Source organism: Canis lupus, chromosome 5, assembly GCF_003254725.2.
Source record: "Canis lupus dingo isolate Sandy chromosome 5, ASM325472v2, whole genome shotgun sequence".
NCBI classification, from domain to species: Eukaryota; Metazoa; Chordata; class Mammalia; order Carnivora; family Canidae; genus Canis; species Canis lupus.
Window position 1 is genome coordinate 46,928,203 of NC_064247.1, and position 72,089 is coordinate 47,000,291.

Sequence of the window (72,089 nt, forward strand, 5' to 3'; positions counted from 1 at the left end):
ATAATTTTTATACAAATATGTACAAAGAATTTCCCTCCCAGCCCCACGGTACTGAGGGCAGGAGCCGTCGGGGTACATTTTTTGGAAAATTCAGTTTTCGGTTTTACCTGTACGGAAAGCTATTCCCGGCGGGCGGGCGGGCGGGCGGCGAGTTTGCTCCGCCAGCCTAGGTGTGCGCGAAGGGGTGGAGGCCGCCGAAGGTCGGTGTTGAGGGGTCGGGGAGGGGGGGGAGGAAATGGAGGAGAGGCAGAGTCCGGGATTGGGCAGGGGGGCCGGGCCCGGGGCGGGGCGCGCAGACCAGGAGTGCAGCGGCCGCCGCGGGCCGCCGCCCGGCCCGCGGTCCCGGCCATCGGCGCGTCCCTATTGAGCCGGCCACTTTGCTTGCGCGGCGGCGGCGGCGGCGGCGGCGGCCGAGGCTGCGGGCTGCAGGAACTGTCCAGAGAGCGGCACGCTCAGGATGGGCGCGATGGTGGCCGTCGTCCGGCTCAGCGACAGCGGCTGGTGCGTGGCCATGAGCGCCGCGGACTGCACGGTCCCGGGCGGCCGGAGGAAGGACTGCGCCGCGCTGCCGCCCCCAGCGCCCCCAGCGCCCCCAGTTACCCCGGCGCCCCCAGCGCCCGCTGCCGAGCCCCCGGGCGCCGCGGGGCCCCCGCCGATGATGTTTTCGATGCTGAACGACGGCCGGGCGCTCGGCTCGGACTTGATCAGCGACGCCGTGGTGCCCGCAGCGCCCGCCGTGCCCGCGGCGGCCGCGGCGGCGCCCAGGCTATTCAGCTGCAGCTGCAGGCCCGGGCCGAGCTGCGAGCCGAAGGCGGCCGCTTTGCGGCCCAGCTCGCCCGAGGGCAGCAGCGGCACCGCGGGCGGCAGCACGGGGGCCACCGGCGGCAACGCGTACGGGTACTGGAGCGCCGCCGCCGCCGCCGCGGCCGCCGCGGCCGCCGGGTGGGAGTAGGCGCCGGCCGCGGCCGCGGGGTGCAGGCCGTAGGGGCGGCCGTAGGGCCCCGCGGCGCCCGCAGCCGCCGCCAGGCTGTAAGCGCCGAAGCTCTGCATCATGAGCGCCGTCTGCTCGCGCAGGTGCTCCTGCTGGTGGCGCTTGAAGCGTTTCCGGCGCCGCAGGAAGCTGCCGTTGTCGAACATGTCCTCGGACTGCGGGTCCAGGGTCCAGTAGTTGCCCTTGCCCGGGTTGCCCGGCTCGCGGGGGATCTTGACGAAGCAGTCGTTGAGCGAGAGGTTGTGGCGGATGCTGTTCTGCCAGGCGGGGAACTTCTCCCGGTAGTAGGGGAAGCGGTTGCTAATGAACTCGCAGATGCCGCTCAGGGTCAGCTTCTTCTGCGGGCTCTGCAGGATGGCCATAGTGATGAGCGCGATGTAGGAGTAGGGCGGCTTCACCAGGCTGTTCTTGGGCTTGCTGGGGGCCAGGCCGCCCGCCGCGCCGCCGCCCGCGCCCGGCCCGCCGCCGCCGCTCCCGCCGCCCTCCTCGCCGCCCACGCCGCCCTTGCAGCCGTCAGCTTCGGGAGCGCCCGCCTCGCCCCCTGGCCCAGCCCCGGCTCCGGTCGCCTCTTTGGGCAGCGCCAGGGGCTGCTGGTGCGGCGGCTGGGGCTGCCCGTGGAGGGGTGCCGCCGGCGTCACCTCGTCCGCCTCGTCCAGGCGCAGCTCCGGCGGCCCCACGGGGCTGTCGCAGCCCGCGTCGCTGTCTTTCTCCTCCAGCCCGTCGTCGCCCTCGCCCACCACATCGATGTCCACGTCCTCGGCCGTCAGCACCGTCTGGCCGGACATGTCGCTGGCGCTGCCGCCGCCGGAGAGGGTCATCCCTCCTCGGGGTTGGTGGCGGCGGCGGGCGACGGGAGTCGTCAGGGGCTGCCGCCGAGCTCCGGGGAAGGGGGTCTGGGGTGCTCCCGAAAGATGGGAGGCTGGGAGAGGGGAGGGGGACGTAGGTGGTTCGGGGCCCTCCCGGCTGAGCTCACACTCGGCAGCCCGGCATCGCGCGCCGCGGGCGCTGGCGTCCGCCCCCCGCGGCCGCGCTCCTCAAACTCCGGCCGTCCCTGGCGCTCGGTACTAGGCGCTCGATGCCGCTCCCGGCCGCGGCGGCTGGTCCACGCCGCGCCCCCCGCCCCCTCACTTCGCCCGCCTTCCTCGGCCTCTGGCCGGGGCGCGGAGAGCAACAGCGGTGCGGACGGGCGCGGGACGCCGGGCGCCGAGCAGCTCGGGAGGGCGCGGGCAGGGGCGGGGGGGGGAGGGGGTGTCAGGGACGCCGAGCCCCCGTAGTCGAAAGTCCCGTTTTAAGGACTGGCCTGATAGATTACTTTCTACTTAAAGATCCAGCGGGAGGCGGGGCCACGTGACCGCGCGTGACGTCAGGGCCGCGGCGGAGCCGGCCAAACTCAAGTTGGTTCGGGGAATTGTCAACAAAGGGACGAGGGACGCGCAACTCGGCGCCGCGCGGTGCGCCAGCATCCCGCGGGCCCGCCCTGGGACCCCAGCCTAGGCTGGAGCCCCGCGCGGGTCTCCGGGGAGCCCATGGGTGTGAGTGCCGGAGGGTGGGTGTGAGCGAGTGAGGGCGTGGGCTCGGGAGATCCGCGGGACCCGGCAGCTCTCGCCGCTCGGCCCTCCCTGCCCCCTCTCCCTTCCCCCCTCCCCCTTTGCCAGCACTCCTTAGGCTGGGACTGGGCAACAGAGAAGGAGATTCCCATCCCCCCCCACCCCCTTTTTAAAGAAAACTTAGTAGTCTCTTGTTTTGTTTTGGGGGTTTGATTCTTTTTAGCTCTCCAATAAGGGCGGCGCACCCGGCTCCGTTTTGCTGATTAGGCTTCAGAACCTCCCCCCACTCCCGCCTCAGTGCTTTTTCTGCGGAGACACCTACTGAGGGGACAAGTTCCCTGTCCCCCAAAGCCAAAGCACCCGGGTCCTGCCTTCGCTTTCCCCGCTCGATGTGGGCGTGTTATTTATATATATGTATATGTCCCTCCCCCGCGCGGCCACAACAGCATCAGCTGGGGTTCCCGAAGGTCAGAAAATAGTTATTGATTAATCTATTAGAATAGTTGCGGTGAGAAATAAAAACGACGTAAAATAACAGGGAACCTATAAATAAGAGGCCGTAACTAGCTGCTGGGAGTTGTTAAACGACTTAGCATGTGAAAAAGTCGGAAATGAGGCGCTGGGGAAGGAACCGGGACTCAGCGGCCTGGGTAAGTCGAGTGGAGCGGAGAAGAGGCTTCCCGGCCTCTACGATGGACGCCGCGCTCCGGCTGGGGCCGCAGGACCGCGCCGGGAGCTGGTGGTGGCCCTTCCCCGGCCGCGGGGCCCAGCCTCTGGGGAGCGGGGGGGCGGCCTCGGGTACGCGGGTGGGCTAGGCTCTCAGTCGCTGTTAACTAACGTGGATTCTCTTCTCTTGAGGCTTAGGTGAATCCTCCAAGACTTAACTTCCGCGAAACCAGTCGCAGAGCGGATGGAGGAGGCGAGGACGCGGCTAGTTCACACCGTTTCCTTGGCAAGGAAAATCACTGGCGGTAGGAAAGGCTACGGGGATTTAACTGGGATTGGGGGTGGGGGGGGGATCGCAGACAGACCGTGGGTGCGTGACATCGCCCGTGCGCTTGGACCTCGCACCTCGGAGTAGTGTTGGTGACCGGGTAAGTCCGCGATGCGCCACCTCTCTGCTCCTGAAGTTTTAGGCCGCCTCGGAGCGACCTGCAAGCGCCTGCCGGGCGTTGGCGGGCCCCTTGAACCCAAGCCCTGTCTGTCCGCCGAGTCCTGGGAGGAGAATACCGGCCTCACCAGAAGAAGGAGAACACGAGAGAGGTCCGAGGGGAAATATTGGTGAAGTATTTACAGAAGACGCTGGGAAACCGATTTAATTCTTGCTGGACAGGTGGTGTTTCTGATTCCCTCAATCTGTGTCTCTCTCACCTACGATCCCATCAGTCCTTGGCCTACACACACCCTCGCCCCAAATCCGTAAAGTAACTTGATTATAGGCAGTGAGACACACAGATTGACTTTCATCTCCATTAGATAATTTCCTGGTTATAACACTAACCCATTGGATCTCCATTTTGCAGAAAGTTCCTGGTTTGTGCTGAGGATGGGGGGGGGGGGGTAGGAGGGAGGCGGCAGGGTATCTCTATCCATCCTGAGATACCTGCGAAACTCCAAAGTTTTTTTCTTTGTATCTAAATGATCCCCGGTTGTACCTGACCCTAAAATGCATCTCTGAGTTGATCTCCGAAGCTGCACCTTTTTTGTGGCCCCGCAGGTCCGAAAACCGTTTGCAATGTCATCTAGACAGCCCTCCGAGAAACCAACCCCGAGCGGCGCTGGCAGCCCACCCCTGCACCCGGCTGCAGAGGTGGGGGCTGCAACTCTCCGAGCAACCCAATAATTACAAAAGGAAGGTCGAAGGACAAAAACAAACAAACAAACAAACAAACAAAAACAAACGAAATTTAAAATTCAGAAATTACTTTTTCCCCAGCTTCGGTTGTCCAGCTCCAGTGGGCCGCCGGGGTCCGCGAGCCCCATCGCTGCGGAAGAGGCTGGACCCGCGTGGCCGCGTGCCCTATGTGTGTGCGTGTGTGTACGTGGGCGCGCGGGAGTGTAGCGACTCCAGGGGCTGCCCTCGGCAGTCTTTTTAAAGTAGCCTCCAAATGAGCCTAATTTTGATTCTGCTGCCCGCCAGGGCTGGCTCTCAGGACTCCCTCGGCGCTGCTGGTCGCTGCCTCGCCCTCCCTCGGCCAAGACCTGGCCTGATCCGTCCCCATCCCCGTGTCTCAGTGGAACCCCCCTGGGGGAAGGGGTGCGGAGTGAACAACTCCCAGCCGCCAGTTCCATTTGTTGCGCTTTTTTCATTCGACACAATAAAAGTCAAATTAATTGATTCATACCATTAATTACGGCGCGTAGCGTGAAAAGCAACGCTTCCCCTCGGTTAGAGATCTATTGTGCTAATCTCTTGTTCAATCAGTGTTACCATCTGATGCCGGGTCTGGCCCTTACAGAAACTTTTCGACTCGATTAGCTAAATGATGAGACGTGCAGGACCTACTGGCTGCGGCCCCGACGTCCGTCGCCGGCGCCGGCCCAACCGCTTAATATCGATTTCCAGCGGAGGCAGCGATTTTTCCCGCGACCGCTCTCCACCGGGGGACCTGCCCGCGTCCTCCTCCTTCCGGGCGGCCGGTAGGACCAGCGCAGCCTCCCGGGGCCGGAAGGAGGCCAAGCGCCGGCCCAGGTGGGAGGCCGGAAGGTTCCCGCGGTTCCCGCGGCGGGATGCCGCCGGGGCGGAAGGGCCGGGACTCCTAGCGGTGCAGGGACCTGCCCGAGGCGCACTGGAGTCTGGGCCAAGTAAACCCTGTTTGCCCCGTAATTGCAGTTTGAAGCGAAGAGCCCACAAATCGTCAGATACCGCCAAACTTTAGAACAGAGCGAGACTGAAGGAAGATGCGAGACGGCTACAAAGAAAAAGTGACACATTTAGTGGGGGGGGGGGGGGTGGGGGGTGGAGGGGGGGTAGAAAAATGTGATAGAGGAACAAATATTAGGAGGGGGAGAGAAATGTGGGTAAATATATTCTAAGTCGCAGAGGGCTTACTGGGGAAGATAGAAGCAGAACGAGTACACAATATTATTATGAGTGAGAGTAACTACTTGGGGTCACAACAAGCAAACTTCCCAGGAGGGATTTAAAGAAGATGGCATCCAGCTGTCTCACCTGTTCAAATGTTTGAAACGTTTCAGCCCAAGGAGAAGGGAATGAGTCTCCCTCTTTCTCCCGAGGCCGGCACAGTCCATGGTACCTGGACAGGAGCCGCGGAGGGCGCGGTGGTGGTGGTGGTGGTGGTGGTGGAGGGGACCGAGTTTCTAGCAATAGGTAACAAGGAAAGTGGAGTCCCGGATCGATAAGAAGGAAATTGAGACGTCTTGGGGGAGGGGAGATTTAGTGTGTTGTGGGGGTGGGGTGGGGGTGAGATGGGATGGGGGAGAAGGGGATGGAACAATTTATGACGGAGAAGACGAAGTTAATTACAGCTCAATTTGGATTCCTAAGTGGTCAACATGGGAGGAGGGGCACGGTCAGAGCGTGTGGGAGGCAGGAATAGCCCACCTACCCCCTTGCCAGGCCCAAGAACACCCAAGGGCCTTCTTAATCCTCCTTTGCGTCGGAGTATGTGCCAATGGCTTGGATAAACCGTTGGTCCGAAATGAGACAGAATCATGCCCGTGCGCGGGTGCACTTTTCTTATAATCCGGGGAGACAGGGCCAGGTTCTGCGCAGTGAGGGGAGCATCCTCCACCGAGAGCAGCCTCCCTCTCTCTCTTGCAGAGGAAACCAAACGTAGGTGGAGCCCATTTGGAAAATACCCCCTCCTTTCTCTTCCCCTCTAGCCTCCCCCCCGCCCCCCCAAGAACCAAAGTCAGCTCCTTCTCGACAATCTTCGAGATTTGTTAAACTATTATCAGCCTGTACCTGGAAGGCCACCACCGAGCAAGATGGGACAGGCTGAGATGATACCCAGGTCCCCAACCCACCCAGATTATTTCTATTTCCAAGTGGGTGGGATTTTTAAGCTCACTTCCCACCAGCCACAATTGTGTATGTCTCCAGATCTCTTCGGGGTGAGAAAGAACGGGGGGTGGGGGGGGGGAGGCTAATTTAACGTTCTGGTTTGGATTTTCATCTTAAAACTTCATTTATTTTCAAGGTGTCCGCCACTCCGGGCCCATGCCAAGAAGTGCGTATAAATGGCGAAAGACCAAAGGGAGAGGAGAAGGAGAGAGAGAGAGAGAGAGAGAGAGAGGATGGTTTCGAATTTATTTATATTGGAAATGTATAAACATCCATTCTGTAAAAGGCAACACGTTTAATTAACGATGAGAGAGCAGTTAGGGGCAGAAAGCTAGTAAAATTGTGTGATAAATTTATGGCATTGTTAGCGTGCTTTTAATTATGGCTATTATGTTAATTATTTCACATTAGCATGGAGTTATCAGCAGCATGTCAGATTTAATCAAAACGAGCCTTTCTCTCGAAAATTGTTCTTTTCATCCGCGAGGAGAAAGGTCCTGGGCAGGATCGGGGCTTAGAAATGACTTGGCATTGAAAGCTCCAGTGTCTCCGACACGGTTTGGAGCGATGCGGCCGGGCCGGGCTGACGGCTGGGTCCCTCCAGGCTACGGAGGCAGCTTGCGGAGGAGCCCAGGGCTGGGTTTTTAGGAATTCACCATTTTCACCCCCTTCGGAGCCGGCACTTCATCATATGGGATCATTCTGTCAAACAATATGATGCTGCTCGTTTTTATCTGTCCCACTTTACAAAACCCCCATTCAGCCCGCCGTGGAGCAACAAAAGCCTCGGAGCGGCGCTGCGGCCGCCGGCGGTCCCCGGCGGTCCCCGGCGGCCCCCGCCTGCCCCGCGCGCCAGACCGCGAGGCAACAGGGGCCCGGGGAAAGCAGGCGGCGGGCGCGCGCCCCTCGCCGCCCGGGGCCCGCGCGCCCAGGTGACCAGCCCTCGGGTGTGGTCCGGGCGGGACCCGCCTCTCCCAGGCCCGCGCCCGCCCCGGGAGCAGGGCGGAAACACCTTGGTCTCCCCGCGAGCGACTCGCCCACCCAGGCCCTATCGATTTTTTTTTAATCACTGCCGATCGATTTATTGGGAGCGAATAAATAGCCCGTGTTGGAAACGTTTCAATCGTTGCCTGGATGGTCGGGGCGCTGACGCCGGCGGGCGCGCAGGGCCGAGGGGCGCGCGCCGCCGGGGGCTTGTGGGAAAGCGCCGCTCGCCGCGGGAGTCGCGCGTGTCTGCGCGCGCGAGGCCGCCCCCCTCAGGTGCCCCTGCGGCTGCGTCCCGGGCGAGGAGGGTCCGGCTCCCGCCTCTCGCACTCAGCTCCCTCTGGCGGCGGGGCGGGCGTGAGCTCAGCGCCAGCCTTTCCACCTTGTCACGTCCAGGCAAGTTCGCCCGGGGTTTGCGGTTCCTCAGTAAAGTTGTCGCTGAGGCCACCGAGCGGCCCCGGAGTCCAGTCCCTGGGACGCCCGCAGGTGGAGGCGTCTCGGGCCCAGAGCAGCTCGCGCCCACCTCGCTGGCCTTCCGGGCCCGGCCCTGCGGACGCCGCTGCCTTCCGGCCCCGGGTCGCTGAGGGGGTGGGGGAGGGGAGTGTGTGGAGGGGGAGCCCTTCAGGCGCAGGACCCCTCAGTCCCCCGCCCTCCTTCCCGGGACAGGGCTGTGGACGCGCCAGCTGTTGCCTTATTTTTAGCGCCATTCCATTCGCGCGGTTATATTTAACTCGATCCACTCCTGCGAGGAGGTCGCTCGGACATCGAATTCTCGACATCGCAGCCCGGGCCCGCCCGCCTTGCCTCAGGGGCAGATTGGAAAACCCCTGCCTAAGAATCTTGGACATCTCTGGAGTTTGGCTGGGAGAGGAGAGGTTGAGAGGGCTGGCTCTGGGAGCAGTCGCTGCCGCCGCGCCTGCATGCACACTGCGCAGAGGTGCAGTCCGTGGGGGGAGGGGAGTCTGGCGAATCCGTCTGTCCCAGGGGAAGGGTTCTCTGCGGGGAGTATCGGGGGTCCATTTCCTTCTTATGCATGGCCCAGAGAATCCAGGTGACCTGGAAGACCTCTTACAACCGTGCCCTTTAGAAAGTTTATGGGTTTGTTTTTTTGTTTTTTTTGGTATTCATGCAGAAATCCCCTCTCCTCCCTGCTCTCAAATACATGCTCCACAGGGTACTTAAATCGGACTTGGATGTTGGCTGCCGAGTTCCAGCCCTGTCTTTTCTTGACAAAAATCTCAAGAACACCATGCCATTGGCTGGCTCAGTTACATCCTGGAGAAAGGACCCACTTAGATAGATGTCCTGTAGAAACACCATTCTGATACATACCTCATTCACTCAGGTCAGCTGAATTTACAAACAATGCAAAAAGCCACATATTAAGAGTACACATTCAGATGTGACACGACCTGGGATATGGAAACACACTTTTAAAATTTAAATTCCCATTCTAGCACTTTTAAAGAAGCAACTTTCATAACCTTTGGTCCACAGTGGGTACTTCCGGTAGCCTCTTTTTGTAGATCTCTCTACAATGTAGAGGAGAAGGATGGAAGTCATACAGCTGAATTTAGGGAGAGAGGATATACAGTTGACCGGGAACAACAGGCTTTGAATTGCACGGGTCCACGAATAGGCACATTTTTTTTTCCATACAGTACTATAAATGTGTTTTCTCTTCCTTATGATTTTTTTTTTAAAAGATTTTATTTGAGGGATACCTGGGTGGCTCAGCAGTTGAGCATCTGCCTTCAGCCCAGGGTGTGATCCTGGAGACCAGGATCAAGTCCCACATGGAGCCTGCTTCTCCCTCTGCCTATGTCGCTGCCTGCCTCTCTCTGTGTGTCGCTCATGAATAAATAAATAAAATCTTTAGAAAAAAAAATTGCTGGGATCCCTGGGTGGCTCAGCGGTTTGGCGCCTGCCTTTGGCCCAGGGCACAATCCTGAAGTCTCGGGATCGAGTCCCGCATCCGGCTCCAGGCATGGAGCTTGCTTCTCCCTCTGCCCATGTCTCTGCCTCTCTCCCCTTCTCTCTCTCTATCATAAATAAATAAATATTTTTAAAAAATTGCTAAAGATTTTATTTGAGAGAGAGAGAGGGAGAGAAATAGAGAGACCAACAGCAGGGCAGCTGAGGCAGAGGGAGAGGGAGAAGCAGACCCCCCACTGAGCAGGGGACATGGGGGCTCCATCCCAGGATCCTGGAATCACTACTGGAGCTGGAGCCAAAGACAGACACTTAACTGACCAAACCACCCAGACATCCCTTCCTTATGATTTTCTTAATAACATTTTCTTTTTTCTAGCTTACTTTATTGTAAGAATATAATATATAATACATAATACAAAATAGATGTTTATTGACTGTTTATATTATTGGTAAGTAGGTCTCCTGTCAACAGGAGACTGTTAGTAGTTAAGTTTTGGGTATGTCAGAAGTTATACCCAAATTTTCAATGGCTTTGAGGTGGGTGCTCCTAACCCCAGTGTTGTTTGAGTATTAACTATATTTAACAGTATAAATAAATGTATGTTTATTCATTTACTCATTTTTCTTTTTTAAGATTTTACTTATTTATTTGAGAGAGAGAGAGCATGAGCAGAGGAGAGGGGCAGAGGGAGAAGCAGACTCCCCGCTAAGCAGGGAGCGGATGCAGGCCCAATCCTAGGACTCTGGGATCATGACCTGAATCTAAGGCAGATGGTTAACTAACTGAGCCATCCAGGTGCCCCTCATTTACTCATTTATTAATACTGTGTTGAACAGTTCTAGACTCTGGAAAATGCTAGCGAGGAAAATAATTAAATTCAAGATTCCAGGGTGATAGGTACTAATGGTAGAGGTAGAGCATTTAAGAGGTCTCAGTGGATGGGAAATGAGAAAATGTGAAGCTTTCCAATACAGAAGATATTACTGAGCAGCTAGTTCTGACTTCAGGGGCATTGCAGAAAATTAGGGAGGAGTAAATTAGGACCTGGGATACTTTGGGATACTACGATGCCTAACTACTTCTAGATAGTGGGTACTTGGTACTGTAGTTGGATGGAGGGTACTTGGTCTCAAGGGAAATGGGGAATAGTGTGTGACAAGAAAACAGGAAGAAAGAAAAGATATAGAATAAAAATAGAACTTTGCTTAGAAATTTAGTCCAGGTCCAGTATGGCTCGTTTTGGATTACATGGACGTGCTTTGATGAACACATGAGAGAAAATTAAAAGGGAACATAGATAAAAGGAAAAGATCCGGCGGAAGAGCCTGACAGGGAGAGACTATTGAAAAGACTGGCTGGTAGGCCCATCCACTTTTCTAACCGTATCCTATTAGTTCATCAGGGGCTGGGCACTGGAACTGCAGGGGTAAATAAGGTAGGCTCCACTTTTACAATGTTAACTCCACAAGGTCAGGGATTTTCTTCTGTTTTGCTCACTATTGTATCACTGGCGCCCAGCTAAACATTCCTTGGGTGGGGAGTGGGGTGAAGGTTGGGGGGTGATGGTGAAGGTGGGGAAGGGGAAGTCATGCTCCATATATATTGGTTAAATGAAGGAATCAGTAAGGCACAGCCCCACTCTGATGGGTGACTTATTCAAGAAAATCCATAGTTAAAATATAATGTGATAAATTATAAATACTTGTAGAATGTTGCAGGAGTGCAGAGTAGACTTACCTAACTCTGTCTGGAAAAGACAAGGAGTATAAGAAAGTTTCCCAAAGGAAATAATGCTTGAGCTGTCTTGAATAATGATAACTGCTATTAGGTGGATGAAAAGAGGAACAGAGTTCTAGGCAGAGAACACAGCATGAGCAAAGACACAGAGGACACATAAGGAGCAGCGTATAGTTTAATATGACTGAAGTAGGAGGTGGGGGAGTGGCTGGAGTTGATATTAGAGAGCTAGAAAAGGGAAAATCATGAAGATTCCTGAATATTGTGCTAAAGAGCCTGCAGATGATAAGGAGTCACTGATGGGTTTCAACTTAACGATTGGCATGATCAGAGTAAAATGTTGGAACAATCTATTTAAGGGCATGTAAAGGGTATACTAGATGGAGTAAGAGTGAAGGTAGAAGGGCTATTTCAGTTATCCTAAAAGTGATGAAGATGTGGTTCAAATAATTGGCAGTGGGATTGGAGAGAGGGGATGAATTGGAGAAGGATTCAGGAGGTAACATTGGAAGGACTAAGGGTCTGATCAATAAAAGAGAAAGAGGAGACGCCTGGGTGACTCAGCACTTGAACCTCTGCCTTTGGTTCAAGGCGTGATCCTGGGGTCTGGGATCGAGTCCTGCACCTGGCTCCTTGCAGGAGCCTACTTCTCCCTCTGCCTCTCTTTCTCTTTCTGTCTCACATAAATAAATAAAACCTTAAAAAAATAATAAGGGAGAAAGAGTTCATGGTAACTCCTAAATAAAAATTTTTAATGTCTGGAGGAAATGTTGGGAGAATACAGATGGAGGAACATTCTCTAGTCTCTTGCTTTTAGTCATCCCCATGACTACTCAAGTTATATCCTTAAATATCAGAGCATGACAATCACTCTCTGATTTTAAGAAAACCCTCATTGTTTATAGAAGAAAATGCAACTCTTCAGGAAAGTTTTAGGTGTGCCATGATCTGGCTCCAACTTACCTTCTAGTTTCATTTGTACTCCACGCTCCAGCTCCATGAGACTATATTATTATTCTCAGGACACATCATGAACTCCATTATATACCAGTTGTGTGACTTTGAGCTAATTTCTTATTTCCTCATCTGTAAAATGAGAATAATAATACCTTCCCTATGTGGTTGTTGTAAGGATTAAATATACCCAAAACACTTTAACACATATTAAAAACATTTTATTTAATGAGTTCTATCTTTGAAATGCCTTTTCCTGTTTTCTGATTGAAAGGCATAGTCCCAGCCTTCTAGGAATTTTCAATTGTAAGGGTAAGAGAGGCAGACATTGTAAGCCCTTGAAGGTAGCAATTGAGAGGTTTAGATTATTATTATCTTTATCCTGAAAGTGACTATTGTAGAATTTTGAGCAGGGAAATGATGTGACTGGATATGTATTTTAGCAATATCACTCTTGTCATCATTGTGGAAAATGGACTGAAAGGAGAAGATGAGTTTAGTTTTTCACATACTGAATTGGAGGTGCTGGTAGAACTTCTGACCAGAGATAATTAGTAGAAGATAAGAGTTTAGAGCAGTGCTGTCTAATAGTTATATAGTGTGAGCTATAAATGTGAAGTATGTATGTACTTTAAAATGTTTAATAACTACATTTTAAAAAGTAAACAGGGCAGCCTGGTTGGCTCAGCGGTTTAGTGCTGCCCTCAGCCCGGGGTGTGATCCTGGAGAACCGGGATCGAGTCCCATGTCGGGTTCCCTGCGTGGAGCCTGCTTCTCCCTCTGCCTGTGTCTCTGCCTCTCTCTCTCTCATGAATAATTAAAATCTTAAAAGAAAAAAAATAAATAAAAAGTAAACAAATAGATAAATTGATTTTAACGATACATTTTATTTAGCTCAGTATTGCTAAAAATGTTGTCATTTCAACATGTATATGAAAAAATTTGAGATATTTTCCATTCATTTTTTTCTAAGTCTTTGAAATATGGTGTGTATTTTATTCTTATAGACATCTCAGTTTGCACTAGCCACATTTCAAGTGCTCCCTAGCCACATGTGGCTAATGGATATGGTATTGGACCACTCAGGTCCAGAACCTAAGAGAGAAATCAAGACTACAAATAAAGATTTGGTAGTCATCAGCATTCAAGTGTGATAGTTCAAGCAATGAAAGTGTGTAAGCTCTGCAAAGCAAATGGGAGTGTGTGGGATGAGAAAGCCAAGGAAATTTCAGAGATGGGAAAAGGAAGAAGAGCCCATAAAAGAAAAGTGAAAAAAAATCAAGCATAAATCAGGAGGAGTACCACCACAGAAAGCAAGCAAGAGGAACTTTTGAGAAGATAAGTGTAGTCAACAAGGCCAAGAGTTTCTGAGATGTATTTTTATTATGGGTAATTTTTCTTAAAGATTTTATTTATTTATTTATCTGAGAGAGAGAGAGAGAGAGAGAGCCTGAGCGGAGGAGAGAAGGAGAGAGAATATCAAGCATATATCTGAGCATAGAGCTTGATGTGAGGCTTGATCTCAACCCTGAGACCATGACCTGAGCTGAAACCAAGTGCCAGATGCTCAATCAACTGAGCCACTCAGGCACCCCTCTGAATAATTGTTATATAGATATTATTATAAGGGTTTGGCAATGTCTGATAGGAATTATTTCAATATAAGTAGATTGGCTTTTCAAATTCTGGCAAGACAATTATCAGTAGTAGACACCAGGGATGCCTACGTGGCTAAGTGGTTGAGCCTCTGCCTTTGGCTCAGGGCATGATCCCGGGGTCCTGGGATTGAGTCTTGCATCCAGCTCCCCCAGGGAACCTGGTTCTCCCTCTGCCTATGTCTCTGCCTCTTTCTCTGTGTCTCTCATGAATAAATTAAATCTTAACAAAAAAGAAAAAAAAAGAGTAGATACCGTTTCTTCATTTTTGTGCATAGTCGCAAAATACTGTTTGATTTCATGTGTATTGCCTCTTTCTTTGCACTTGTGCTGTAGTCACAGTGACCAAATGTCCATTGCTACTTGACCTGAACGGTTCCAGTTTAAGCCTACTTTTCAAATATATCTAGGGCTTGTTTTGTTCTTAGAAGTGTCCCAGTTTGGATAACAAATTATTTGGTCACTCTGTACATAGTAGACATAGTTTTCAAAACCTGGAGCATAGTCAAGTGCCCATCAGGTTTTCTACTGATGTATATAAAAAAGTGCTGAAAACAAACAGAGGTGCCACTTACTATAGTTTTAATTGCCTCCCAGTTGGATCAGGGCTTCTCTTTCCAGTCTCCTGAAGTGTTCTGAAGGGAAATTGAAGCAGCATAATCTGCTAAGTAAGACTGTGACTGAATCTTCTTTGTGAATATGTCTATACATTTTCATCCCATCCACATTCTCAGGATAATAAAAGTGATTTATTAAGTACTTGCTAGGTGCTACATGCTCTCATATGCAATTTACATGTATTTATTCCTTACAATAATCTTATGAGGGAGGGTGGGGGAGGGGACATAATTATTCCCATTTTACAAATGAAGAAAGTTACTCAACCAGAATTTGAACCCATGCAGTGTGCCTTCAGAGCCCATGCTCTTAACTACTACACTGTACTGTTCTGTAATATCATCTTTCTTTTCACCTACCCCTTCTATTCCTTCCTCATCCCCAATAACTTTCTCACTGGCACTCACAACTGAATTAAACCTTTCAGTGGGACATACTGATTAAATATTTATATACTTTAAAAATTTTTTTTAATTTTTATTTATTTATTTATGATAGTCACACAGAGGAGAGAGAGAGAGAGAGGCAGAGACACAGGCAGAGGGAGAAGCAGGCTCCATGCACCGGGAGCCCGACGTGGGATTCGATCCCGGGACCCCAGAATCGCGCCCTGGGCCAAAGGCAGGCGCTAAACCGCTGCGCCACCCAGGGATCCCATATTTATATACTTTTTAAAAAGGATTTTATTTATTTATTTATTTATTTATGAGAGAAGGACAGCACAAGTGGGGGGGGGGTGTCGGGGAAGAACAGAAGAAGAGGAGCAAGCTGACTGCAGTGAGCCTGGAGCCTGGCGCAGGGCTCAATCCCACAACCCTGAGATCATGACCATGGCTGAAATAAAGAGTCAGAAGCTGAACCAACTGAGCCACCCCGGTCCCCCAATACTTCTATACCTTTAATATTAATTATTTGAATAATAGAAGATGAACAAAGAACAGAGATCTTTAATGTCTAGTCATTACTTTGATATTTTATTTTTTTTTCTCTTTTGTGGCAAGTGAAGATTTTTTTCCAACCATTTTGTGTTATTTTCTTTCAGAAGGGTCCATAGTACCTTTAAATTTTAATTTAACTTAATTTTTTAAAGGTACACTCTACACCTAAGGTGGGGCTCAAACTCATGACCTCAAGATCAAGAGTTACTTGCTCTACCAACTGAACCAACCAGATACCCTTCCAGTACTTTTTTGATAACTGATTTTGAGAGCTTCTCAGAACAGACAGTCTTAGGAAAAAATGGATACAGAATTTATAATAACTACCTCTAATTATTATCTTTTTCTTTTCGAAGATTTTATTTATTTATTCATGACAGGCAGAGAGGCAGAGACACAAGCAGAGGGAGAAGCAGGCTTCATGCAGGGAGCCTGACGTGGGACTGGATCCCTGGTCTCCAGGATCATACCCCAGGCTGAAGGTGGCGCCAAACCGCTGGACCACTCAGGCTGCCTAATTATTATCTATTACTGCGTTATCTTCAAATTCAGCATCTTATAATAACAAATACTTGGGGATCCCTGGGTGGCTCAGCGGTTTAGGGTCTGCCTTCGGCCCAAGGCATGGTTCTGGAGTCCCGGGATTGAGTCCTGCATCAGGCTCCCTGCGTAGAGCCTGCTTTTTACTCTGCCTGTGTGTCTCTGCCTCTCTCTCAGTGTCTCTCATGAATAAATAAATAAAATCTTAAAAAAAAAAAAGCAAATACTTATTTTCTCACTGTTTCTGTGGATCAGGGATTCATATGGGGCATGGCTTGGTGGTTCTTGCTCAGAATCCCCCATGAACCTGCAGATAAGCTGTTGACTGGGCTACATTCATCTGAAGCCTTGATTAGTGTTCACTCACATGTGCTGTTTGTAGGAGAGTTTAGTTCCTTGCCATGTAGGCCTCTCCACAGGAGTATTTATGTGTCCTTATGATGTGGCAGGTGGCTCCCCAGATCGAGAGAGAAAGCAAGGCAGAAACCACAATATCTTTTGTGACCTAGCCTCATCCTATGCTATCACTTCTGCTGAGTCTATTGGTCACACAGAACAACCCAATACAATGTAGGAGTGTACTATATAAGAATATGAATACCAGAAGGTGGGGATCGGTAGAGACCATCTTGGTGGCTGGCTACCCCAGTCCACTTTGTGGTCCCCTAGGATCCATGTTGCTCCTGCATACAAAATGTACTCACTTCCTCCTAAGGTTCCCAAAAGTCTCATTTCATTACACCATCACCTCAAAGTTCAGAATCTCATCATAGAAATCAAGTTCAGGTATAGATAAGACTTCTCAGATGTAGGTCCAAAAGTATAGCTCCTTAAGTGCAGTTCTTGATCTGAAGACCTGTGAACTAAACAGACAAATTATCTTCTTTTGCGCACACCCAACATGTAATGGAGGATAGCATAAGGTAACTGTTATACACTCTTATTCAAAAAGGTACAATAAGGGAATCACATAAGAGTTAGTGGTTGATAGCAATTCTGAAATCCAGTTATGCACAGGTTGGCATTCTGTGATTAGAGCTCAATGCCTGAGAATAAGTCTCCATGATCTTTTTTTTTTTTTTTTTGATTTATTTATTAATGAAAGACACAGAGAGAGAGAGAGAGGCAGAGACACAGGCAGAGGGAGAAGCAGGCTCCACTCAGGGAGCCCGACATGGGACTCCATCCCTGGACTCCAGGATCACACCCTGGGCCAAAGGCAGGTGCCAAACTGCTGAGCCACCCAGGGATCCCAAGTTTCCATGATCTTGTCTCCACCTTCTGGGTTATTTCTATCCTCCAAATTTTTCCTGTCTTGTGAAAGATGGCACATGTTTCCAGCTCAGTAGTTTTCTTAGTCAGCTTCTTGCTTGTGGAAGTTTGGAAGATCCAAATACCTCTTTTCATTTTGTACTGTTTATGTCCCTTTTTGTCCAATCTGGTGTTTTCTGCCAATATAATTCTCTTCTGCAAGTATGATTCCGCAGGTATCTCCTGTCATCCTTATAGCTATGTGTATTAATGAAAATCCCATTCCAGCTTCATGGGGGTGAAACTTGATTGATTTAATCCAGCTATGATTGTTTCATTCACCCTGCCAGAGACTAATAAAGACATGGTCAAGTGATACCATTTGTCCAGTGAGAAAGAAGGGGAACGTTGTTCTGCGTTTCTAGGAAGGGTTTTCTTTACTGACAAGGATCTCTGGGGAAGAAAGAGTTCCTTTTCTGCTATAGACATTGTTAGGTCTGCATATCATACTTGCAGTTGTCATCTTTTGGCCTTGAGGCTAGCAGAGGAAAAAGATGGAAAGCACTTAGGTTCTTTGTTGTAATTGAGCAACTGAATTAATCAATGCCAGAAAAGAAATTTTTCCTTTATTTTTAAACTAGTTGCCAATTGTAGTCATAAATTTATGTATTTATTTATGTATTTATTTATTTATAAATATTTTATTTATTTATTCATGAGAGATGCAGAAAGAGGCAGAGACAAAGGCAGAGGGAGAAGCAGGCTCCCTGCAGGGAGCATGGTGTGGGATTCAGTCCCAGGATCCTTTGATCACTGAGCCACCCAGATGCCCCAGGTGCCCCTGTTGTCATGAATTTAAAGTGAAACTCAGTCAGCATGATTGTATGTTTTTTTTTTGTTTATTTGTTTGTTTGTTTTTGGGGGGCTGATTGCTCAGGTGAAGGCTGGAGGAAAATGGTGGAGAATGAGACACAAACAGGGTTATGTGTTTATGTTTGCCAAGTACAGTATGGTATCATACAGTATCCAAGTACAGTATGGTATCATACAGTATCCATTGAAATTTATTACAATGGATATCTCTCTTTCTGCTTTCTTTGCCCTTCCCCCTTTCCTGTTTCCCCCTACCTCTTTCTTCTTTTCTTTCCCTTTCCCTTTTCCTTATCCTGTTTTTCCCTCCCCTTTCTTCCTCCTGTGGAGGTCATTTCTTTTCTGTCTTCTTTGAGCTACCACTTTTTTTTATACATTGTTCTATTCGATATCCATAACAACCCTGTCTAGTAGATACTGATTAATATTCCCATTTTTTAATTGATAGATTAGATTAAGCAACTTGCTCATGGTTGCTTGAACTAGAAAATAGTCAAGCATTCAGCTCAAGTCTATATGATTCCAAAGTCTATGTTTTAACCACTAAGCAGGAATGAAAGGAATTCTTATAAAAGAAAATTTACTAGCTCTTGGTATTAAACTAATGGGTTTCATATATCTACTTATATAGATATATGAACAGAAAACTGTGGTTAAGGCTTCTAATTCTTATGGGAGCCAATACTGTAAATTTAAAATAATCAATATAGAAATGTTTATTTTCATTTAATACAAAGGAGATAAAACCCCGGAAGTTTAAAACAAGATCAAAATTCTAATTTTTTTAACTAGTTCCACCCTATTAAATTAGCTGGTTCCCCGGAGACCTGATTACTTTGCCACCCTTTAGGTAGCTAAATAGGAGTAAAATTTCAGCCTGAGACCGTCTCACTCACCCTTCACCTGTGAGGCTGCTCAAAGGGTGGCGACTACTTCTGATATTTATCCTTCTTTTTTTTTTTGTAGAATATTTTATGCCAAATCATGGCCTAGAGAGTTCTGTTGAAGCCTAAGGAAATGAATCTTTGTGTATTAGCTTAGATGACTTTACATTTAGTGTCCTGATTTTGCAGCTGTTTATAGAGAGTCATATTTAGTTTTGATATGTCTTTCCTTCTTAAGAATAGGAAATTGGTCTCAAAAAAGCCATGAAATGAGAGATGCCTGGATGGCTCAGTGGTTGAGTGTCTGCCTTTGGCTCAGGGCGTGATGCTGGGGTCTGGGATGGAGTCCTGCTTTGGGCTCCTTGCAGGAGCCTGCTTCTCCCTCTGCCTATGTCTCTCAGGAATAAATAAATAAAATCTTTAAAGAAAAAAGCCATGAAATTTGTGTCTCTGATAGTCTTATCAGTTTAACTTGTGAGATTACTTAGGAATTCAAATTTTTTTGAACACTCTGCCTTGGAGAGGAAAATGTTTTCTTTGTCCTCTGATTTGGATGTTGTTTAGAGAAAGTGATACTTAATTTTGGAGACCAACAGTCCTCTTGTCCTCTTATAGATCAGTATTGACAACTGACAAAAAGCTGTCATGCCCCCAGGGCATTTACAGTTTTTGAATATTCACCTCTATTTGTTTAAAAGACTTAGAGGAAAACAGCTATACTTACTCTTTTATTATGTTAATCTAATTTACATACCGACTGGAATTGTTTATATAGGGGATTTTGACTGTGGTATTGTTTGCCTAAGGAAGAAAACTTGGTAGCAATCTTGTCATTCAATATTTACAGTCTGCAAGCTGTATATATTTGGGGAATCTTTCTAAAATATTGCATGACAGGAAATTTCAATAAGCATGTTTAAATGAATTCTAAGGAAACAGACAGAAAGGAAATATGCCTCTCTGGTTCTGAAACATTTATCTCCCTGGGTGGAAAAGGGTAGGGGTAAGCCTTTGAATGATAGATAGTCCAAGAGAAAAATGCACATTAATCTGGGGTTTAATGTGTTCCCTAAATGTCTTAATTGCTTTTAAAGTCATGTAAATAAATAACATTCAAAGGATGTGAATTGATATCCTAAGAAATGACTTTCCTGATATAAGAGCTCCTATTTCAAATAATATTTATATGGCACTACAAATAATTTTCAGCTAAGAATTAAAATCTGTGATTGGGAAACCAGAATTTACCAACAGTTAGGTATGAACATTTTTTTGTTTTGTTTTGTTTTGCTTTTTTGTTTTACCATAAAGCTCATCCTTGCCATAGGTATTCACATATTATTTTACAAAGGAAGGAGGGATCAACACTCTTAGTGAGGGGATGGAGGACCATGGATTGCTAAATGTTAATGGTGATTACAGTACTTTAAGGCTAGAAGTTGAATCTAAAGATAAATTCAGCATATCCTTAGTTTTATTTATGAATACAACATTTTATGTCTTACAGAGAGAAGTTTTTTAAAAAAAGGTTTATTTTAAATGATCAATTTTCTGAATTAAAAGTGAGTATAGGGCAGCCCCGGTGGTGCAGCGGTTTAGCACCGCCTGCAGCCGGGGGTGTGATCCTGGAGACGGGGGATCGAGTCCGCGTCGGGCTCCCTGCATGGAGCCTGCTTCTCCCTCTGCCTGTGTCTCTGCTCCTCCCCCTGCTCCCCCCGTCTCTATGAATAAATAAATAAAATCTTTTTTTTTTTAAGTGAGTATATCTGGAGACCCTTGGGTTGCTCAGTGGTTGAGCGTCTGCCTTTGGATCAGGGTGTGATCCCAGTTTGGGGATCCAATCCCATGTCAGGCTCCCTGTGACGAGCCTTACTTCTCCCTCTGCCTATGTCTCTGCCTCTCTCTGTCTCTCATGAATAAATAAATAAAGTATTAAAAAATAAAGTGAGTATATCTGGTCATAATGCTTCTCCCCACTGTCCCCTCAGAGGCTTAAAATAAAAATCTATAAGCTGATTAACATTTTGGAGAAGTTTTAATATTGAACTTTATTTGATTTGTAAAACTCAGCTTATTTTCTTTTTTGCATTTCTTATTTTCTTTTTTGCACCTATGAGTTACCCTCTCCCTCTTACTCCTCTTGGACATGTGAAGGTTCTATGGTATTTATATCTTTGACTCATGATAGGAAATATAAGATTCAGTATATAAATACATGTAACAAGACACATACACATGTGAGACACACGTTTCATAAAACAAGATTCACACTATGTGTTGTACTATGATTTTTTTTCTTATTCTGGGAAAAAAAATGCTAGTCACGACCCACAAAATTGATTTCATGGCCCGCTAATGAGTTGCAACCAACAGTTTGATAAAACACTATCCAGACTCTAGAGAAATAACAGAATTGAACAAGCACATACTTTTTGACTTGATGGAATTCTGAAGCCAAGTGAAAACCTCCCTCCTTTCTTTATATCATCTTCCGTGTTTTTCTCTAAGCATTTATTTCCTCATGTTATATTCAGACCTGGGACTTCGCAAATTTGAAAGATGGAAAGCTGATTTTTGTCACTGCTAGCTTCGGAAGTAGAGAAGTTGCAGCCAGGAATTGTCTCACGGAATAACCTGCAAAGTAATGAAACAGCTATGACTTGGATATGACTATGAGATCCTGCTGGGGACACTTTAAGCCTATTATAGAGGTGGTCTTTATTAGAGATGTACTCACTTTTTGTGATAGATGAATCTATAGCCTTGATTTTTAAGCATGGTGAATGGCTATTTAAAAATAATTTCTTTTTGAAAAAATTTACAAATTTCCTAAAATCATAAATCCTTTCGTATTATAAGAAATAATACTAGAATGTAAACTACCAGAAAGCAGAGATTTTTGTCCATTTTATTCACTGATACATTCCCGATCTCTAGAACACTGCCTGATACAAGCTGGTGCCCATGAAATATTTGTTCAATAAATTTAAACATAGTAATTCCTAAAGAATTCCCCAACTGGGGCACACCTGTATTCACATAGCATGGACAGTTATACATAATGTTGCTGATCAGCATTCCTTATCACCTGTTGTAGAAGACTCTTTAGGCCAAGATGACATTTATTTAATCAAATTAATTAATTAATTAGACACAGAGCCAGCACAAGCAGGGGGGCATGGCAGACAAGGGGAGAGGGAGGCATAGGGAGAAGCAGGCTCCCTGTGGAGCAGGGAGCCCTTCCTGGCCAGATGTGGGGCTCAATCCCAGGACCCTGGGATCATGACCTGAGCCTTAAACTGACTGAGCCACCCAGAGGTACCCCCAGATGACATTTAAAAGACAACCTCAACGTAGTTTACGCATGTCAATTATACCTTAATAAAGTTGTTATAAAACCAAACAAAACAAAGCAAAAAATAACCTCATTAACATAGAAGTGTTGCTTTAAGTGAGGCAAATGATGCCAGGAAAAGAACAAATAACCAATGGGAGACCAAAGAAATTCTTATATGCATGATAATATCAAGCATTTATTGAGTGCTTAATAGCTAAGTAGGGAGGGAGAAATATTCAGTTCTTTGTCATTCAGTTCTTATATATCTAAGAAGTTGACACTAATTTTAGTCCTTTTTCTTCTTGAAGAAATTGAGATTTAAAGGATTTAAGTAAATTGCTCAAGCCTGCACAGGTCATAAGAAGTAACTGGAATTTGAACTAACTTTACAGTATTTGAAGTTGAAGCTTATTAAGACACTGAAGTCAATGTATACACTTCAGTTTTATTTTATTTACTTGTTTATTTATTTATTAAGTAGTTTCCCTGCCCAACATGAGGTTTGACCTCATGACCCTCAGGCTGATTTGCATGCTCTACCCACGGAGCTAGCCAGGCGCCTCTGTATACTTTATTTTAAATTCATTTAATTGGCATTTTTCATTATTCAATAAAACAAATGAATTGATACCCTGCTATATACCAGGTATTAGGTCTACATTGATAACTGCATAGATGTAGTTCTTGCTCTCATGTCATAGGATCTGATGGAGCAGACAAATAATAGACAAGCTAAGAAACAAAAAATACAAAATGTGATAAAGGAAGAAATAGTGTTCAGTAGGGAATAATAGCTGGTAAGCCTAGGGTGACTTATTTTAAGGTAGAAATGCCTAATGGGTCTTTTAAGATAAGATTTGAATAATGAACCAGTCTAAGAGCATGAGGTAGTTGGTAGATAGAAAGGAGAATGGCAACACTGTGTTCCAGGTAGCAGAATGGCCCAAGGCAAAAGCCTCAAGGCAAAAAAAGAGCTTGGATGGTTGGACAGGAACTTTGCATGGCAGAGGAACAGGGAATGCGGTTGGAGAGGTAGGCCTGAGGCCAGATCATACAGATCATACATCATTGTTAGCCACGGAAAGGAGTTTGAATCCTGTTACATATGCAAAAGATAGCCATTTGCAGATCAGTCCTTCTGATAACACTGCCAATACTTGGTAAACCCAGTGCTTCAGATGAAATTTCTGTTTCTAATTCATTAGCATGTATAACATTAACTATTTTGTAGCGCTGTACTGTTATCCAGCCCTCTAATACCTTTTCAAGAGTGCATGTATTTTCTTTGGTAATTTCCCATGTGGAAATGCGCATTTTATTTTTATTCCTGTACTATCTGTCCCTTTTTTTTTTTTTTTATCTGTCCCTTTATTGAAGTCTTACTATCTACTATGGATCCTAACCTGATGAACTTGCAGACTAATAGCAGAATTTAAATACGTAAAATATTACATTATAGAATAAAATATGTTAAGTGGGATAAAAGATACCAATAAAGTACTCCTGGGAATTTAGAAGAGAGATTCCTTTTAGCCCTGAGGGATTAAGGAGAAGGGGGTGGGAGGATTAAGAGAGCCTTCCTGAAGGAGGTAGCATTTGCTCATGGTTTTGAAAGGATAAGTAGGATTTAAACATTAGGAGGTTGAGAAAAGGCAAAAATCTTATCTAAAAATTCCAAGTATAGGGATCCCTGGGTGGCGCAGCGGTTTGGCGCCTGCCTTTGGCCCAGGGCGCGATCCTGGAGACCCGGGATCGAGTCCCACATCAGGCTCCCGGTGCATGGAGCCTGCTTCTCCCTCTGCCTATGTCTCTGCCTCTCTCTCTCTCTGTGACTATCATAAATAAATAAAAATTAAAAAAAAAAAAGATTTAAAAATTCCAAGTATAAATGAGTGCATGTGTGTTTAGTGTGGTCCTTACTGCACTGTGGATCCTCAATTTGATATGATTGTCACCAGACCCTTGGGAGACATCCAGGACTAAAATAGTTTGGATGTGTTATGCCGTAGGATTGAAGTTCATAGCACTCTGCAGGAAATTATCTGTAGTTCTAGCCAGGGCTGTTTGTCTTGACTTTCTCAGCTACTTAAATTTATTAACAAATAATATGAAGACCTAAAGAATTAGAAAGGTAGTTTTAAAAGAGCATTGCATGGGACAAAGAATCCAATCTTTTTCTCTTGCTATCTTAATGAGTGATCTTCTTCTTCTTCTTCTTTTTTTTTTTTTTTGAGTGATCTTATTTCTAAAACTATTTCTGTTTCTCTGTCTATAAAAGGGAAAATGATAATTCTGTCCACTATCGTCTACCTATTAAGATACTGATAACTAGGGGATCCCCGGGTGGCTCAGTGGTTTGGCACCTGCCTTTGGCCTGGGGTGTGATCCTGGAGTCCCTGGATCTAGTCCCACGATCAAATCCCACGTCAGGCACCCTGCATGGAGACTGCTTCTCCCTCTGCCTGAGTCTCTGCCTCTCTCTCTGAGGGTCTCTCATGAATAAATAAAATCTTGAAAAAAAATTAAAAAAGAAAAAGATACTGATAACTATGAACAGTGATGAAAAAAAGCTCAGAAGAAAGATGCTGCATAAATAAAACAAAAATAGCAATTAATTAATTAGCAACTATTATGCAAAATGATGTTATTTAAACTCTTTTAGGTGGAAAGAACCATGTGGGTATTTGAAATTTCCCTCCTTTATTTTTTTAAACAAGATATCTCAGTTTGAAAGTTAAAAGATGATTGGAGGTATTTAAATTTGTTGTTAACTGTGGTCAATTCACAAGGCTGTGTAAGCAGGGAGTTTATAAGTCTGTCTGTCTTTACTGAGTGGGGAGGAAGGGGGCGGGTGGGTGGTGATGGTGTCCTTTGTTAAAATCTGGAAGTGAAAAGCTAAAGCCTACACCAATGTAAAAAGCAGCTTTCACAGTAACTTCAGGATGCACTTATATCAACTACAGTTAAAACATAAACAGTATTTGGAGTGAGGTTCAAGATGCCATGAAGACAGGTTTCTTAGAAAGGAGGAGTTTCTTAGAAAGCTAAGGTGCAATATTGGTATATTTTATTCTGAGTGACTTTACTGTATGATATAACTTGAAAAAAAAATCTTAATTTGAAGCATGGTAAAGTACATTGTGGTGAAGCATTTGCTATATCCACCAATGTCCCGGTTCTCTCAAGCTTGATATATTTAAATAATTGTGATTACTATCTGAAGATTATTCTTTCTGATCATAATTTAAAGATTCTGGTTTTAAACATTAAGAAGAAAAAAAAAAATAAACATTAAGAAGACAAAAGAAAACTAGGACTTTTAGTTATTTAATAAAGCTGTTTCCTAGAGAACTAAAAAAAAACTCAATACATTCTAACCTTATAAAATCAGAGCAATACCATCAACTATATATTAGTTTTATATATTGCTTAATCACTTAAAATATCTTCTTCAAAGAAAATATTTTGAAAGAAATCTTGGCTTTTACATGACAATTGAGAAGTAAACCTTATTCCCAAACCAGGATTTCTAGAGGTTATGTTCTAATATGTAAAATATATAGAGGTTTAAAACAATATATATTGAAAATACTTCTCTTTTGTCTTTTATACCAAAATTTTAACATTTATCAATATCAAACCAGTTTGAATATGGACTGATGTTATGGGAATGGAAAAATAAACATTCTTGGAGATAGCATACCAAAAAGAGGGTTAGGTTTGTACATAACAATTATACTTAAGTACTTACGGCCAGCTATAGGATAAAACATTAATGATATCAATTATGTTTTAAAAACTTAAAAAAAAAAACTTTAAATATATTTCTCTATAGAATAACAAACCTTCTATTACCCTATATATATGTGCATGTATGAGTATGTGTATGTACATATTTTAAATCTTGCTTATTATTTTGGGCCAAATAGATCCTTAAAATGGATACAATAATAGCTGATAATAAACAGCTGTTGGTAATGTTTTTTGGATCATTGTAAATAATGAATATTGTAATTTAAATGCTTTGTTTTTTTTCTTTTACCTCTACCTTTTAGTTATGGCATTATGCATCATCTCCAAGTTCTCTTCTTTTTTTTTAGATTTTTAAAAATTTATTTATTCATGAGAGACACAGAGAGAGAGAGAGGCAGAGACATAGAAAGAAAAGTGGGCTCCTCACAGGGAGCCCGATGTGGGAACTCAATCCCTGGATCTGGGTTCTCGCCCTGAGCCAAAGGCAGACGCTAAACCGTTGAACCACCCAGGAGTCCCCTCCAAGTTCTCTTCTATGAAATACTCCAAAGTAATAATGAAATATTGATATACAATTAATGAGATATGTTATAGATAACCATAAGAAGAACATCAGTCCCATTACTTTAGAATCACATCTAAACTTTGATTCATAATTTGTACTGGCTTGATTATCCATTTTTCTATGTCACTTTTGGAGATTGTCTAAAATAAAAGCCCGTTTAAAATATTGACATTTCTCATCCTTAGGGATGATCAAAAGAATGTGCTTTAGTCTGCAAAGGACTTTCCAAACAGGATTCTAAAAATGTTTTGACTGTTTGAAAATAAACATGTAACCTCCCATAATGATCTCTCAGAAAGACAGCATTCATCTGAAAAGAGAAGAATAACTTTAAGTAACACTGCTTTCCTAGCTTTCTAGTTCTGAAATATTTTCCGTATAAATATAATGCATGTTACCGAAATTTAAGTATGTATCCCCTGCCCAAGTTCTGTGAACAGTTGTGTTCTTTCAGCCACTGAACTCAGAATAACTGAACTCTGGCCATCTGCTCTCATCCTCAGAGCTCTTTTTTTTTTTTTAATTTTTAAAGATTTTATTTATTTATTCATGATAGAGAGAGGCAGAGACATAGGCAGAGGGAGAAACAGGCTCCTCACAGGGAGCCCAATGCAGGGCTCCATCCCAGAACCCTGGGATCAGGCCCTGAGCCAAAGACAGAGGCTCAACTGCTGAGCCACCCAGGCGTCCCATCCTCAGAGCTCTTTATCTGCTCTCCTGAATTGGGTGCATTTTGCAATGGTAGTGTTTCTCTGCCATTTATCTTGTGTTCCAGCAAATCCATAATGACTGACAAAGGATACACATGAATAGTACTTTGTAATGAAGTAACAAAAGAAGGGTGTCATCCTGGCTGTTAAAATACATTTTAAGGGGCGCCTGGGTGGCTCAGTGGTTGAGCATCTGCCTTTGGCTCAGGTTGTGATTTCTGGGTCCTGGGATCCAGTCATGTCAGACTCCTCACAGGGAGCCTGCTTCTCCCTCTGCCTGTGTCTCGGGCCTCTCTATGTCCCTTGTGAGTAATTAAATAAAATCTTTAAAAAATATACATTTTAAGGCAACTTGAGGTGTCTTCAAGTGAAGGGTGGAGGATATAGGAACAGCCAGGAAGCATTTAAGGATTGGTGGAGCCTTTGACTATCATAAAAGGCCTTATAAACATCCCTGAAACCTTTCAGGATTGACATAGTTTTAGGAAAGGTAGCAGAAGATAACTGCTGCTACTAAGGGATGTAGTGACTAGGGGATTTGAAGAGAACAATTGATGACTTACAAAGCAACTCCACAGGGGCTATGCTAAAACAACTACATATAGACTGATTTAGTTTGCACACCTATTTCAGGAATGCAACCCACCCCCCTTTCCAATACTAAACAGGATATTCATGCAATTAACCTTCACTCTGGCACAAAAACCTAATAGTCTGTGATATGGTGTGGGGAAGGTACCCAGATTTGCTGTTTTTCTCAACATCAAGGAGAAAAATACTGTTCTTTCTTTTGCTTTGGTTACTTAAAATTGTAGTCGTCTAAATAGAGGAAGGCCTCACTACGGTGGATGAAACTTTCTGAGAGAATAGGAATTGTACAATACCTCCAGGACCTTTGTTTTTTTGTTTGCTCCCAATTTCTGTGAGGTTATTGCAGTTAATACTTGCTGGGTTAAGCGAATTTGTAGGTTATATTTTATAGTAAAGTAAAATAACCTTACAAATTGTACATATAATGTAAGCTTGAAAAAATTCATGCAAAGAAACTTCAGTTTAAAGTTTTCCTAATGGGAGCACCTGGGTGGTTCAGTGGTTGAGCATCTGCCTTTGACTCAGGTTGTGATCCCAGGGTCCTGGGATCGAGTCCCACATCGGGCTCCCTATAGGGAGCCTGCTTCTCCCTCTGCCTATGTCTCTGTCTTTCTGTGTATCTCATGAATAAATAAATAAAATCTTAATAAAAATTTCCTAATGATAAAATGATAGAGCTGACATTTCTCCCCTACTTGTAGAGGTCTTCCTTAGCCACATTACAAGATAAAAATAATGATGACCTAATTAGAACTTTTCTCTAGCACTTTACAAAATAAAAACTACAGTGATGATCTAATTAGAGCTGACAAGAAATTGGGCAAAAAACTTTAAATTATCAAGAAAAAGTTTTTGAAATATGGATATATATATTCTTGTTAATGATAAACCTCATCTTAAGTGTGTATTACTCTTTCAGATAAATAATTGAAAAATCTTTATAGAGTACTTTTCATAAACCAGGCACTGTTTTAGGTGCTGGGGGTATATTAGTGAAACAGATAAAGATGATTATTTTAATGGAGATTACTTTCTATCAAGGCAATAAAAGAGGTAACAATTTTGTATATTACCTTAGAAGGCAATAAATGTTTAAGGCAAAACAAAACAAAAGGAGGAACAAGGGAAAGGGACCAGGAGTGCTAGGAGTGGGACAATTGGTACACTTTTAAATAGTTGTCAGGGTAAACCTGAAAGGTGGTGACATCTGAGCAGATTTGAAGGAGATACCCAGTTTGCATACTGTCTTCCTGAGATATCTGCATCCATTTATTCTTTAAATTGGGGTTTATTGGGATGCCTGGGTGGCTCAATGGTTGAGCATCTGCCTTTGGCTGAGGTCGTGATTCTGGGGCCCTGGGATTTAATTTAAATTTAATAATTTTAAAAAATAAGATTTTATTTATTTACTCATGAGAGACACAGAGAAAGAGAGGCAGAGACATAGGCAGAGGGAGAAGCAGGTTCCATGCAGGAATCCCAATGTGGGACTCAGTCCCGGGACCCCAGGATCACACCCTGAGCCAAAGGCAGATGCTCAACCGCTGAGCCACCCAGGTGTCCCCAAATGAATAAAATCTTAAAAAAAATAAATTGGAGTTTATTTATAGTTATTGAAGATAATATAATACTGCTAGACCCATTCTATATACTAGTTTGAATAGCTATATGGAAAAAAGGAAGATAAACATTAAATACCTACTGAGGCTAGGTACTGATTACATTATTTTGTGTGATCCTGTAAGGTTAATGTCATCAGGGCTATCTTATACCAATGCTTAGGGATACCAAGTATCTTGTTTACAATCACGTAGCTAACTAGGTAATAGAACTGGTGCTGTATATCTAAATCCAAATCTCATTCTCTTTTACATTGCCAGGGCCTGCAAAAAGTTGGGTCAGTTAATCATAGCTCCTAGGAGAGTTGTGTTGAGAAAGATTCTGAGGCCAAATAGAGCATCTGATGGAAATACTTATATCAATATAAACACGAGAGTGGGGTGTGGTATCGTGTATACTTACCTCTAAGCTGTCATGCTAGTTTTTGAGATACTCATCTCAAAATTGTTGAAAGACAATTTAGATACAATGATGTAGTTTGTAGCAGTATTTTGAAAGGATCAAAAAGGATATTTCTTTTGCCAATCATATTATTCTTTCTAAAATATGTCACCTCCCTAATAATCTTCTGTGTTCCACTTCTTTCCCTTTTTTATTTATTCATTTATTTATTTATGTTCCACTTCTTTCCTATGAATAAACTACTATTAACATGGCCTCAACCTACCTTCCCATAATCCTGCTTCTTTGACCTTTTCTTCTTTTCCCCCCTTTTTTCTTTTTAAAAAAAAGATCTGGGAAGCCCCGGTGGCTCAGTGGTTTGGTGCCTGGTGCCGCCTGCCTTCAGCCCAGGTTGTGATCCTGGAGACCCGGGATCGAGTTCCGCATCTGGCTCCCTGCATGGAGCCTGCTTCTCCCTCTGCCTGTGTCTCTGCCTCTCTCTCTCTCTCTCTCTCTCTCTCTCTCTCGTGCTCTGTGTCTCTCATGAATAAGGAAAGTCTTAAAAAAAAATCTTATTTATTTATTGAGAGAGAGAGCAGAGAGTGCAAATACATGAGCAGGGGTGGGGGATGCAGAGGGAGAGGGAGAAGCAGACTCCTCACTGAGTCTGGAAGCTGATATGGGGCTTGATCTCAGGACCCTGGGATCATGATGTGAGCCTAAGGCAGATGCTCAACTCGACTGAGCCACCCAGGTGCCCCATTTGCTCTTTTTCTCGTCCATGTGATTTTCTCTGTCTTGCATGCTTACACAGCCCAATAAAATTACCCTTATTTCAAATTACAGCTTCCTAGTGAAGTAGAATGCTCTATTCCTAGGAATGTCTACATAGAGAGGTTGAATATCAGATACAATATAGAAGGAATAACTATTACAGGGAATGAATTTTAAAAATTTAAAAATTTTTATTATTTTTTAAATATTTTGTTTATTTATTCATGAGAGACACACACAGAGAGAGGCAGAGACATAGGCAGAGGGAGAAGCAGGCTCCATGCAGGAAGCCCAATGTGGGACTCGATCCTGGGATTCTGGGATCACATCCCAGCCAAAGGCAGACGCTCAACTGCTGAACCACCCAGATGTCCCAATTTTTTAAATTTTAATTTAAACTTTTAATAGAGGTGGTATAATTATTAGATAATTGTTCATGGTTATTATTAAAGACCAGTCATGGAGTTAACAGTTAACTGTGCACTACCTACTAATTTTATGTTCTGGGGAGAATTACTTAAACTCTCTGAAATTTCAGTTTCTTCATCTCAGAAGCTTCAGATTCCTGGATATTTTTTAGAATTTGCTTTGTAATATAATACCTGGTATTGTTGTTGTTTTGGTTCAATGTTCCAGTTTAATGTGATTATTGATAATTGTTAGGTTTCAATTTGCCATTTCCCATTTGTGCAACCTTTCTTTGTTCGCCCTTTCCCTCTTTTTTGAATTCTTTTTTAAAATTAAAATTTATTTTTTTTTTAAAGTAGGATGTATATCCAAGGTTGGGCTTGAACTCATGACCCTGAAATTAAGAGTTCCATACTTGGGCATTTGGGTGGCTCAGTGGTTGAGCATCTGCCTTTGGCTCAGGTCATGATCCTGAGGTCCTGGGATCAAGTCTAACATCAGGCTCCCTGCAAGGAGCCTGCTTTTCCCCTCTGCTTATGTCTCTACCTCTCTGTGTCTCTCCTGAGTAAATAAATAAAATCTTAAAAAAAAAAAAAAAAAGAAAGAGTTGCATGCTCTACTGACTGAGCCAGCCAACCAGCCCTTTTCTTCTTTTGGGTTGAGTACTTTTTATGATTCAGTTGTATATGCTTTGTTGGCTATTAGTTATAACTCTTTTTTGTTATTTTCGTATTTGATTTAAAGTTTATACTATTCATCTTTATCACACTTTACATTCAAGTGACATTTTACTACATATACAATTTAAGCACTTTATTATAGTATATTTTGGCTTCTCTCTTCTCAGCCTTTGTGTTGTTGTTATACTGTGTTGTGTTTTAATTTTTCGAAATACATATCTCATACCACACTGTTATCTGTTATTATTTTTGTTTATATTTTAATGAGATTTAAATAAGACAAAAACTCATATATTTACTCATATAGTTACCATTTCTGCTGCTCTTTACTTTTTTGAGTAGGCCCATATTTTTTATCTGGTATCATTTTCCTTCTCCCTAAAAGACATTCCTTTTTTTTTTTTTTTTTTTTTAATAGATTTTATTTAGGGACGCCTGGGTGGCTCTCCGGTAACTGACTTCCGCTCAGGGCATAATTCTGGAGTTCCGGAATCGAGGCCTGCATCAGGCTCCATGCATGGAGTCTGCTTCTCCCTCTGCCTATGTCTCTGCCTCTGTCTTTCTGTGTCTCTCACGAATAGATAAATAAAATCTTTTTTTTTTAGATAAATAAAATCTTAAAAAAAATAAAAAAAGATTTTATTTATTTGAGAGAGTGTGCAGAAGGTGGGGGGCTGGGGGAGAAGGATAAGCAGCTCCCAGCTGAATGCAGAGGCTAACGCAGGGCTCAACCCCAGGACCTGGAGATCATGATCCTGGTTGAAGTCAGATGCTCAACCGACTAAGCCATCCAGAGGCCCCTAAAACACATTTAAAAACATTTATTTATTTATTCATGAGAGGCAGAGACAGAGGCCGAAGCAGGCTCCATGCAGGGAGTCCGATGCAGGACTCCATCGGATCTGGGGTCTCCAGGGTCACGCCCTGGGCTGAAGGCAGTGCTAAACCGCTGAGCCACCCAGGCTGCCCCTAAAATACATTTCTTAATACTTCTTGTAGTGCAAGTTTGCTGGCAATGAATTCGTTCAGCTTTTGTATGTTTAGAAAAGTCTTTATTTCATCTTGATTTTTAAAAAATAGCTTTATTGAGATATAATTCACATCAATACAATTCACTTACATAATGTGTACAATTCAGCTGTTTTTAGGATGTTCACAGTTATGTGCAACTATTACTACAGTCAGTTTTAGAATATTTTAATCACCTGAGGAAGAAACAATATTCCTTAGCTATTACTCCATCCCCTATCTCTCCCATTCCCAAGCCCTAAGTAAGCACAGATTACTTTCTGTCTCTATAAATTTCCTTGTTTTAGACTTTCATATGAGTGGAATTGTGTGTAGTATATAGTCTTTTGTACCTTTTTTCACTTAGCATAATATTTTCAAGGTTTACCTTTTTGTAGCATGTATTAGTACTTCATTCTTTTTTGTAGCAGAATAAAATTCCATTGTATAGATATACTACATTTTGTTTATCCATTCATCCACTGGTGGAAATTTGATTTTTTCCCCATCTTTTGGGTATTATGAATATCTTTCTTTCTTTAAGATATTTTTCTATTAAATTTAGAGAGTGTACAAGGAGAGGGGTGGGGCAGGGAGAGATTTTTTTTTTTTTTGTAAGATTTTATTTATTTGAGACAGAGAGAGCACCAGCCCTGAGTAGGGGTGGAGGAAGAAGCAAACTCCCTGCTGAGCAGGGAGCCCAATGCAGCACTGGATGCCAGGACCCTGGGATCATGACCTAAGTCAAAGGCAGATGCTTAACAGACTGAGCCACCCAGGCACCTTCTTCCTTTATTCTGAAAGATATTTTCCCTGGATATAGAATTATAATTGGGCAATTTTATTCTTTCAGTACTTTTTAGATATTGTTCTACTGACTTCTTGCTTGCATTTGTCCTGATTAGAAGGGTGCTGTAATTTTTATCTTCATTCTTTCTAAGTAATGTGACTTTTTTCATAGCTGCTTTTAAGATTTTCTGTTTATTAATAAGTTTAAGTAATTTATTAAACTGTGTCTTGGCGTAGTTTGTTTTTAGATACTTGGGGTTTGTGAAATTCTTGAATATGTAGGTTTGTTTGTTTATTAAGTAGGCTCCATGCCCAGCTCAGAGCTTGAACTCAAGACCCTGAGATCAAGATCTAAACTAAAAGCAAAAGTTGGATGCTTAATTGACTAAGGCACCCAAGTGCCTCTTGAATCTATAGGTTTATAGTTTTCATCAAATTTTGAAAAATTTTAGACACTATTTCTCCAAATATTTTTTCTTCTGTTTATCCCTTCCTTTTTTGGGAATCCTAGTTATAGGTATGCTAATCACTTGAAGCTGTTACATAGCATATTGATGTTATATTATATTCTTACTTTCTTTTTCCTTTTGAGTATTTTTTCTTTTATCTTTTTAAAAATATTTTATTTATTCATGAGAGACACAGAAAGGCAGAGACACAGGCAGAGGGAGAAGCAGGCCCCCTGTGGAGAGCCTGATGTGGGACTTGATCCTGTAGTCGAAGGCAGATACCCAACTGCTGAGCCACCCAGGCATCCCTTTTTAAGTATTTTTTCTATGTGTTTCTTTTCTTTTTTAAAGATTTTTATTTATTTATTTGAGAGAGAGAGAAAGAGAACACAAGCAGGGGAAGAGGGGGAGGGAGAAGCAGACTCCCTGCTGAGTGGGAAGCCCAATGCAGGACTCAATCCCAGAACCCCAGGATCATGACCTGAGCCAAAGGCAGAGCTTAACTGAGCCACCCAGGGACCCCAATTTGTGTTTATTTTCCAACGTTATGTCTTCAGATTCATTTTTTTTTTCAACAATGCCTAACTTGCTGTTAATTTCAGCTAGTATGGGCACCTGGATGGCTCAGGCCATGCTCTGGTCATGGCCTCAATATTCTTTAATGTCTTTACTCAACATATTTAACATTTCCTTTAGCCTTTTGAATATATAAAATGCAGATTATAATAACTCTTAATGTCATTATCTAATACACCTAACATCTATGTTAATTCTGGCTTGGTTTTGGTTGATTGATTTTCTCCGCATTCTGGCATATCCTTAAACATAGAATATGTAGCATTTTGTGTCTGCCTTTTTTTTTTTTTTTTTTTTGAGAGAGAATGAAAGAGAGAGTACATGTGTTGCAGGAAGGGGCAGAGGTAGAGAGAGAACCTTAAGCAGGCTCTATGCTCAGCATGGAGCCCCACAATGGTCTCGATCCCATGACCCTGGGATCATGACCTGAGCCAAAATCAAGTCAGATACTTAGCTGACTGAGCCACCCAGATGCCCTTGTGTCTGGCTTCTTTCACTGCATAATGTTTCCAAAGTTCATCCATGTTGTAACATGTATTAGAACTTCACATTTTTGTAGACAAATAATATTCCCAGAAAACGCTATATCACATTTTGTTCATTTATCAGTTGTTGGGCATTTGAGTTGTTTCTAATTTTTGGCTATGATGAATAATTCTGCTATTAATATTCATGTACAAGTTTTTGTGTGGATATATGTTTTCAATTCTCTTATAAATATACCTAGGATTTATAGCTGAGTTGTATTGTAACTATGTTCAACTTTCTGAAGGACTGCCAAACTGTTTCCAAAGTGGATGTACTGGGCAGCCCAGGTGGCTCAGCGGTTTAGCGCTACCTTTGGCCCAGGGTGTGATCCTGGAGACCCGGGATCGAGTCCCACGTCGGGCTCCCAGTGCATGGAGCCTGCTTCTCCCTGTGCCTATGTCTCTGCCTCTCTCTCTCTGTGTGTGTGACTATCATAAATTAAAAAAAAAAAAGTGGTTAGCATAGTGCCTGATATGTAACCCCAGGCTTGAACTCATGACCCAGAAATTAAGAGCCATGTGCTCCGTCTACTGAGCTAGTCAGGTGCCTGAGTTATAATTATTAGTTAATGCTGATTGGCAAACACTAGATGGGAACCCAAATCTGCATAAGGAAATTACTTAAATAAATTTAAAAATTAATATTTTGACCTCTTTTTAGGGTATAATGTTGGCCTATTTTAAAGTTAGCTCCCGGGACACCTGGGTGTTTCAGCGGTTGAGTGTCTGCCTTTGGCTCAGAATGTGATCCTGGAATCCTGGGATCGAGTCCCGCGTGGGGCTCCCTGCGTGGAGCCTGCTTCTATCTCTGCCTCTCTCTCTGTGTCTCTCATGAATAAATAAATAAAATCTTTATTTATTTATTTTTTAAAGATTTGTTTATTTATTTATGAGAGAGAGAGAGAGGCAGAGACACAGGAGGAGGGGGAAGCAGGCTCCACGGTGGGAGCCCCACGCGGGACTCCATCCTGGGATTCCAGGATTGCGCCCTGGGCCAAAGGTGGGCGCTAAACCACTGAGCCACCCAGGGATCCCCAGTAAAATCTTTTTTTTCTTTTTTCTTTTTTTTTATATTTATTTATTTATGATAGTCACAGAGAGAGAGAGAGAGAGGCAGAGACATAGGCAGAGGGAGAAGCAGGCTCCATGCACCGGGAGCCCGACGTGGGACTCGATCCCGGGTCTCCAGGATCGCGCCCCGGGCCAAAGGCAGGCACTAAACCGCTGCGCCACCCAGGGATCCCCCCAATAAAATCTTAAAAAAAAAAGTTAGCTCCCTTTTTGATAAGATGTGAACACACAAAACTTATCACTTGAGTATATTCTGTCTTGTATTTTATATCCTTAGGTGTCTCATCTCATTTTGATCCTGCCCTACTTAGAGTGGGAGAAGGATGGAACAGTAAAGATATTTGATGCCTGATTTAAGTGAAATGTCTTTTTTTTTTCATTTTACAGATAAATTTCAATTCAATTCCTTATAATGTACCTTATTTTATAAACATGTTGATAAGTTTCTCTATCAAAAATAATCACATTTTAAGTTGACATAAAATTAGATAATTTGAAATTCATTTATTTATTTTTAACACTTTTTAAAAAAGATTTTATTTATTTACTTATTCATGAGAGATGGGGTAGGGGGAAGGAGCAGAGGAAGAGAGAGAAGTAGATTCCACGCTGAGCAGGGAGCCCCATGGCTGGATCCCAGGACCCCAATATCATGACCTGAGCCAAAGGCAGACACTTGACTGTCTGAGCCACCTAGGAACCCCTGAAATTCACTTTATTAAGAAACATATAATGTCTCAGTCTTTTCGAAAATATATATTTACCAGAAGATATGATTTGGATTAACAGGCTATCTGGCTCGATTATTTCTACTTAGAAGTATAATTCATTTAAACAAAGGCTTATCTGATTAAAACACTGTGGAAGTGATCTCTTGCATGTTCTTAAAAAAGTGAATGATGAAGGAAAAAAAAATAACAGTATTTTTGACCTGAGTTTTTATGTGAAATTGAAGTGTACGCTGTTCTTTTTGCTTCTTTTCTGTAATAGACATTGTGTTTGTGATTCAGTCTCTGTGTGTGTAGTCCTACTTTTGTTAATGTGTCTTCATTTCTTGGTGAAGTGAAAGCTGACCTAGAACTGTGGTCATTCCTGTGTCAAAGTTACAACAACTGTGGTCACTGAGCAATTACTATGGCAATCCTACTGGTCCTAAAGGGATAGTTGTGTTAGACCAAGATCTAATATTATCTGTAGAAGGGGAATGAACTGGGCTGTATGAGCTGAGTGAACTGAATGCAGTTTGATCTTGTGTCACTGTTTAACCCAAACAACCAAATTTATAAAAAGTAATTTATTCTGCAGAAGGATTAAAATCCTAGGGACGCCTGGGTGGTTCAGCAGTTGAGCCTTTGGCTCAGGGTGTGATCCTGGAATTCGGGATGGAGTCACATCGGGCTCCCTGTGGGGACCCTGCTCTTTCTCTGCATGTGTCTCTGCCTCTCTCTCTCTGTGTCTCTCATGAATAAATAAATAAATCTTCTTTTTTTTTTTTTTAAGAAGGATTACAATCCTAGAAGACCTTTAAGTGCTGCTTTTTAAATTAATTGCTTTTTCCTGACAATTTTTAATTTTATTTTAGATTTTATTTATTTATTTGACTGGGAGCCAAGGGATGAGCATGCATGAGTAAGGGGGCTAGCAGAGGGAGAGGGAGAAGCAGACATCCCTGCTGAGCAGGGAGCCCGATTCTGGACTCGAACCCAGGACCCTGGGATCATGACTTGAGCTGAAGGAGATGCTTAACCAACTGAGCCACCCAGGCACCCCAACAATTTTATTTTAGTACTGAAATATTGTAGAATTCTCAGAAATGACAAAGAATGACTATGTGGTTTCTATGTCCAAATAAAGTACTATTCTTTTTTTTTTTTTAAGGAACATAAAAACATTATTGAACTGGTATGTAAATAAAACTGTTAGTGGTTTTCTTTTTTACCATGATCCGAAAATATTTATAAGGTTGTAACTGATACAGATTATTAATATATAGAAGAAAACTCGAAAGAGTGACAAGATGTGTAGCAGTAGAACATGTGTTTTCTTTTCGTTTTTCCAGAGAGGTAATAGATTTGTATGGATCCATCTACCTTCTCTCCTTCTATTGTTCGGTTGTGAGATTTTTGTCTGCAGTTAGTACTCAGCTAGAAGCAAATGAATATCCTACCTTTTTCAAATTTGTTTTTTGTTTATTTTTTAAATCTCCATTCTTTAGTTCATTCAATATATACTAAACACTTGTTCTATAACAGGCACTCAGGTAGGTGGTAGGGGTACCTTATTGAACAAGACTACCAGGACTTCCTCAATAAGTTTTTAGTCCTGGACAATTTTTTCCCTCTCTTTCATTTTTGTATTTTCCTATTGTTTTCTTCCTGTGCCCTTTCTCTTCTTTACCTTTATTTCTTTCCCTCATTTTCTTACTTTTCTTCCTTTTTTTCTTTGTCAGGAAATTGCTAAAAGGCTTCCCTTTCTTGTTCAGGCTTGTCTAGGCTCAATATATGAAACTCCTTTCTTTGCACCACAGTCTTTTCCCGTGGGAATTCAGGGACATTCATAACTTTTGGCCTGACTTAACTGTGTCTGTACCTCCTCTGAGGAAAATTGGTTGCCAGCTGATGAGAGTATCATTTCCTCTACTGCCATAGAATCATACTTCTCTGCCTTTCATCATGCTGCCAAACTTTGTGAAGAGTGAATCCTTTGGGGAAAGACATCTTCCTGTCTCTGTCTACAAGCAATCATTTTTTGTTAAAACCATTTTTTAAAAATTGGTTTTTATATCTGTGTACCTAAATTTATCTCCAATTTGGTTCCACTGGTCACAGAATAGTTTTACCTTACTGGCTGAATATTTTCATTTCTGCTGAGCTTCCCTCAGTGAATATTACAGGGTATTTTCCAGCAGTATTTTTGCAAAAAAGGGGGTGGCAGTAGACAGAAGCCTAATATAAGTTCAAATATAGCCATTGTCCTATTGCTTTCTGACAGAATATAGTGAGAAATCAATGCAATGAGGGTCACAAATGACAGTAGATAAGGATAAGAAAGTTGGGTTTATCTGAAAGCACAGATGAATTAGGATTATGGGATTAATTTTGTCCCAGAAAGTTCTTTTGATCCAATCCTGCCTCTTTAAAGTTGAAGAGCAGAGATGTGATATGCCAGGAATCATACAGCAAGTTAATGATAGCCCAGGCTAGAACTCACATCACAATTTCCAATTTCCTTTTTAAATTTTTTAAAATAATTTTTAAAATTTTGTTAAAGGACAACATTTATCTTTTTTCTTTAAATTTTATTTTTATTTATTCATGAGAGACCCAGAGAGAGAAAGACGCAGAGACACCGGCAGAGGGAGAAGCAGGCTCCATGCAGGGAGCCAAATGCAGGACTCCAGAATCACGCCCTGGGTCAAAGGCAGGGGCTAAACCACTGAGCCATCCAGGCGTCCCAAATTTCTTTATTAAAGATTTTTTAAAAGATTTTGTTTTTAAGTAATCTCTATATCCAGCACAGAGTTCAAATTTACAACCCCAAGCAAGATCAAGAGTGGCATGCTCTATTGACTGAGCTGCTAGGTGCCCCTCAATTCCTAGTTTTCTTTTTCACTTCGAAGTAGGATATTGGGAAAATTATCTTTTGGTGGGGAGTTATCATATGATGGAAAAGGATTTGTCAAATCCACTGGGATTCAGACTTTCATACATTTCAGCTGAGAATCAGAGAGTCTAATTGCATATGATCCTTGTGCAACCAGCTGAGATGTTGGAAAGAACTAGTATAATAAAATTAAGTGCTATCTACTGAATATTCAGTCTGTGTCTTTTAGCTCCTAGATTCATAGGTGTGGGTTTATTTTATGTCTTGTTTGTTGATGTTGTCTGTTGCTTAGGAGAAATATGATTTTTCCCTAACACCAAGTGTTACAGTTACAGGTAGAGTGGGGGAAGGTAAATTTGCTTTTGATGAATTCAGGGAGTAAGTGATACAATGAAGAGTTATGTATATAAAAATGATAGGAATAAGGAGTCAGAACCCCAAGTTCATCTACTTAGTTGTTATTTGAACTGACTTAGTACACTTTAATCTCAGTACTGAGGAAGTCATTTTGACTCTGGCTTTCCACCCCCCTAACCAAGAATCATTTCTTCTCTGCTCCATTGGCATGGATATTACTGTTTATTGGTGTGGTAGCTAGGCTCCAACATGGTCCCCAATGATCCCTTGCCTCCTAGTAATCATGGCCTTATATAGTCCCCTCCCAACATTATATCAGCATTGGTTTGTGTGACCAATAGGATATGATAGAAATAACGGTATGTCACTTCTGAGGTTACCTCATAGAAGACATTGTGGCTTCTTTCTGCCTTGTACTCTCTTGCATCCTTCCCTCTGGGGAAGGCAGCTGCGAGCTTATGAGATACTCAGCTCTATGAGAAGACCACATAGAATGGAACAGATGTTTTTGCCTTCTGCCAACAACCAGGGAGGAAAACCAGCTTTCTGCTAATAGACCTGTGAGTGAACCATCTTGGAAACGAGTCCTTTAGTTCTGGTTAAGTTTCAGGTGGCTGCAGCACTGTTGGGCTGTATGAGAGATCCTGCACCAGAGCCCCTTAGCTTAGTCACACTCAAGATTCCTGAACCCCAAAACTGTAAGATAATAAATACTTGCTGTTTTGAGATGCTAAATTTGGGGGATGATACATTACACAGCAGTAAATAACTATACAACTCACAAAAGTTGAACATTCTCAATTTAAAAACAATTATAATAAAAATAAATGTAGATGTTTTTACTATGAGATTTGACCCTTGGAAACAAACACTGTATCTGTATGTGGCCTACATCAGTATTTTCATTTTATGAAATAGGAAACAGGAATAGAAAGGTCAAATGATTTATGTTGGAGGAGTGGTGGAGGCTAAAAATTGAAACATACTTTTTTTTTTTTTTCCATTTCTCTTTGAACTATGGTTCTGTTAAAATACAGGTAAAGACTAAGTCCAAAGTGAGACCAATAAATCCAAACAAGAGACTTATGATTTGAGGACACTTTCATTTAAAGAGAAGTTTTCTGAGAGCTCTTTGTTGTTGTTTCTAAGATCTTATTTAAGAGAGTGAGAGAGAAAGAGAAAGATGAGGGGGAGGAGCAAAGGAAGAGGATCTTTTTTTTTTTCTAAGATTTTATTTATTTATTCATGAGAGACACAGAGAGAGAGAGAGAGAGAGAGAGGGAGGGGGGCAGAAACATAGGCAGAGAGAGAGAAGCAGGCTCCATTCAGGGAGCCCGATGTAAGACTCGATCCCGGGATTCCGGGATCACGCCCTGGGCTGAAGGCAGGCACTCAACCGCTGAACCACCCAGGCATCCCAAAGGAAGAGGATCTTAAGTAGACTCCACGCTGAGCATGGAGCCCCGTGCGGGACTTGATCTCACAACGCTGAGATCATGACCTGAGGTAAAATCAAGAGTTGGGTGTTTAACTGACTGAGACACCCAGGCACCTCAGCTCTTGTTTGAATATTAAATTATTTCAAGTGGTCTGAGTCATTTTATCTTTACATGCAGGTCAATTATGCCACTTTCAATTAATAAATGTGGAGGGGATTTCAGTGGATGATTTAACTCTGGCCTCAATGTGAATTTTTTTTTATCAATTCAGCAAACATTTGTCAAGAACACCACTGCTGGCCAGAGGATACAAAGATAAATAATAAAATACCTTGGCTTATGAATAGCTTATAGGTTAGTGGTAGGGAAGATAATTTCAATAGTGTGGGAAGAGTTCTGATACAGGATTCTTTTTTTTTTTTTTTTTAAAGTATTTATTTATGATAGTCACACAGAGAGAGAGGCAGAGACACAGGCCGAGGGAGAAGCAGGCTCCATGCACCAGGAGCCCGATGTGGGATTTGATCCCGGGTCTCCAGGATCGCGCCCTGGGCCAAAGGCAGGCACTAAACTGCTGCGCCACCCAGGGATCCCTGATACAGGATTCTCAGGAAACAGGCAGATGTAGAGGAGGTGTACTTAACCCAGTTTGGGAATTAAGGGATGACAAAGGACTTTCTCAAAGGGGTACAAGACACTTTGTAGCATTTTGAATCTGTCTTGGCTGCTTTCTAGACACTTGGGAGTGTCTAGAAAAAGAGTAACAATATTGTATGCTGCCTTCCTATTATCTTTCATATATGGGTAAGGTGGTCTTTATTTTTGAGCTCTGCTCACAAACCAGAATTCAGCAGGTTCTTTGATTCAGAGGCTGCTCAATGCCTGGAGGTGCTGCTGGTGCCTATGGTGGATGCTAGGGGCCAGGTGGGGATACAAGAAAAAGGGAAGAGGGGGCAAAAGATAAAAAGAAAGAGACTGGAAGAAATGAAGTGGGAGAGAAAGAAAAGAGAAGGAAATGGAAGGATTAATAACTATGGTTTGTTGCACACTACTAGCCATTGTACTAAGTGCTTTGCAAACCTGATTTTGGTACTCACAATAGCCATATGAGGTGGCTGCTGGTAGTATCTGTTTTACTGATTAGGATATTGAGGCTAAAAGATGGTCATTTGCTAAAAGTTACACAGCTAGTAAGTAGCAGAGCTGTGATTTGAACTCAGGTCTGACTTCAAAATCCAAACTTCCAAATCCAACACTCCTAACCATAATGCTGGGAAGGTAATATATTTACCTGCTGTGGTGTGAGAGAGGGTCACCATAGACAATCGCGACTGCTCCAGGGCTGGCTCTGGGATTTTTTTTTTTTTTTTTTAAGTTTGTAGACAAGTCTTTAACAGTGAAGATCCCTTAATTGGATTTGCCTGTTATCCAATATTGCACACCACATCGCATGCTGTGCTTCAGTTCCCTACATGAATCAGTTAGAACCTTCCCATTTAGTCTAATGAACCCTAATTTCAGACAAAGGTAACTGTCACCTTTTGTTTCATCCTGTGCTTTTATTTTTCAAATACCAGAGCCGACCTCTGAACTCAATCTGCACTTGCCTATTGATGCATAAATATCTATAATATCACAGTAAATTAAATTCTATTTTAAAGGGTTTCTATTTAACAATCTGTCAGAACTTTCACAGTATTTGATTTCTGGTCTCCTCCGTCCAGTGACAGGTTTATCTCAATATGGCTTGATTAATGAAACCTTTTATTTGGTGTAAGCACACCTATTATTACCATAATCTCTTAATGCTTGCTTAGGCAACATTGAGGTCTGGCAGCAGGGACTCTCAAAACTTCTAGCTTCTTTAGCTCTACCAGAACATTGGGTGAGATTAACGGGCCGGGAGACTGATGCCCTCCTAATGGGGAGCATGGTAATGTTAGTGTCAGCTAAATGATATAGCACTCTGTCTCAGAGGCTTGGCCAAACTCCCTTTCAACCTCTAGGGTTTAAGAAATGTTTCTGACTTAGTCCCAACAAATCCGCCTTCCTCTCCATTGCTACCTTGTCCTTGCATGTCAGTCACTGGGGGGCGTGGCTGACAGCTCCCTTGGTAGCCCGGCAATTGCAATGTGCACTGTGCAGCTGAGAAGTGGGATGAAGTCTAAAATAAAAGAATATATTGAAAAAGAGTGTCTTAATGAAGCCAAGGGGCCAGGCACTAATAGCTCTTAAGAAATAGAAATGACTTTATGATGGATATTCCACAAGCAACCTTTTCAGAGAAGAAGAGTGCAATTGAATTATGTTTTGTTCCTGACAAGTATTTACCTCGGAGAGGAGCTGCCATTACTGCTGGATTACCTCCTTTGCGTCCTACATGCTTCCGATGCCCTGCGAAAAAAATATTTTGGGTTTCACATAGATTCAACGCTGTCACTCTGTTTTACTTTGCTATTAAATATTTAGTAGCGTTAAAAGTGAGACATTGAAAATAAAATGTGAAAGTTGTTTGTGCTGAAGAAACTGTCTTCTCTGCAGGTTTTTTCTCGCCAGTATTTTCTGCACTGGTAAAATGATAGGCTTCTGCTGTATATTATACTGTTCCTTTATTTGTACCCCTGTCTGCCTCTAATACTTAAAACATCTCATACTTTTTTTTCCCCTTTCTCTTTTCAGTTTGTGGTCATTGTGGTTTTAAGTGCAATAGAATTCACCTGGAGAGTTTTGCTGTTTTTAAACTTCCTGAAATAGGAAAGAGAATAAGGTAATATTCATAAATGCGAGTCAAAGTCCTAACAAATAATAAAATCAGATTTTAAAAAAGTGTTATTTCAAAAGAACATATTTTTAAAAAGAGCATGTTAGTTAACATTCTTTGTTCATACTTGAATAATCAGAGGGAAAATAACCCCTGTAAGCAATAGAAAATAGTATTTGCTTATCTAGTGACTGTACTAACTTGATAATTAATTTGACTGAGTTTGCAATTTGTTATTAAATATATATACTTATACAGACTTTAAATTGCAGAAGTTCTCTTCTGGAGTTTCTGTGGTGAAAGGGAAAATACTATAGAAAATATTTCTTTTAAAGTGGTGACATCAGATTTTTATTATTAGTTTAGCTTTAACTGGATTAATTATAATCATACTGAATAAAGTGTGGTTAACTCTACTTTCAAAATTAGATATATGGTTTAAGAAGATCCATGCAATAAAGTAAGGAAGTAGAGAACCTAGTTTAATTTAAAATAAGACTGAAAATCAATCAAATAATTCTCAATTAATATAATTAATAATAAAGATCTTGTGTTCTGTTCGAAAAATACATAACATTTTTATTCATTAAAAATATTCTTTTACAAGAAAATACAGAAACCTCTCAATGAGGTACTGAGTGGAGGATTATTTTAATTCTCCAACATGTTTCTCAGTTTTTAGTTTATTTCACATCATGCTTTTTAACCTTCGACAACAAATATTGTTGTACCATGAAGACAGCAAATCCAAACAATTACATATGTAGTCCAAAGGCATACACAAGAAAATCAATATTTGACATCTTTGCAACTCCCTCTTTGCAGTAGCGTTCAATAGCTCTTATTCATTATACACTTATATCTCTTTCAGATTCGCCTTTGTCACTGGAAACCCATTTTTTTTTCTCCTTTGACTTCCACATAACTTCTTTGCCCTGTACTTTTACAGATGCCTTCTGGCTATAAATACTAATGAAATCTCTTTGCTTAATTCAATTTTGCTGGTACACTTACAGTTATGACCTAACTTTCCCACGAGAGAGACTGATTGAACATTCCACTACCTTATGGATGGGAGCAAACATTCTTACAGAACTGGACTGACAATTTCCATAATTATAGAATTCACAGCCTAATGACCTTAAAAAACAATAAAAAGACTCTTGTTAATTCCATTTCTGTTACTGACATTCAAGATATTTCATTTTTCACGGGACAACAAATTTACTTTTTTATTTTCTAAAGAGCAGGCTATCCTTTCCCCCCAGATTAAATTTTCTGAATATTGAAGTATTCCATTGAATATTTAGCATTTCTTTGTCTTTTAAAAGTTAGAATATTTATGATCCTTAGAATGCGTTTGACTGATTTATAGCAATCAATTATAAGAGTACGTTTTCAAATAGCCCTTTTAAAAATGAAGAATAGAATAATTAAAAAGATCACAAGTCCTCCCTTGCATATAATTATTTCATTATTTCATTACAGTGCAGAAATTATTTTTGCTGACTGTGAGCAATTTTAATTGAGTGAGATCTGTGTTAATATACGATAGCAAGCAGTTCTTCCTAAGAAATAAGATCACTAATTGCCTAAATTTTTATTCAGTACAGTGAGTCTTATGAGTCACATTGCAATATAAACCTAATCACTAGGTAGAGTGGGTACAATACTTTTTCTGTAGTATAGATATCCTAAAAGCATAACCTGCCTGCTAATTTATTCCTTCAACAGGTTTATTGCCTTATTAAGCATTTGTTTTGTAGAAAATTCTTAATCTATCCAGTTATCATGAAAAAACTATGATAATGAAACATAAAAATTCAGATCCAAAGTCTACTAAAGCTAGCATAAATAAGCAAAGCTAAAACACAGTATCTTTCGTTCTCTTAAATACCAAAATATTTAGCATCTTAGTACATATTCTGGAAGCTTTTGACTTACAAATAAAGACTGCTCCTCAGATATGGAAATCTTGAGAGTAGGATAGACTGCTATCAAGTAAAGTTAAATTAAATGTTAATAATAAACCATATTCTTGCAAAAATTTAACATTCATCATAAATGTTATAGTATCTTTGGCATATCTAAATATTTTATATGTATCTGAGATATTTTCTTCCCAAAAGAATTTTAAATATATTTATTATTATAAGAGAATGAATAAGTTATAATAAAATCAACCAGAACCATTATCTTAATAACATAGACTGTTTTGATAAAACATGAGTAAACATTTAAAAAATATATTTGTTCTTATGTATAGTTTAATATTGAGTATACTGTTGAGGGTGTAACTTAGATCTTAACCAAAAAGTTCTGTATTTGAGTGTATTCTTAGTTTATATATAATTTTTGAAAGTAGAAACAAAGTATTTGAAAAACTCGATATTTATTCATAAATTCATTTCTCCATTCAACAAATATTTAGTAAGCACTCTGTGTGCTAGAAGTAATTCTAATGTGCTAATGCTACTTTCCTGTACCCTTCCAAGAGAAGTGCTAACATATTTGCGTTCTTTGCTTGGATTCAGGTATGTTTGCTGCTATATGCAGAAGTTGACCAGATTGGTATTAATCACCAATGTAGAAATTACAGAGTTGTTTACAATTCTAATTTCTAGATCAATACTTAATGTGTTAGCAGTGACTAAAACCTTTTGGAAATCTCTAAGAAATGAGTTACTATTGTGAAGAGAACTTTTTTTTTTTAATTTGGAATTTTTTTAAATTGGAGGTCAAGAATTATATGGGTTATAAAGGGTAAAATGAACTATTAGCTATAGAAAGAGACTTTCTCGTGGTAAAGAAGTTCCAGCATAGTGCAGTGGAAAGGTGACATAATCTAGAAGAATAAGAACTAAGCCACCCAGAGTCCTGGGTTCTGCTACTCCCTATTATTAACTAGCTGTAAGACTTTGGGCAAGTCTTGAAACCTCACTGAACCTTGTTTCCAAATCTGGGAAATGTGAATCATAATCTTTACTCTGGCTCCTCGTAGGGATGTTGTCACGATTAAATAGTAGCTTCCTCATTTGTAAATTGAGGGTTGCAATTTAGAGTACTTCTTAATCTGGGGCAGTCTCAGAATCCCTTTGAAACTATGCAGACTTGTGTGTATATATTCATTTGTACATCTTTCTGGGTAGGAGATCTGTAGCTTTTGTCACATTCTCAAATAGGCAAGTGACCCAAAGAAGGTTAAGAAACACTGGATTTGAGAATCTCTAACATCTTTCTACTCTTAAATTCAAATTTCATTCTTCCTCTCTGAATAATATATATGAAAGCACTTTGAAAGACTGCTAAACAAATGCAAAGTATCATTCTCCATCTCTCTTTATGGATCTAGCCTATGTAAAAGTCACAGCGTTACTTGAAAAGGCGATATTATATTATATTGCATGGATTATTGAATAAACATATTGCCTGGGGGAATTTCTCAAATACAGGGTTCAGTATTGAGCCCATAGGAGAGTTAGAGTGTGTCACAGAGGCTTAGAGAAAATAGAAGGAAATCTAGGTGAGAGTGCAAAAATATTTTAACATAGGTTTAGTGTAGTTTAGGGGATCCCTGGGTGGCGCAGCAGTTTGGTGCCTGCCTTTGGCCCAGGGCGCGATCCTGGAGACCCAGGATCGAATCCCACATCGGGCTCCCAGTGCATGGAGCCTGCTTCTCCCTCTGCCTGTGTCTCTGTCTCTCTCTCTCTCTCTCTCTCTGTGACTATCATAAATAAAGAAAAAAATAAAAATAAAAAAAAATAAAAAAAATAGTGTAGTTTAGTAGGGAGGCTTTAAACTAGTAATTAAAATAGCATTAGGCTATTGATGTAGTTCTAGTCTAGATTATGGCACTCCTAGCTATTTCTCAATTTCTTTTACTCTAAAATGATTTTACTAATTCATACCTCACAAGATTTGGGGAGAGTTAAGTTAGTTAGATTAAATTAATGTAGGTGAAAGTGTTTTTTTTTTTAAAAGATTTTATTTATTTATTCATGAGAGAGAGAGAGAGAGAGGCAGAGACACAGGCAGAGGGAAAAGCAGGCTCCATGCAGGGAGCCTGACGTGGGACTCGATTCTGGTCTCCTCGACCCTGGTGTCCTCAATCCTGGTCTCCAGGGCAGCGCTAAACCGCTGAGCCACCCAGGCTGCCCAGGTGAAAGTATTTTTAGTCAACTGTACAGTGTTACACAAAAGCAAGGAGTTCTCCAGTCAGAGGAGGAAATTCCCACTATTCAGGATTTCCTACTGTGGAGGGGAGGTAGGTTAGGGGGGGCACATTGAGTTAGAGTACCCTTAACCAGTGAAAAAAACCTGCAAAGGCAGGGTTGTTTTTTTTTTTTTTTTAATTTTTTTTTCTTTATTTATTTATGATAGTCACACACACCGAGAGAGAGAAGCAGAGACACAGGCAGAGGGAGAAGCAGGCTCCATGCACCGGGAGCCCGACGTGGGATTTGATTCTGGGTCTCCAGGATTGCGCCCTGGGCCAAAGGCAGGCGCCAAACCACTGCGCCACCCAGGAATCCCTAAAGGCAGGTTTTTTATCTAAGAAATAGTTGACTTGGGTTTCAGTTTACCTCTTTTTTTCCTGAATTTGCATCAGAATGGAGTGAAAAGAACATTTGGTTCTAGAACTTGTTTGTCTTCTTACTAAGAGTGAGTCTGAGTTCCTAGATAGAAGGCAGAGATGGGATTTCATGAATTTTTATGTTCACAGCCCTATGGAGGTATTCAAAAAGTCTATTTCATTGAAAGCCCGGCCTAGTTACTTTCTCTAAGCAATGTTTCCTCTATTTGTAGGGATGATAATAATTAAAAAAAAAAAAAAAACAAACACACACACACACACACACACACAAAACCAGGACACCATTTATTGAATACTCTATACCACATACTTTATACATGTTATTTTGTTCTAGCCTCACAGCAACCCTGTGAAATATATCCCCATTTAAAGATGAGGATTCTGGGGCACTTGGGTGGCTCAGTGGTTGAGCATCTGCCTTTGGCTCAGGTCGTGATCCTGGGGTCCTGGGACGGAGTCCCACATTGGGTTCCCCGCAGGGAGTCTGCTTCTCCCTCTGCCTATGTCCTCTGCCTCTCTCTCTGTGTCTCTCATGAATAAATAAATAAACCTTTAAGAAAAAATAAAGATGAGGATTCTGAAGTTCATACAAGATAAGTGACTTAATACTAATATCATAACCACCTTGCAAATTTATTGGAAAGATAAAATTATGTAATGTACTTGATCATACTTTAAAAACTGTTTAGACTATATAAATATAATGCTGCTGCTACTGCTCTTTTGCTTTTTGTTCCTTTTGTCAGCTGCTCTAGCTTCAAAGATTTTTACTTTATGAATAAACAGTCTCCCTATTGAACTAAGAGGATTCTTTGACAGAAGATTTAAGGTACATTGTAACCCAGAAATGCAGATTTGGTCATGGCAGAAAATGGTTATTGCTAGGTTATTTTTGTTTGTTTTTTAATTTTTATTTATTTATGATAGTCACACAGAGAGAGAGAGAGGCAGAGACAAGGCAGAGGGAGAAGCAGGCTCCATGCACCTGGAGCCCAATGTGGGATTCGATCCCAGGTCTCCAGGATCACGCCCTGGGCCAAAGGCAGGCACCAAACCGCTGCGCCACCCAGGGATCCCTATTGCTAGGTTATTTTTTATTTTAATCTTTCCCAGTGATAGACCTATTATGTCACCAAGTAGCTGCTTCTGGGAGTTGAGAGAGCAAAGGAAAAAGAGGAACCATAAATGTCTGATGAGTGAGACCCTTTGTAAATATTTTGCTTGGAGCTCCTCCCACCTTTTCACCATTCAAATAGATTAAAATTTTGAAACCAAGATATTTGGACCTAAAGCTAAGATTCAAGGTTGGAGTATCATCAGTTTTAACTGGTGAGTGCAAAACCAGGAACTTTTGTGGGATCAAGGCCAGGAATTGGCTCTGAATCTCTTGTTTTTTTGTGGAGCTGAGATTCATACTCACTGTAAATATGCAAAATTGAAATAAAGCTTCATAATATAACAAAGACAGATTTATAATTCTAGAAAGGCACTATCTATTAGCCTGTCATTGGAGGAGTGGTGAAGTCAGATTAGAGGAAACTGCTGATTACCATGGAGAGTTACCTTTTATTTCTGACAACTATATTTCTCCTTGGTTTTAAAAATACCTTTTTATGAAGCAATTTGGTTTTGTGCAATTTTTTCTCCTTAAAAAATTTATTAGGCAACCTGGTGGAGGAATTTGATCATTTATTGCACATTTACACATTCACTAATAATGATGGAAGATTTTTTGGTTGTCTAGTTTATCAGAGAGAGATGAACCACACCATAAGAGAGGGTGGGGAATCTGGGCTCAGTGCCCAGGATTTTTCTTTGCTATTTGGATCACTGTGTTTGCTAGAATATCTAATTAATCCCACTTTTGGAGTAATGCTTATTGCTGATGGCCATTGCTGAATTGAAATATTAGGCCATATGTAATATATCTTCAATAAAATTTGGATTTAAAAGCCCTAAATGATGTATATATTTGACAGTACTTAATGAAAACTGACTAAAATAATTCCAGAGAATGGGTAGGCTTACTAGTAACTTCTTTTCATTCATGTGAAAGGAAGTTCAGGATTATAAAATTAAACATAGAGAATTAGCCCAAAATTGAGGGTAGGATTATGCCAATTCTTGAATATATAGGTGGTTGTTGTTGTTTAAGTTTTGGCTCTTCTATTATATCTCTGGTGAAGGCCTTTCCTGAAGTTCTTTAAGACCAGTTCTTTTTGGAGTCCATTTTAGCCATAGTTAGACCATCAAGGGATTCTCTGATAATTCTCTTTTGAGTAATTCAATACATGGCATGATTTTCTCTTATTATTGAACCGATGCCTCAGCAAAGGGTTAGAAGAATTCTGCTGTTTGTAGCAAAAATCTTGTGCCAAGAGCATTAACCTTGAAGTTCTATACACTTTGCAGGTCAGGCAATTACCACAGTTATCCTATTTACTTATTTAAGGATGTGGCAAGAAGAGCTTCCAAAAAATGGGCTGATAAATGTGAGTAGAGGGGAAAAAATCAATTTCTTTTTTTTTTTTTTAAGGATAGATCCGGAACTGTAATGATGGAAAGAATTCTAAGATTCAGTTATAGAATATCTCTTGAACAGGTCAGGACAAATCGCTTGATGTATTGGAGTATGCCTGTGCAGTCAAGAGTGATAGAATATTTGAAATGAAACAGTACTTAAGAATTTGATCAAATCCACTGGTCTTCAAACTTTGTAAAGGCTTGAGTTCCTTTATTTAAACAAAATCTCATATACTTAATATGTAAAACAGGTTTAGAGGGAACTGTTCTCCTTGAAGCTGAAGAGGTCGCACCTGTTCATATGCTTCCTCTTCTTTCCTTCTGAGCTTTGAAAATCAGTCATCTAATCCAACTCTTTTATTCGACAAATATGAATATTCATTTCTAAGAGGAGTGAAGCTACTTGTCCAAGGCTGTATAAATAAAAAATGTCAGGGTTGATTCCCAGACCAGTGCTGTGCTCTATTTACATAACTTTCTACTTCAGACACTCTGCTTCTTGCTTGGAATTTGGAGAAGAGAACAACTAGGGAATACTAGAGAAAATACCAGGGAATACTAGGGAAAAGTAATGTGGTCGGAGTTGTGAAGAAGTGGGTAATATGGATCGCAAATACTGTTCTCTCAGTCTAGAGCTCAACCATTCATAGGACAGGTATTTGTTGATTGTCTATGATGTACAAGGCATGGCTTGAGGCTATAAAGGAAGTACAGAATCCTACAATAGAAGAATGTTGTCTTTATCATTCTTTGCCTTGTATTTTCTCCTTGGATGTATGAACAAAAAAGGGGCACCTGGGTGGCTCAGTTGGTTGAGTGTCTGCCTTTAACTTAGGTTATGGTTTCAGGGTTCTGGGATGGAGCCCCCACTTCTGCTTAGTGGGTGGTCTGCTTCTCCCTTTCCTTCTGTCCCGCCCAGTGCTCTTTCTTTCAAATAAATTAAAAAAAATAAATCTTTTAAAAAAGTGAACAAAATGATAATTTAGAGAATATATATCATATAGTCACTACATAGACATAGACTCTGGAGACAGACTGCCTGCTTTGGAAGTGTGGCTCTGACACCTACCTTGGGCAAATTACTTAACTTCAGTACTTTAGTTTTCTCATCTGTAAAGTAGGAATAATAAATTACTTTCATCATAGAATTGTGAGGTTGGAATATGTACTTATATATAACTTAGAACAGTATCTGGCACATATTAGTAAATACTAGGTAAATCTTAGCTATAATTATGGTTATGATTAACATCTCTTATGTCACAGTGAGAATTTAAGGGTCTCTTCTTTTTTATTTTTATTTTTTTTAAAATTATTTATTTATTCATGAGAGACAGAGAGAGAGAGGCAGAGACATAGGTAGAGGAAGAAGCAGGCTCCCTGTGGGGAGCCTGATTCAGGACTTGATCCCAAACCTGGGGATCATCCCCTGAGCCAAAGGCAGACACCCAACAAGTGAGCCACCCAGGCGCCCCCAATGATCTCTTCTAAATTAGTGTTTTGGTTTTGTATATTACTGTGCATATTATTAAATCATATGGAAATTATATTCTGAATATCTAAATATCTAAGTCACCAAAGCATTATCAATTCAATTCAGTAATCTTCATTTCTTATTTTATAAAATGGTGTCTTTGGGATGCCTGGGTCCTGTACCAGGCTCACCACAGGAAGCCTGCTTCTCCTTCTGCCTGTGTCTCTGCCTCTCTCTGTGTCTCTCATGAATAAATAAATAAAATCTTAAAAATAAATAAATAAAATGCTATCTTTAACTTGTCTTAGTCATTTCAGGTTGCCATCACAAAGTACCATAGACAATGGCCTATAAACAACAGAAATTTATTTCTCACAATTCTTGAGGCCAGAAGTCCAAGGCCAGGGTGCCAGCATGGTCAGAGTGTCTGGTGAGGGCTATCTTCTGGGTTGCAGACTGACAGCTTCTCATTACACCTCACATGGGGGAAAGAGCAGAGAGATGGAACAAGCTCTTGTGTCTATTCTTATGAGGGTACTAATCCTATTCATGAAGGCTTTACCCTCATGACCTAACTACCTCTCAAAGGCACCACCTCCTAATACAATTACATTGGGTCTTTAGGATTTCAACATATGAATTTTGAGGGAACATAATCATTCAATTTATAATAATACTATAAGTTTAGTGATAGTTCTAATACTCTAAGTTTAGTGATCATTCTTGCACTATATATACACACACACTATATATATATATACACACACACTATACATACAAATATATATATGTTATATACTATATACAGTATGATATACTTCAGTTATTCACGATTCCTAAGATACTTTATACATCTTAAATGGGAATCTTGATAATTAGAAATATATGACACTTGCCAATGATAACATTGTACATTACTTATTCTTTTCAATACATATGCTATCTTCTCAAATAAAAGGTAATACTATGGATATAGACAAGGTCATGTATATCTCTTCATGTTTCCAGAGTCTAGCCTTGTATCTTGCACATAGAAGGCAATCAACAGATGTTTGCTATGTCATGAATTCTACTGTTAATGACAGCATCTCTTCTCAATTTTAGTTTTTCTTTTCTAATTTTAAACTGTCAGCCTAATTATAATATCTTCTCTACTAATTTTTCTTTGTTCTGCTGGATCTGAGGTTCATAAATTTGTTGAACCATGAATAAAAGCAAAAAGCTAGCACATGTAGGTAAGAGCCATATGCATTGCTTTAATGAATAGTCAAAGTGACATATGGAGGAGGACTGCCCGATTAATTATTGGGTTTGATGGAGTTGCTGCCTGCCTGAATGAGTCAGTCCAGGGGCCAATTTATAGTGGCAAAATTCTGTGATGGGCTGGTCTGACCAATAAACAAAGTAAATAAATGAACCAAGTTGACTCAGTAGCCCAGATAATTTGCTAGATTAGCATGAAAATATTATATTGCTTCTTAACAAGATTATTTGCCTACTTTTTGGAAGTATGTAGAATTTCATGGTGAAATCCCATTTACATGTATTTTCAGTAATTTAATAAATTTCTTCACATGTAAAAAATGTTTTAGTTCTTTAGAACCAATGGTACAAATTGTCAGTCATGTTAATAGTTAAATGAACAGGTGTTTTTAGATTAACTTTTTTTTTAAAAAACTAACTTTTAAAAGTAGTATAAACCATGAGTACTCAGGAAAACAAACTAAAATTCCACAGGATATAAATTGAAAAGTGTTTTCTTCCTGCCACTCCTAACTCCCTTATACTTCTTTCCCAGTGATAAACATTGTTACACATATTATTTTATTTTAATTTTTTAAAAGATTTATTTATTTATTATTCATGAGAGACACACACAGAGAGAGAGAGGCAGACATAGGCAGAGGGAGAAGCAGGCTCCATGCAGAGAGCCCCATATGGGACTCGATCCCAGGACTCCAGGACTACACCCTGGACTGAAGGCAGGTGCTAAACCGCTGAGCCACCCAGGGATCCCCCAGTGTTACACATTTTAAAAAACATTCTTCCTGATATTTTTATTTATTACATGAGCAGGATCATATTTCCCTATTTTCTTACAGTTTCCTTTGTTCTCTCTTAACAACATATCATACCCTGAATAGCCAGGGGAATATTGAAAAAGAAAACTAGAGCTGGGGGGATAACAATGCCAGATTTCAAGTTGTACTACAAAGCTGTGATCATCAAGACAGTGTGGTACTGGCAGAAAAACAGACACAGAGATCAATGGAACAGAATAGAGAACCCAGAAATGGGCCCTCAACTCTGTGGCCAACTAATATTAGACAAAGCAGGAAAGACTATCCACTGGAAAAAAGGACAGTTTCTTCAATAAGTGGTGCTGGGACAATTGGACAGCCACGTGCAGAAGAATGAAACTGGACCATTCTCTTACACCAGACACAAAGATAAACTAAAAATGGATGAAAGATCTAAATGTGAGACAAGAATCCATCAAAATCCTAGAGGAGAGGGATCCCTGGGTGGCGCAGCGGTTTGGCGCCTGCCTTTGGCCCAGGGCGCGATCCTGGAGACCCGGGATCGAATCCCACATCGGGCTCCCGGTGCATGGAGCCTGCTTCTCCCTCTGCCTGTGTCTCTGCCTCTCTCTCTCTCTCTCTGTGACTATCATGAATAAAAAAAAAAAAAAAAAAAAATCTTTAAAAAAAAAAAAAAAAAAATCCTAGAGGAGGGCAGCCCTGGTGGCTTAGCAGTTTAGCGCCACCTTCAGCCCGGGGTGTGATCCTGGAGACCCGGGATGGAGTCCCATGTCAGGCTCCCTGCAAGGAGCCTGCTTCTCATTCTGCCTGTGTCTCTGCCTCTCTCTCCCTCTCTGTGTCTCTCATGAATAAATAAATAAAATCTTAAAAAAAAAAATCCTAGAGGAGAACACAGGCCCTCCTCCTCTTTTTGAACTTGGCCACAGCAACTTCTTGCAAGATACCTCTATGAAGGCAAGGGAAACAAAAGAAAAAAATAAATATTGGGGCTTAATCAATATAAAAAGCTTCTGCACAGCAAAATAAACAGTCAACAAAACTAAAAGACAACCTATAGAATGGGAGAAGATATTTGCAAATGAAATATCAGAAAAAGGGCTAGTATCCAAGATCTATAAAGAACTTATCAAACTCAACACCCAAGAAACAAACAATCCAATCATGAAATGGGCAGAAGACATGAACAGAAATTTCACCAAAGAAGACATAGACATGGCCAACAAGTACATGAGAAAATGCTCCACATCACTTGCCATCAAGGAAATACAAATCAAAACCACAATGAGATACCACCTCACACCAGTGAGAATGGCGAAAATTAACAAGATAGGACACAACAAATGTTGGAGAGGATGTGGAGAAGGGGGAACCCTCTTGTACTGTTGGTGGGAATGTGAACTGGTGCAGCCACTCTGGAAAACTGTGTGGAGGTTCCTCAAAGAGTTAAAAATAGAGCTAGCCTATGATCCAGCAATTGCACTGTTGGGGATTTACCCCAAAGATACAGATGCAGTGAAAAGTTGAGATACCTGCACCCCAATGTTTATAGCAGCAATGTTCACAATAGCCAAACTGTGGAAGGAGATTCGGTGTCCACTGAAAGGTGAATGGATAAAGAAGATGTGGTCTATATTACATGGAATATTACTCAGCCTTTAGAAATGATGAATACCCACCATTTGCTGCAACGTGGATGGAACTGGAGAGTATTTGGCTGAATGAAGTAAGTCAATCAGAGAAGGACAATCATTATGTGGTTTCACTCGTATGGGGAATATAAAAAATAGTGACAGGGATTATAGGGGAAAGGAGAGAAAATGAGTGGGAAAAATCAGAGAGGGTGACAAAACATGAGAGACTCCTAACTCTGGGAAACAAACAAGGGTAGTGGAAGGGGAGGTGGACGGAGGGTTGGGGTGACTGGATGATGGGCACTGAGGGGGGCACTTGATGGGATGAGCACTGGGTGTTATACTATATGTTGGCAAATCAAACTCCAAAAAAAAAAAAATACATTAAAAAAAAAGAGCTGTGAAAAACAAACAAACAAAAGAAAGAGCAAGAAGTTCCCCAAATTTCCGGTTTGGGCAATATATCAAATACTTAATAAATGTTTATAAGTAAAACAAAGATAAAAGAGGGGTGAAAAAGAAAAACCACTGCTGGCAGGTATATAAACTGCTATAACCATTCTGGACAAAATCTTGGTACTTAGTTAGGCTGAATATGCACATAACCTTTGACTTGTAATTCCACTATGAGGTATATACTCTAGAGAAATCTTGCAGTTATGTGCCAGTAAAAATGTTTACAGCCACACTTGTCATATGGACAATAAACTGGAAAAAATGAAATGTCCATTAACAATAAAATGTATAAATAAATAAAAATGAATAAAATATAGCTCTGTACATAAAAAAACACAACATATCATAGACTTCTTCCCATACAAGAACATATAGATCTACCTCATTAAAAAATAATTGTGTCTCTATGAATGTATCAAAATTTTACAACTTCCATATTAACGGACAGTGTTTGCCATTACAATCAATGCTTCAGTGATCATCCTTTAAGGAGCATCTTTGTGCACTGGTAGATTTATCTGTAGGATAAATATCTTGAAGTACAATTGGGCAAAAAGAAAGTGAATTTGTATTTTAAATAGATATTGCCAACTTGTCCACTCAAAATAATACATAAAAACGTCTGTTTCCTTATTTGGTGTTTTGCTATTAGTTTGTTTTAAATTTTTAAATTTTATCTTCTAACAGATATTTATTTTTTCTGCTCCTCATTATTTCTGAAAGCCACCCAAATGTCTTTAGGAGAACCATCTCTTTCCTGGGTAGCTCCATTAGTAATAGGTCAGGTGACTCAGTCATGGCCAATCAAGTGCATTAGATCTTCCTAATATATTGCTTTTTGTTTTTTTAATGCCTTTACTTTTTCCAAATTTATTGAGATATAATTGACAAATAAAATTGTCTATTTTTATATTTAAAAGGTACAGTGATAGACATGGGCATTATGTAATGATTACTGCAATCAAGTTAATTAACACATCCATCACCTTACATAGTTACCCTAATAACATTGTTGTCTGGAGGAGGGAAAGCATGACCTACCTACGTTGTTCCAATGCCCAAAACTTCTGTGGGAGCATTAGGAGGAAGTGGTTTCTTTTTTACTGGACTGCAATGGGGGAGAATGTAGGCATGAACTTGCTGGCTGGCACATTGCCTCCTTGTTGCATATAGTATGGTTAGGCATCCTGACTCTTGATTTCCGCTCAGGCCATGATCTCAAGGTCCTGAGATGAACCTTGCATGGGGTGTGGAGCCTGCTTGGGATTCTCTTTCCCTCTCCCTTTGCTCCTCCACTTGAGTACATGAACTCTCTCTCTCTCTCTCTCTCTCTCAAAAAACAAACAAAACCAAAAACAAAACAAAAAACTAAAAAAAAAAAAATCCTTCTCAGTTCTTTTTGCAAAGTACTTCACATAAGCAAATTGAATAATTCACATTGACAGATACAAAAGCAACAGTGAGGTTCAAAAAGATTGAAATGACTTGCTTGAAATCACACGCATAGTAAATGACAGAGTCAGTATTCAAAATCAGATTTATTGGTTCCAGATCCTCTGTGCTTCTCACCTCTTTCAGCAATGACAATCTAGATCTTATTTTTTTTTAATCTATAGCTTATTTAATAGAAGACTTAAAAAAATTTTTTTAAATGATTTTATTTATATATTCATGAAAGACACAGAGAGAGAGGCAGAAACACAGGCAGAGGGAGAAGCAGGCTCAATGCAGGGAGCCCAATGCGGGACTACGGGATCACACTCTGAGCCAAAGGTAGGCGCTTAACCACTGAGCCACAGGTGCCCCTAATGGGGGACTTTGATTCTCTCCCAATGCTTGTGGAGCCTTCCATCCTCTAATTTATTTTTTTTTATTTTTTTTTTTTCATCCTCTAATTTAGAATATGGTTGGCTCGTTCTTTCTCAGGCATGTCTTCTAAACCCCTTTCTGCTAGGTAATCAAGAAAATCTCACCCTCCCCCAAAAGGACTTGGCCTGTTATTAAATCTGGAGTTTACTCTCAGAGTCTTTGTTTTCCAAGATAAAATGCTTAGTGGAAAAAGTATTAATTTAGCATTGAGCTAACCAGGTCTAGTTTTGATCCATTAATTCTTTCCTTTAGTAGTTGCATGGCCTTGGCCGATTTAATTAATTTTCCTGGGCCTCAGTTTCTTTCATTTGTCAAGTGAGTATGATAATGTTAATAATGTGTGCCTTACAGAATAACTGTGATGCTGGAGGTTTAAAGAATGATCATAGTACACATTCAATAAGTCATTGTTATTATTAGCAGTGATTACTTCAACTGGTGAGAGACCAAGCTATTATAGGCTCTAAAGACATTTGATAATATTTTGGGGATGCTCTCAATATAAGGTCTTTCAGTTGTGTTTGGGAGTATAGGGGGGAAGAGAATAGCCTGGTAAGAAGGGTACACATTTTGGATTTGATAGCCCTGTATTTGAATCTGAGTGTGGCATTTACAAGCTGTACAAATAGGCAGATTGTTTAATCACTTTGGGCTGCAACCTGTTCATCTGAAAACCAGGGAAAATAATACCAATTTCACAGAGGCTATTGAAGCAACTGAAATAGAGTATATAAAGCATGGCAGTGGTTTCAAAAATATTTGTCCTCCATAAGGCATTGTTATATAAAGTCCCAATATTTGTTATATATGTCATTGTATTCCTCTTTGTGCTCTCAGCACTTAGCAATCACATGGTAGGAACTAGAAAAAAATGTGTTGAACTGAATGGGCCCTTGAGTTGAGCAGTAAAACCATTTTGTACCCAAAGATTGTTTGTTTGTTTTTTAAAGATTATTTTCTATCCACCTTATTTCCATGTTCTGTTTTATTTTTATTTATTTACTTATTTTACATTTTTTTAAAGTAGGTTCCATACCCATTGTAGGACTTCAACTTATGACCCTGAGATATAGAGGCTCATACTTTAGCAACTGAGCTACCCAGGTACTCTATTTCCATGTTCTGTTTTAGAGTCTGTGGAAGAACAGCTTAAGACTACTCAGGCTTATTCTTTACCATTCAGTGGCCTGAGCAATGGGAGCTGCAGCTCAGTTTTCAGTGGCAGGCTAGGGGCTCTGGTCTTCAGTAGGGAACTGTTGGTTAGGCACCAAGGCCACATGCTGCCTTCAGGCGAGTTTGCAACCCCGGGCTCAGTAGCAGTAAACTCAAGCAGTTTACTTGGGCTGGCACTGTCCATTCACCCCAAAATTCCTTCTTAGTCATGGCCTTTTCAGTGGCAGCCTACTCTTCCTTTCCAATCTCTTTAGGGTCTCTGGAGAAATGGATTGGGCATGACCTCCCACAGGTGTCCATGAGGGATGGCGGTGCACACAGAACTTTCCAGGTCATCACATACCATGTTAGACCCACTGAGTTCTCTTGTCCACATAGCACAGAAGAGAGTCCGTGTTATACAGAGCAGTGGTTGGCAGGTTAACATAAGATGCCTGTGTGGGATGCTGGTGGTCAGCCCTGAGATCAGTAGCTACCAGAAAATGTGGTTCCTGGAAGTCTGCCTGGATCTGGTTAGTGAACTTTCTGGGAGTGTCCAGCAATAGGAGTGGCTCCAGTGGCAGCAGCAGTGGCTCCAGTGGCAGTACTTTAGGACAGCCCACTGGCCAGTATTCTTGGAGGACATGGCACTGACATCAACCAGATTTTCTTTTTTTTTTTTAATTTTAATTTATTTATGATAGAGAGAAAAAGAGAGAGAGAGAGAGAGAGAGAGGCAGAGACACAGGCAGAGGGAGAAGCAGGCTCCATGCACCGGGAGGCCGATGTGGGATTCGATCCCAGGTCTCCAGGATCATGCCCTGGGCCAAAGGCAGGCGCCAAACCGCTGCGCCACCCAGGGATCCCATCAACCAGATTTTCTTTTTTTTTATTTTTTTATTTTTTTATTTTTTTATTTTTTTATTTTTATTTATGATAGTCACACACACACAGAGAGAGAGAGAGAGAGAGAGAGAGAGGCAGAGACACAGGCAGAGGGAGAAGCAGGCTCCATGCAGGGAGCCGATGTGGGATCTGATCCGGGGACTCCAGGATCACATGCTGAGCCAAAAGCAGACGCTTAACCGTCGAGCCACCCAGGCGTCCCCAGAGTGGCATACCTAAAGTTTGATTACTGGTATGCTCTTCTGTGGCTGGAAATCCTAAAAAAGTAAAATGTTAATGGAGTTATTATGCTGAGTGAAACACCCAGGCTTAGGAACTAGTGTGCATAAGACCTCAAATTTCTTTCTGGCTCTCAATATGAGAGTCATGATTGTTTCCCTTGCGTCATCCTCCGCATGTGGCTTTTCATCTTACATTCTGGCTTTGCTCCAGGAGACGACACTGTCTTATGCCAGGGACCTGGTGAAAGGTCACACTCAGAATGGCCAGGCTGGGAGGAGCTCACTTAGCAGCGTGGGTTCCTAACTACATTCTTTAGTGTTCTACCTCAGTGGGGTAAAAGCAAAAATGAAAAATTCTGAAAAGGCCTTAAATTTAGATTTTGTCCCGGCAGTTTTTGCTCTGAATTGCTGTAACCAGGAGTGAGTGAGTTTCTGTCATTTCCCCACTAAATAAAAAATGGAATTTATGATGAATCATTGTTAAATAGAGTGATCTGGACTTATTCTTTTCAGCCTGGTGAGACCCATCCCAACCTTTTACAGACAGTTTCTTTAAAGAGAGCATGAGAAACCTCTGTCCTCTGGAGGTTTTTGTAAATGGATGCCAGCCCAGCTTTTATTAAACTGGGTTTATACATCATATAATTAATTGCTCATCTTGACATACCTCTTTCAGACTCTGCTTGAGCAAGGACAAAATGAGTTGAGGGTTCTCTTCTGCTGCAAATGCTGATATTTAGTGGTTTTTGGTTGATGATGCTTCAACTTCATTTTTTCTATATTGTCCTTAAATTTCTTGAAGTTTCTCCCCTTTTCGGTCTTTTTCAAAATTTACATAGATTTTGTGTACTTAGGTTGTTATTCACTTCAACCCAATTCAAAGTTCTAGCAAACATTTACTGAGCACTTAGTTTATATAAAGCATGATGGACCTTTTTTCTAAAGCTTCAACACAGTCTTTAGAGCTGCAGCACCCAATATGGTAGCCATTATTCACATGTGACTGTTTACATTTAAATTAATTAAAATTGCATGAAATAAAGATTTTTATTTCCTCAGTTGTACTAGCCGTATTTCAAGTGCTTCATATAGTGAAGCACCACACACAGTTCAAGTGCCACATCCAGTGGCTACTGTATTGGATAGCAAGGTATAGAATATTTCCATCATTGTGGAAAGTTCTTTTGGATACTGCTGTTATTATGGAATTTCAATTATTTATAACTACAACTCACCACTTGTCTTTCATTTATAAGATAGTCAAAAACTCTGTTCTTTCAGTGAGAACTTTTTTTAGCAATTCAAATAACACTTATTGAATTTTACTGGTAGGTAGTATGGGAAGTGAAAGGACAAATCAAATGTGTTTCTTGTCAAGGAACTAAAATATATTGAGGAAAACTGGAACATAACATAGCTAATGAGATTGCAAGGAAAGATATGCAAAGCAATGTAGTAGAGGCATAGTCAAAGTACAATGGACTCATTTGAGGAGGGATTTATTTCTATTCTGCATCAGAATCTTCATTTGGAAGAGAGCATTTAGAAAGGAAGGGACATCAGGAATTCAGAAAGTCGGGACACATGGGTGGCTCAGTGATTGAGCATCTGCCTTTGGCTCAGGGCCTGATCCTGGAGTCCTGGGATCGAGTCCCATGTCGGGCTACCTGCATGGAGCTTTCTTCTCCTCCCTCTGTCAATGTCTCTTCCTTTCTCTCTCTCTCTCTCTGTGTCTCTCATGAATAAATAAATAAAATCTTAAAAAAAAAAAGGAAGTCAGAAAGTCATTGTAGACATCAAGGGAAGAATATGAGTAAAGACATGAAATAGGGAAAGTAGTTCAGTCCGTGGCAGGTAATATAGCATAGAGATTCAGAGCAGAGCCTCTAGGGACAATCTGCCTGGGCTTAAAAACCTGGCAAGTAGATTCATCTTTCTAAGTCTGTTTCTTCATCTGTAAAATGGAGCTAATAATAGTAGCTACCTAACAGAGTATTTGTGAGGATTGAATAAGATAATGTTTTTAGAGACTTAGCACAATGCCTGGCTTACAGCAGGCCATTAGGGGAGGATCTGGGGGAAAGGGAGGTTGCAAATAACAGAGTCTGCCAACAGTGGCTGAATTTAGTATCTAAAATGAAATAGAGAATAATATCCCTTTCAGTTAAAAATCTAGAGGTAGGCAATCCAAGAGTGGTATGTTGGGATCCCTGGGTGGCGCAGCGGTTTGGCGCCTGCCTTTGGCCCAGGGCGCGGTCCTGGAGACCCGGGATCGAATCCCATGTCGGGCTCCCGGTGCATGGAGCCTGCTTCTCTCTCTGCCTGTGTCTCTGCCTCTCTCTCTCTGTGACTATCATAAAAAAAACAAAAAACAAAACAACAACAACAAAAAACCAAGAGTGGTATGTTGACTCTGTTCCACAAAATCTTCAAGGACCCACCACTTCCTACCAGTTTTCTGCTTTGCAATCCCTGGGGTATGGCCCTTGTCATTAAAGTCCAGGAGGAACTTTAATCATGACATTCATGTCCCAATCAGCAGGAGGAGTAGACATCCTTTGTCTCTTAAGGTTCTCAGAAGTTGCAGCCTGACATTTCCATTTGCATGCTATTAGCCTGAATTTAGTCACATAGCCACACTAGCTGTAGCAGACACTGGGAAACATCTTTTTTTTTCCCTGGGTGGCCTTGTTTCCAGCTAAAATTTTTATTACTAATAAAAGAGGGGAAAGGGATTAGGAAATTAGCAGTCTTGGGGCACCTGGGTGGCTCAGTGGTTGATCCTCTGCTTTTGGCTCAGGTCATGATCTTGGGGTCCTGGTTGAGTTCCGCATCAGGCTCCCTATTGGGAGCCTGCTTCTCCCTCTGCCTATGTCTCTGCCTCTTTCTGTGTGTCTTTCATTAATAAATAAATAAAATCTTAAAAAAAAAAAAGGAAATTAGCAATCTCTGTTATAAAGGTTGAAGCCAGATGACAGAGGTCTTTAATGCAGTCCAAGGAGTTTGTACATTTATTGCTTGGGTTCTGTGGAGCTACTGATACTCTCAGCATAGGGAGTTAATACAATTAGAGGCTATTCATGGTAATGGACTTGGACATGGTTCCTCAAACCAGCAATACTCACTCTAGCAATATTCAAATACTTTCAAGAACAGTTACTTTCAATTAAGAGAAAAAGGAAAACATTTCCCCTTGTGCTTCCAAAAATCTTTCCCATTTTCCTTCCTCTTTAAGGAAGGGAAGAGGTAACCTGAGGGGAGGAAATGTGAGAAGGCACTCCTTCCACCTGGCAGCTCTCTCTTAGACTTCCTCCAGTGTATCATTGGCCCTCTCAAAATGTGCTGAGAATGGAAATCAGTTCTTTATATGGCTGGGTAATGCCAAGTAAAGGCAATTGGTATCTTTTTATCAGAATATTGTGCTCTGAGTACTTTATGCTTATCTTAGACACTGCACTATTGACAGTGCACCTGACTAGAGTCGAAGCATCTTGAAAACAGAGTTCAGGTCTTGAGTCTATATCCTCCATATATCCTATATCCTATTTAACACAGTGCTTAGTGCAAGGCATACATAAAGTTGTCAAATGTCTGCATAAATGCTGAATGTATGAATGCTGCCTAGATACTGTCGACTTTAAAGAAGCTATACCAGAGCTTAGATCCTCATACTGTTGATTATTACTGAGTCTATGGTGAAAGCATTTCAGGCAAAGGCTAACAAAAAGATTTATGTGAGGTGAAGACATAATTGTGTCCACCTGGATTGTGGTTTTGTTTGGAATGCACTGGACAGTGAAACAATGAGATCAGGTCAAATAATTTGTGTTAAATTCTAAAGGCTGTCTTTTCTTAGTCTTTGTTATTTTTATCACTACTTTACTTAGACAATAAAAATATACTGATTTTGTGTGCTTACAAAATATAACTTGAAGTCAGCCCCTCCAAAAAGATTTTTTAATTTTAATTTAATTTTTTAAAGTATTCTCTATGCCCAACACAGGACTTGAACTCATGACCCTGAGATCAAGAGTCATATGCTCTATAGTGAGCCATCCAGGCACCCCCAAAAGATCTTTAAATCAACAAATATTTACTGAGTATATGTGAAACATTATGGTAAGGGCCATAGGAATGACACTAATAAAGAACCAGTCCTTGATTTCAAGGAATTTATAATCAACAAACACTGTACTAGGTTGTAGGAATCTAAGTATGGTTGATGAGGTTCCCACCCACATGATACTTACAATATGTTATGAAAAACAGATAAATGGATGATTACATGTACTGTGATCTAGTGTTTGAATGTTTCTCAGGGCCAAATATATATATTTCGGTAAAAATTTGAAGAAATTTGTACATTTGAGATTTTGTAAAGTCTGCAGACTTGTTCAGTTAACTATAAAATGTTTTCAGGAGTTGGATATATTTCAGGAGTGGCAGTGATATGACATGCAACCAGGAGACAGAAAGAGACGGAGGGGAGAAAAAAAAAAAGAGGGTTGATCATTTTGAGGTGACATTAAATTATCTTTTGACACCAGCTGTATCTTTTTTATAACAGAAAGTGGAAACAACTCTGTCCTTGACCTTCAAAAAGAAATTGACTTGCCTAGCTTAACTATTCAAACAAACAACTGTGTACTCTCTTCAATTCCTATGATGATTTTGATTTACTGTAAATGACTGAATTTAATGAACTAAATTATGCTATTTAAATGCATTTTGTGAATGGTATTGTAGTTTGTTACAAAGCATTATGTCTATGCTAAATTGTGCTGTAAATGATATGGTATGGAACATATGTGCTGTATTCATAATTTAACTGTTGCTATGGAGTACCTTCTTGGATAGGACATACTGAAAAAAGGAGCCTTTATTTACCTGGTGAAATGAAGGTGATATCTCAGCAAATCACTAGGTCTTACTGACCTTGGCAGAATTACAGTGCTAATATTTTCACATGGATGAACTGTTCTTGAACAATTTCTCTAATGTATATGGCAGAAATAGGCTTTCCATTAAAACTGGGTCTATATGGTATATCTCCTCTTTCCATTTTTTTCCCCTTCAACAAACATTTACTGCAGTCATTGCAAGGATAATTCCACCTCCATTAAGGTACATGTTTTCTCCTGGCTCTCAAATGGTAGAGATAATAGAATATAAAGGTTCATCCTGCAGTTATCCTGGTGGTCTCTGAAAGGATTTGCATTAAATAACGCACTACTTTTCCTCTTTCTGAATAATTCTAGAAAACTTTAAAAAAAGAGTAAACATTGGAGCCAAAATATCACCTTTATTACTAATAATAAAGTTGACTGAGTTGGCTTAGTGTGGGAGCCAAGTTTTTTAACAATATCCTGACTTCAGGGACGCTTATCTTCTAGGTCTTAGGCTTCTTTCCATGGAAAGATGGCTGAAGTAAGATTTTTAACATGGAAGAGCAAAGAATTTGTGCTTTTGCTGGATAAACTCATCTCAAGAGAAAAAAGAGTTGAGCTAATTGGAATATGTCTAGTTATTCTTTACAAAATGTACCGGTTAGGTTTGAATGTGTGGCACTAGAGGGCTTAGTGCTCTTCATAGGAAGGAAACATTAAGCATAAGAAAATCATTCTCCAATAACAAGTAGAGTTTTTTTTTCAAGTAATTGTTTAAAAGTTTAGTGCTAGAGAAAAATTCACAGAATTTGTCATACGTTTACGATGATGCTTCCATTTTTCCCCCTCTAAGGAGTATCTTCATGACAGCAGTACTTCTGTTATTTGATGGAAGGTGAAGACATAGCAGCTTTTGGGGTGGTCACAATTATAAGTTCAGGAAAAATTGCTTGGAAATTAAAGGGTCATTCTCAGTACTTTAATGCTGACCATTCTACTATGCTGACATAGCACAAGACAAAGAGTCAAAAGATTGGTTCTAGGAGAAGTTTCATGATCCTTAACCCTTAGCTTGGGCTACCATAGCAAAATACTATAGACTGTGTAGCTTAAACAACAGACATTTATTTTCTTGTAGATCAGGAGGCTAGAAATCCTGGAGTAGAGTTTCAGCATGGTTCGTTTGTGGTGAGGACTCTTTCTGACTTGTAGGCAGCTGTCATCTTGCCAAATCCTCACATAACCTCTTCTTTTTGTGCACTCAGAGACAGTGCAGCGAGTACCCTCCTTGAAAGAATACTCATCATATCATATCTGGGACGCATCCTTATGACTTCATTTAACCTTTAATTACTTTCATATAGGCTCTGTCTCCAAATGCAGTCACATTAGAGGTTAGGGCTTCAGTATAAATTGAGGGGGTGAGGCACAATTCATTGCATAGCAAGCTCATTGTGTCACCAGGCAGGTGATTTCTGTGTCATTTTCCCTTCCTATAAATGGGAGTTTATGCCTGATGTAACCTTATAAGGTTAACAGTACATCAAGTAAAACCATAAGCATTGATTCTAAAGTGTTTAAAGTGCTATGCAAATCCCATTATTTTTACTTATTTCTAAATCTGTACCGAGGATAGGCTTTTTTTGTTTTTTTTTTTTTGTTTTTTTGGTTTTTTTTTGTTTTTGTTTTTTGTTATTTAGCCATCCATAGTTCTTTTTTTCTTACCTGAGTATTTCTGGATGGTAGATAAGAAAAGGAAGTTATGTTTGGTGATCGCACCCCTTTAAGAAGATATCTTTCGGCTGGTTCAGTCAGTGGAGCATGTGACTCTCGATCTCAGGGTCGTGAATTTAAGCCCTGTGTTGGGTATAGAGCTTACGAAAGAAAGAAAGAGAAAACTTCTTTTGGAAAGAAAGAGAAAACTTCTTTTGGAGGTAGAGAGCGTAGGCATTGCACAATAAGAAATGTCGATTTTTCCATAATAACTTCTAACATTCAGGAACTAGATTTCACAACCAACCAATCCTCTGGCACGAAATAAGAGTTGAGTTTTATTTTGATCGTTTTGGAAGTAGAGTTTTTGGATCAAATGAATGAAAGAGTTAAGAGAAGAAATCTATAAATCCCATCTCTAATTATACTACAAAAGAATATCATAATGTCAATACTGGACAGAGAATATTAAGCTGGTGGGTGAATTTTCTCATTTTAACGAGATTGCTTCTGAATTTAGCTTAGAGTTAGGGGTATGCAAATATCTAGACAGTCAATTTTGATGAGTTGCTGTAAGAAAAGAATCAGTCATTTTTGTGTCCTGTGTTTGGCATATTTCTCAGAGTGATTCATTTAACAGGTCTCTTGGTAATATTCTTTCTGTATTTATTTTAGAAGCAGAAGTAAATGGTACAACTAATATTTTTAAATGTTGTAATGGCAAAAAAATTAATTTGAACTCAGGGCTAATTTACTTGCTTTTTCTTACTTTGGGAGCAGGAACAATATGATTCTTATCAGGGATGCAAAACTGGCAATACAATATGCAAGTTGAATGTTAGAGCTGGTGTGTGTAGGTCATTGATAATTAGAGAAACTTTAAGGATCTTTCTTTATTATTGGCCCCTATGAATGGGTATGGTTGAAGCAAATAGAAGTCAGTTTGTTTGTTTGTTTGTTTGTTTTATTAGTTTCAGAGGTAGAATTTAGTGATTAATCGGTTGCATATAACACCCAGTGCTGATTACATCAAATGCCCGGAAGTCAGTTTTGACTGTACAATTTTCCACATCAACAACATGGAATTATAATGTCAGAGATTTTACATATTTCTGAATGCCAGAAACAGAATTTTGGCAGGTTATTCAGCGAGGCTCTTGGCTGATATATAGATAAGATTTGGAGACTTGGGAAAGCAAAGCCTATAAAATGGAATGAACTCTTGAGACATGTGTTTAGAGACCTCAGGCCACACTTGCAGATGGCAAAACCAAAACCAAGAAATAAAAATGATTTGTTTAAAGTTACCCAACAAATTAGTGATAGAGCCAGAACTACCCTAGGTCTCCTTATAGTCCAATATTTCCTATATACAAGAAAGTTACAAGTGTTACAGTCATCCTATGGAGAAGTAAAAGCAAAGGAAATTCCTAGTTTGAACACCAAAGCATTTACAATCATAGAATCAGGTCACCTGAATGTTTAAAAAGACTTAAAGATGAGGTCTTTTTTTTTTTTTTTTTTTTTTTTAAGATTTTATTTATTTATTCATGAGAGACACAGGGGGAGAGAGAGACACATAGGCAGAGGGAGAAGCAGGCTCCTTCTGGGGAGCCTGATGCAGGACTCAATCCCAGGACCCCAGGATCACACGCTGAGCCAAAGACAGACGCTCAACCACTGAGACGCTCAACCACTCAGGTACCCTAAACTGGCTGCTTTAATGAAGGCATTGATCTTAGTCTCTGTGACTAGCATTTCATCGTCCTGCAAAATGAGGGCTGAGTAGATGTGGGTGAGCTCTAAGATAGAGGCCATGGTGTGGGTGAATGCTGAGCAGGCATGCCAGGTGAGGTGCTGGCAGAGTAGATGAAAGGAGAGCCTCACTCCCATGAGGCCTTATCTTCCTGAGCAGGACCCAGCCCCTTAACAGCAGCTGAGGAAAGGAAGGAAATAATTCTTTATAAAGTTAGTAAGTAAAGGATAAAATTCATTGTAAATTTCTGAAATATCTCTCATACTTAGTGGCAAAGTTGATTATTTGCATTAGATTGAAAATTACTTTTAGAAAATCTTGTAAGCCAGTGCCGTAGGAACCAAACATGAGATTGACTTTGGATCAGGTCTGGACTAATATATTTTGGTTTTGCTAGAGACATTTAAAATATATCTATAATGCATTTAAAAGTATTTTTAGGTTACTTGATTGATTGATAAAAATATTTTATTTATTTTTTCATGAGAGACACAGAGAGAGAGAATGAGAGAGAGAGAGAGAGGTAGAGACACAGGCAGAAGGAGAAGCAGGCTCCAAGCAGGGAGCCCCTACGCGGGAATCGATCCCAGTTCTCCAGGATCAGGCCCTGGGCTGAAGGCGGCGCTAAACCGCTGAGCCACCCGGGTTGCCCAGGTTACTTGATTTATGATTAAACTTGGTATAGCTTCATTTTTTGGGGGTATATAATTTCCATCAAAATTGGAAAATTTTTGGTCATTATTTCTTCAAATAGTTTTTCTCTTCCCTTCTTCCCTCTCTTCTCCTAGGACTCCAATTACTCATGTAATAAGCTACTTGAAGTTGTCCCACATCTCACTGTCCCACAAGTCACTGTCCATTTTTTTTTTCAGTCTGCAATGTCAAACTACTCTTAATCCTATCTAGTGTATTTTTCATGATTAGAAGTTTGATTTTTGTGATTTTTATATCTTCCATACTCCTTTCATGACTTAATGAATTTGGGGTGTTAGACACTGAATTTTATGTTGTTCAAGTGCTTGATTCTTTTGTATTCCTATAAATATTTTTGAGCATTGTTCTGAGCATTCAGATAACTTGGAAATAGGTTGATCCTTTTGCGATTTGCCTTTAAGTTTTGTTAGGTAGCACCAGAGCAACTTTGAGTCTAGAGCTAATTTGCCTCTACTATTGAGACAGTATCCTTCTGGATTCTCTAACTGCTGCCTTATGTGTTTTAAGGTGTGTTTGTTCTGTTTTGTTTTTAATTCTGGCTGTGAGGATATTCCCAGCCCTGTGTGAGCTCTGACAATTGTTCCACCTGCTCTTTTCCAGTGATTCTTTTTTTTTGCCTTGAGTAGTTACCACTTGTGTATGTGGTGATCAACACACAGCATGAGACTTGGAGGGTAACCTCTGCAGATCTTCAGAACTCTCTCCCTTGGTACCCTGCTACTACTCTCTTCTCCCTGGTCCTCTGTCCTGTGAATTATAGCCACCTTGGTTTCCCTAAATTCTCAACTCTGTCTCTCAACTCAGGGAGACAACTTATTTTACTTCCCCTGTACTGCCTTTTGTCCAATGTCTGAAAACTATTTCACTTATTTGTCTATTTTTTTAGTTATTCCATCATAGCCAAAAGTAGCATCCTAAAGGTCCATATATTTTAGGACTCTTAAGTGAGAAGAATAGTTTCTCGCTTTCTGTTAGTATATGCTAAAAATGTTTAATACGTAGTATTTAAAGGCATTTATATAAACAATTGAAGTCTTTCTTTGGGGAAATTAAAACAACAAAACTTGATTGCATATCATGCTTTCATATTTTGCAGATGTTAATATTTAATCATATGCAGAACCATTTAGCTTAAGTGCATTAATGTAACTCATTTAAAAGAGGCCAGTAATTGTCCCATTAACTCCCAGTCTGGATGTTATCTGCTCTGCCCTGCTGGTAAGGCCAGAGGGGGACTCTTCTATTGGCACCCACAGAGATTGCTCTGATCTGTTGAAAATCCTGTTAAAATCTAATTACTTAGGAGAATCAGCCAGGGAATATCTAATGAGCTCTAGGAAACCCACTGGAAGAAATTCTGTGTTACTAACGAATGAAATGTCTTCTGTCTTTCAATTACACTGGTACCACATGAATGTAATTGCTGCCTTATAAAATGTGACTCTTGTTTTTAATTGTGTGTCATGAGTTTTTTTGATCATGTGAAAATAACTTAATTTCTCATGGAGGAGAAATGACGGTGTAAAGCTTAAGAAGGTATACTTTATTTCGTCATGAATATCCGATAACTGGTTGTTAACAAATGCTTAAAAAATGTATGTACATTATTTAATGAAACCACTACACAGGTGTGAAAGCATGATAATTAAAAGACATTGAATTTTAAGTCTAGAATGAAAAACATGTTTATCAGGAACTCTGAAAAGGGCTAGTCTCTGCAATCATCTTAAAAATATTGGCAAAAGAAATGGATTTATTAAAAATGAAAATTCATTTGTCTCACTTATTTTGTAAATATATTCTTGAGATTCCTAGTGTAGT

The 72,089-nt window shown here is 40.8% G+C and overlaps 1 protein-coding gene and 1 long non-coding RNA gene across 2 annotated transcripts; both read right to left on the bottom strand.

Moving 5' to 3' along the window:
• Window positions 1–360: 360 nt before the first annotated feature.
• FOXD3 (forkhead box D3) lies at window positions 361–2,031 on the bottom strand. The gene has a single exon (XM_025428783.3). It carries the CDS (start codon window positions 1,807–1,809, stop codon window positions 361–363), a length of 1,449 nt encoding a protein of 482 aa, XP_025284568.1. The 5' UTR covers window positions 1,810–2,031.
• A 14,549-nt stretch (window positions 2,032–16,580) lies between these two features.
• On the bottom strand, window positions 16,581–48,938 carry LOC112647616 (uncharacterized). Its single transcript, XR_003128383.3, has 4 exons — window positions 48,915–48,938; window positions 43,902–43,964; window positions 21,362–21,566; window positions 16,581–16,790 (listed from the first exon to the last, which is right to left on the bottom strand). It is a non-coding gene; the product is annotated as an uncharacterized LOC112647616 (long non-coding RNA).
• Window positions 48,939–72,089: the final 23,151 nt, after the last annotated feature.

Bases quoted from the DNA above. Each gene is read 5' to 3' on its own strand.
- FOXD3 (XM_025428783.3), bottom strand. From the start codon at position 1,809: ATGACCCTCTCCGGCGGCGGCAGCGCCAGCGACATGTCCGGCCAGACG.